Source organism: Gymnodraco acuticeps, unplaced genomic scaffold, assembly GCF_902827175.1.
Source record: "Gymnodraco acuticeps unplaced genomic scaffold, fGymAcu1.1, whole genome shotgun sequence".
Lineage (NCBI taxonomy): Eukaryota > Metazoa > Chordata > Actinopteri > Perciformes > Bathydraconidae > Gymnodraco > Gymnodraco acuticeps.
In genome coordinates, this window is record NW_022989759.1 from 49,583 (window position 1) to 120,000 (window position 70,418).

General features: G+C 40.7%; 1 protein-coding gene, 2 long non-coding RNA genes and 1 other non-coding gene across 4 annotated transcripts; 1 reads left to right on the forward strand and 3 right to left on the reverse strand.

The window, feature by feature from the left end:
• Positions 1–4,768: 4,768 nt before the first annotated feature.
• lto1 (LTO1 maturation factor of ABCE1) lies at positions 4,769–20,219 on the reverse strand. Its single transcript, XM_034215034.1, has 5 exons — positions 20,001–20,219; positions 8,181–8,286; positions 7,059–7,129; positions 6,195–6,312; positions 4,769–5,194 (listed from the first exon to the last, which is right to left on the reverse strand). Exons 1-5 carry the CDS (start codon positions 20,054–20,056, stop codon positions 5,123–5,125), a joined length of 423 nt encoding a protein of 140 aa, XP_034070925.1. The 5' UTR covers positions 20,057–20,219; the 3' UTR covers positions 4,769–5,122.
• Positions 20,220–45,432: 25,213 nt separating this feature from the next.
• Positions 45,433–46,400, forward strand: LOC117545483. Its single transcript, XR_004568846.1, has 4 exons — positions 45,433–45,467; positions 45,569–45,633; positions 46,022–46,105; positions 46,209–46,400. It is a non-coding gene; the product is annotated as an uncharacterized LOC117545483 (long non-coding RNA).
• A 2,382-nt stretch (positions 46,401–48,782) lies between these two features.
• On the reverse strand, positions 48,783–48,855 carry trnar-ccu. The gene has a single exon. It is a non-coding gene; the product is annotated as a tRNA-Arg (tRNA).
• A 19,949-nt stretch (positions 48,856–68,804) lies between these two features.
• Positions 68,805–69,297, reverse strand: LOC117545479. Its single transcript, XR_004568845.1, has 3 exons — positions 69,211–69,297; positions 68,978–69,130; positions 68,805–68,898 (listed from the first exon to the last, which is right to left on the reverse strand). It is a non-coding gene; the product is annotated as an uncharacterized LOC117545479 (long non-coding RNA).
• Positions 69,298–70,418: the final 1,121 nt, after the last annotated feature.

Consider the following 70,418-nt stretch of genomic DNA (forward strand, 5'->3'; position numbering starts at 1 on the left):
TGTACAATTTAACACATAAGGTGTTCTTAGTTTCCATACCTCCTGTGTTTTACGAGCGACTTATCAAGTCTTGGCAAACGGCATAAAACACGATTAAACGTGATAGTATATAAAACCATGCTCGTATCTACAACCTATAGAAATGCAAAACGGCGTCAGTTTCAAGTAATTCTGTCCTCCTGCTTACCGCATCATTTATGAGAAAACATTTCATAACATTAACACAACATATTCGAGGTGGTTTTCAATAACATATGTGTATTTATTTATTTCTCCAAGTTATGTGTTTGTGTGCACTGAGGAGTCGCAAACAGGCGTTTGTTTAATCATTTTAAGATTGGCTTTAATCAATGTTTGAAAATGAATTCTTCATATATGATAAATGAGAGGTAACATTTTATTTATGGTATTATTTCCACATATTTCTCTCCATTCTTCCTTCTGGTGTCGCAGTTTCTCGTCTCTCCCGTGTTTGTGCTTAGTGCGTACGCATGGGTTAGAGTTTGCCTGGAGGACCGCACGTTTTCCCGTCAAGTTAATATTTTATAAATCGCAAACATTGCGTAGAAACTGGCGTACGCCATTTTTTGAGCGTATATCCCTTTATAAATGAGGCCCCTGGGCACCACCAGTGTAGAGCCTGCTCAGGAATGGCAGCAGGCAGATGTGAGTGCATCTGCACCATAGTGAGGCCAAGACTTGGGAGGATGGCCATGTGTCGAGAATGGCAGCAAAGAAGCTACTTCTCTCCAGGAAAAACATCAGGGACCGACTAAAATTCTAAAAGGTACAGGGATTGGACGGCTGATGACTGTGGTAAAGTCCTTTTCTCTGATAAATACCCTTTCTGATTATTTGGGGTTTCCGAAAAAAAGCCTGTCTGGAGAAGAAAAGGTGAGCACTACCATCAGTCCTGGGTCATGCCGACAGTTCAGCATCCTGAGACCATTCATGTGTGGGGTTGCTTCTCAGCCGAGGGATTGGGCTCACTCTCAACTTCGCCTAAGAACACAGCCCTGAATAAAGAATTGCACCAAAACATCCTCCGAGTGCAACATCCAAGAACAGTTTGGTGACGAACAATGCCTTTTCCAGCATGGTGGAGCACCTTGCCATGAAGCAAAAGTGATAACCGAGTGGCTCGGAGAATAAAACATAGAAATGTTTAGGGTCCATGGCCAGAAAACTCCCCAGACTTTAATCTCATTGACAACTTGTTGTCAATCCTCAAGTGCAGTGGTATTGAAAAAGAAAAAGGATCAACACTGAAAATATTGACTCTTTGCATAAACTTAATGTAATTGTCAATAAAACCCTTTGACACATGTGAAATACTTGTAATTAACTTGTAAGTAACATCTGACAAAAACATCTGAAAACACTGAAGCAGCAAACTTTGTGAAAACAAATACTTGTGTGTGCTGTATTATCAAACTGGATATAGCTGCACTGATTTCTGTGTAATCCCTCATGTTAGTGTTCTGTACTCACTGCAAAAAATGATATGAATTTAATATTGATGGCATACCATGAGAACATACAATTAAAAAAACAATAAAATAATGACAAAAAAAAGAAAGGAAATGTGATTGTGAAAAGTGTACGAAGATGTGTGTGTGGTGTATGTATGAGCATGTGCTTGTGGTTGTAAGGGAGATACAAAACTGCATGGACTATTGACTAAGCAATAGTAATATTAAATAACACTGAGTGATCCAAAAAAAACCAATGAGGTAATATGACTCAGATATCAAATACAAAGGGAAAAGCTGTTACTTAAGCAAATCAATTGTCTTTGAGGTGTTTTTCATTTTATAAAGAAACCTGGGAGAAGCTGTTCTGTAATTAGGTTCCTTTAAATCGGACCAAAATGTTCTTGTCTGTCCTCCTTCGCTGTAATTCATCACAACAGCGCTGTCCATGTTAGTGTTGTCATGTACCAGCTGTGAATAATACAACATTACATTACATTTTTTACATTACATTACATTTAGCTGACGCTTTTATCCAAAGCGACTTACAATAAGTACATTCGACCAAGAAGATACAACCTTGAAGGAAACAGAATCATATAAGTACATCAGGCTTCATAGAGCCAAACATTTCAAGTGCTACTCAACTGGCTTTAGGTAAGCCAGTCCTTTATTAGTATATAAGTGCTTTGTTAATAATTCTATCGCTCGAAGTGGAGTCGAAAGAGATGAGTTTTCAGTCTGCGCCGTTAGATGTGCAAGCTATCTGCCGTCCTGATGTCAATGGGGAGCTCATTCCACCATCTTGGAGCCAGGACAGCAAACCCACGTGTTTTTGCTGATGGGAACTTGGGTCCCCCTCGCAGCGAGGGCGCAGCGAGTCGTTTGGCTGATGCAGAGCATAGTGCACGTGCTGGGGTGTACGGTTTATGTCCTGGATGTAGGAAGGGCCAGATCCATTCGCAGCATGGTACGCCAGTACCAGTGTCTTGAAGTGGATTCTAGCAGTTACCGGAAGCCAGTGAAGGGAGCGGAGGAGCGGAGTGGTGTGGGAGAATTTAGGAAGGTTGAAGACCAGACGAGCCGCTGCATTCTGGATGAGCTGCAGAGGTCGGATGGCACATGCAGGTAGACCAGCCAGGAGGGAGTTGCAGTAGTCTAGGCGTGAGATGACGAGAGCCTGGACCAGAACCTGAGTCGCTTTCTGAGTCAGCTGGGGACGTATCCTCCTGATGTTGTAAAGCGTGTATCTGCAGCAGCGGGTTGTAGCAGCGATGTTTGCAGTGAAGGACAGGTTGTTATCTAGGGTCACACCCAGATTCCTTGCAGTCTGAGTCGTAGTCCCCCTCACTGCAGTGCGCAGTACCTCAAGCCCCTCCTTCTCAACCTTTGAGGCACGTGACTAACGGCCCCTCCTTCTCAACCTTTGAGGCACGTGACTAACGGCCCCTCCTTCTCAACCTAAGCCCCTCCTTCTCAACCTTTGAGGCACGTGACTAACGGCCACTCCTTCTCAACCTAAGCCCCTCCTTCTCAACCTTTGAGGCACGTGACTAACGGCCCCTCCTTCTCAACCTTTGAGGCACGTGACTAACGGCCACTCCTTCTCAACCTAAGCCCCTCCTTCTCAACCTTTGAGGCACGTGACGAGCTTCACAGTTCTGTTCTGTTAATCATAGCGTCAGAGTATTAACTATTTTAACATAATATATATTAATATATATAATGATATCAATGATGATGGCGAGTGATCTGTCGCCATGGCAACGGCATTTAAAAATGTAAAACTCAAATTAAACACATTAACAGCCTTCAAAGCATATTTTAATGTCTATTTGCATGTTAATTGAATCAATTATTTCAGTTATGACTTCAAGAAAGGGCCTTCATTTGTTTTTTAACTTTTTAATTTTAATTTCAGAGGCAATATTGTATATTTACTCACTTTTTACTGAAAAACATGTGATATAAATGAAATCATATCACATTATTTCCTACCAGTATTTAAAAAAATATTTTAAAAAAGTGCCATCGTATTGACAAATTGATAGAATTGACAGGATAATATCAATGGTAATATAATACTGTGAACAGAGCCATTCCGCATGTACTTCTACTTTTGATACTTCGAGTACATTTAGCTGATAATAATACTCTTTTACTTAAGAAACACTTTGAATTCAGGACTTTCAATTGTATTGAACACAGAGACAGAGACAGGACAAAATAAAACACAGACAGATTCTGACAACTATTACATTTTGAGGCATTAGTGAACCTAATACAGATTGTAACAGTTCCCCCCCAGCAGCGGTCACTCATGACGCATTCAAATTATGGCCTGCTTCTTTTGTGGAACCTCTTCATCCTGAAATATATTTGACAAAGACGTTAGGGGTTACATGTTTAACACTCACACCTCCATCGTACTCTGACGCTATGATTAACAGAACAGAACTGCTACCCCGGAAACAGGATGTCACGTGCCTCAAAGGTTGAGAAGGAGGGGCCGTTAGTCACGTGCCTCAAAGGTTGAGAAGGAGGGGCTTGAGGTACTGCGCACTGCAGTGAGGGGCTTCTCTCTGAGTCGGGGAAACAACAGAGGTGCCAATGTTGATTGTTAGGTCAAGAGTGGGACAATCTTTTCCCGGGAGGAAGAGCAGCTCAGTCTTGTCAAGGTTGAGCTTGAGGTGGTGAGCTGACATCCACTGAGAGATGTCAGCTAGACAAGCAGAGATGCGTGCGACGACCTGGGTCTCTGAGCGGGGAAAGGACAGAATTAATTGGGTGTCGTCAGCGTAGCAGTGGTATGAAAAACCATGCGGGCTAATGACTGATCCGAGCGAGTTTGTGTACAAGGAGAAGAGGAGGGGACCAAGAACCAAGAACCAAGAACATTACATTCAAATTCAAAATGTGCTAAATGTAATTTAATAAATACATTTCCTGTGAACTCTACGTTTGAGTTGGTGCTGATGCTGTTTGTATTGAACATAACACAGTTCAAGAGAATCAGTAACCCCAGCCTCAACACGGTCCTGCAGTTAAATCAACTCCTCTTTGAAACGCTCTGCACAGGAACCTTCATAGAGTGTACCTTTAGATAGGTATACCTGATCAATGGGACACTAAGTGTACCCTGTTGCATGTTACATCTTTTAGCAAACATCATATTTCAAAGCTCCTCAAATATGTTGTGTGAAAGCAGAAAGTGAATAAGACTTGAGCAAATGTACTTAAATACTCTCCAACCCTGCTAAATGAGTTGAGACAAAGACACCTCAGACACCGGCGAGCAGATTGTTCCAAGATTTTATTTTGGTGACTTTTGTTGCCGTTTCATTTCAGTTGCTCATCACTGCATAAATCCACTCATTTACCAAAGTCCAGAGAAACACGTTCTTTGTCCGTGTTCTGGTTTATTACTCTGCAAGCTCAACAGGAAGCAGTCCCAGCAGCCCCCCCTCACCTTCCTGAGGACTGTCCTACACGTCACACAGCTTCTCATCAGAACGGGAGGCACACACTCCTCTCAAAGATGGCTGCTTCACAGAGAGCATCCAGAGTCCACTGCAGACCCACAGCAGTCGCCCCCCCCCCCCCCACTCTGCCAGGACCAGAGGTGGCTCGGCACCTCCCCCTCTGGAGGATCAGAAAGTAGTCCCTTCAGAAGTTTTGATGTAATCGTTGAAGTCAGTCGGGACACTCAGCATGGAGCAGACCTGGACACAGAGTCAGCTGTGAGACATACTGAGACCCTCCAATCCAGCCCCCCACACTCACAGCTAAATGAGGCTCCCTCCTTTCAGGTAAATACAGCGGCAAGCTTTGGGACGAACTCCCCTCTCTCTGGCAGAAACAGGAAACTCCGTAACGTTTCGTAACAACGGTTTCAAATCAGCATAAAAATAATAACAAAAATAAAACTCAAAAAATCTTTAGTGGCGTCTATTTTTTGTAAACCTCTTTTGTTTTAAAATCTGATGTTTATAAGCCGTTTGGTTTTTGCAACAGTCCCTGTAAATATACTAGGCTTGATAATAAAATGCAAACATTTACCTTTTCTGGACTAAACACGGATAAATGATCCTAAGTTAAAAAAACATTAGGGAACCATGAAGTTGTTAACTTCTGTATGTCGATACTAAATGTCTATCTTGTGCAGTTTATCAGTAAATGTTTGAAATGTTGGAAAACAGTGTGTTTCCTGACAGACACACACAGCGTTGGCCCTCCAACCGGAAGTGATTAAACCCTCGGACATGAAGTTGTGTGGAGTTTGTGTCCGTTATGAAACACACGGTGTACAATTAATGTTGTGCAAATATTTACTCATAAACTGCTCAAAATAAGATGGCCTTATATACTGTCATACAGATGTTAACAACTTAAAGTTACTTTTTTTTACTTAGGATCACATCAGTACTGGCCAAAAAGGTACCGCTACCAAATTAGTACCAGTTCTAAATACCCATCCCGATTGAAAAAAGGACATGAAATAAAAAAGTTCTGGGTATGATATTGAACATGTTTTTTTTTGGTATACCTAGCTCCCATGTCTTCGTCTATTGATCCAAATCTGTGTCATATTAAGACCATCAGAAGGGCAGACAAGAAATGATTTAGTGTCTGCTAAAGAAGAGCGGCGGTCTGTAATGAAAACTGATAGCTGCCGTTTGTGTATTCTGCTATGATTATTGTTCCCTAACACATGGAGTGTACCTGTCTGAACTTGGCACGGACTTTCTCCATGTTCTCCTGGAGCTTTGCAGAGTGAGGATCATCATGAGGTGAGTTCTGGATCAAACCCAGCAGAGCCTCCAGCGCCTTCATACGCTTTCTGAACACACACACACAAAATAAACGATACAAAAAAATAAGTACCATTAATAAAGGGATCGACCCTCAGAAAAAATGACCTCAATGAAAAATGCAGATGTATAAAATAAAACATGAGGCAGGGTATTTTGTCATCTGAACGATTTATGAATTTCACTTGCCTCACAGGTTCATGATTGGCTGTATTACTACATTCACCAGTCTCTAGCCTGTTTAATCTAGCATTTAAACAACAAATGTCGCCTTTCTGTTATTGCCTCTGCCAATCAGTAAAGCCGCAGTTTTGATTAAAAAAAAAACAATTAAAATCACCATTTTATCGTAATACAAATTTAAAAGAGTCGTAGTCCAACCGAAAAGTTAGCATAGCACGGGCTCCCTCAATAAAACAATGGTTTTTCTTTTTGGAAAATGAGGTCTGTGGCTTTTTAGGATACTTACACATTTTGTTCAGCAGGGTAATCTGAAAAAACTGTTGACAAATCCAGTCTTATCTGTGTGCCACAGCCACTGAGCTGGACAATAAATGAACTAGATAATTTTAGTAGCATGATAGTAGCATGTTAGCCTGGATACGCTCTGATAAAGATCAGGTTTGTACCTACTGCTTTTATCGTTCTAAACTGAAGCAGAGCAGGGGTTGGACTAAAGACATTTGCATCAAGTGTGTAGGTTCAAATATGTTTAGTATAAGTGAAATATGCTGAAATAAGAGGAAGATGATGATCTTGTTTGCGAAGGCCATACCTGGATTTGACATCGGTATTATGTTGGAGGAGACATTTCCATGTTACGGCAAACCCATAATAAAAGGAAATCTGTAGATTAGAGGAGAAGAGGCTGTAAACAAGCAGGAGCAACACATCCCAACGTATTCTGAATCCAGAGCTAACTGACCATGGGTTGATTTATTAGAGTAGTGCAGGATTGAGTCCTAAAACCCGGGAATGAGTCAGCATTTTACCACCTCCTGATTCCTCGTCTGAGAGTCAGTAGTTTTCTGAATGTGTTTTTGGTTATCCTGAAATAAGGTCTGTGGTTAACCCTAGCTGATTATGTTTTCACGTTTTGTTTTACAACATAAAAAACATCACCCCACTGGTGAATTTAAAAACAGTGGTTCTAATCAGTGTCTCAATGAGAAGACTAAACGTCACCACGCCCAACATTAGCCCCCTTTAGCTTAGCGGTGGAGACGTGAAGTCATGTGACCGTGCTGGAGTTCCTTTGAAGCCTAACATTAGATTTTTACTTTAGTGGTGTTCATATGTGGAGATTATCCTGCTGAACAAAACGTGTAAGTATCATAAACGTTTGTTTGACATATTTTCTGCAATAATCAAGTCCTGTTAGACTGTAACATTTCATATTTGAGAGATTCATTAACAGTGGATATTTTCACAGTCTGTGAGAGTAGTGATTATCCAATTAATCCCATTTTTCATGTCCGGATTTCAATTACATATAAAGAGACAAAGAGACAACCTCACCCAAAAATATCATCCAGTAACCAACATATCGTACCATCGACACATCAAAGCTCCAAGTTAAAAACAAAGTTAAACAAAACACACACTTACAGACTGTACAACATGTATACATAGTGGTCATATATTTTGATACAGTATAGCTAACAAAACAAGTTTCAATAAGAAGGGCTGAGCCAGTGAGGGAGACCTTGTGATGCTAACTTTTGTGTTGGCCTACGAACATATGTAATGTCATCACTGCACCACTCATGGGAGAGTGAACAGTTCTTGTTAAAGTTCTGACTCATCAAACAAGGGGATGTCAGCTAAATGGTGTCAGTCATGTGAGTGTTTCTACAGTGTGGTGGATCAATGGCTGATGTAATGTGTGCTGACTCACCTCAGTGGACAGTTTGGCCCCATGAGAGGCCCCGTGTCTGCGGCCGTCCTGCAGCCCTCGGCGGCTCCCTCTCTCAAAGCCCTCCTGGAAACCCTCCCCTCGGAACCTGACACACACACACACACACACACACACACACACACACACACACACACACACACACACACACACACACACACACACACACACACACACACACACACACACACACACACACACACACACACACACACACACACACCACACACACACACACACACACACCACACACACACACACACACACACACACACACACACACACACACACACACACACACACACACACACACACACACACACACACACACACACACACACACACACACACACACACACACACCACACACACACACACACACCACACACACACACACACACACACACACACACACACACACACACACACACACACACACACACACCACACACACACACACACACACACACACACTTTACAAGGCTACTTGAACTCAAATGTGTAACTAGTTACTAATCATTAGCATCAATACCCCTTTTTGGACACAGGCACATTATTCCCATGTAAGATATATATATGTATATTTTATTTACTTTTAAGGCATTTAGTATGTAAAGAAAACGTTTAAAAAATCATTCTGAAGGAAACTGTTAAAATACATAATTATCATAAACCTAGTAAATACAAAAATGTCGCATGTAGAAATACACAAATATTAGTTGTAGGCTACATAGTAACTTAAAATTATTGTTTTTTAAAACAACATACTTAAAAAAGTAGAAAGATCTAAATATTGTTTTGTGTTACATAGCTTGTTAAACAAGAAGCTATACAGCATCCAGTGTAAGATTATATCTAACGTTCCAGTTATGACCTACACTCACTGGCCACTTTATTAGGTACACCTGTTCAACTGCTGGTTAACGCACAAATCTGCCAATCACATGGCAGCAACTCGTCAAGACGACCTGGTGAAGTTCAAACAGAGCATCAGAACGGGTAAGAAAGGAGATATAAGTGACTTTGACTGGGCATGGTCTGAGTATTTCAGAAACTGCTGATCTACTGGGATTTGCACGCACAAATCATCTCTAGGGTTTACAGAGAATGGTCCAATTAGGGTAATCACCAAGTGAGGGGCAGCTCTCTGGGAGAAAAAGCCTTGTTGGTGCCAGAGGTCAGAGGAGAAATGCCAGACTGGTTCAAGGTGATAGAAAGGCAACAGTTACTCAAATAACCACTGGTTACAGCCAAGGTATGCAGAAGACCACCTCTGAACCACAACACGTGGAACCTTGAAGCAGATGGGCTACAGCAGCAGAGACCCCACCGGGTGTCCCTCCTGTTAGATAACAACAGGAAACTGAGGGTACTATTTGCACGGGCTCACCAAAACTGAACAAAAGAAGGTTATAAAAATGTTGCCTGGTCTGATGAGTCTCCATTTCTGCTGCGACATTCGGACGGTGGGGTCAGAATTTGGCGTAAAAACACGAGAGCATGGATCCATCCTGCCTTGTATCAACGGTTCAGGCTGGTGGGGGTTAATAGTTTGGGGGATAGTTTCTTGGCTTACTTTGGGCTCCTTAGCACCAATTGATCTTCGTCTTAACGCCACAGCCTACCTGAGATTTGTTGCTGACCATGTCCATCCCTTTATGACCACAGTGGACCCATCTTCTGATGGCTATTCCTGCAGGATAACACGCCGTGTCTCAAAGCTCAAATCATCTCCAACTGGTTTATTTAACATGACGATGAGTTCCCTCAAATGGCCTCCAGTCACCAGATCTCAATCCTACAGAGCACCTTTGGGATGTGGTGGAACCAGAGATCCACATCATGGATGTGCAGCCGACAAATCTGCAGCAACTGAGTGACGCCATCATGTCAATATGGACCAGAATCTCTGAGGAATGTTCCAGCACCTTGTTGAATTTATGCCACGAAGAATTAAGGCAGTTCTGAACAGGGCCGTTTCTAGCTTTTTGGAGGCCATATGCAAGATGCTGTTTGGGGGTCCTAGTTTTTACAGTTTTTTAACTACAATGGGGGGGATTCCGAAGCCTTTAAGATGATCTGTGGAGATTCATCAATCTGTTACACTTTATTAGGAAAACAGGCTGATTTCACGAAAACCAAGCAATTGAAAATTACAAAAAATGATATTAAAAAGGTAAACAATAAGGCTCCTCTATGTCAATAAATGCAAGAGATGCAGCATTTTCTCAACAATGTTTAATTTACATTTCTCATCTTCCTCAGGCGTCACTCATTGGCTGACAGCCCAACGATGATTTGGACTTTATTACCCCAAAAACCCAAGCCACAGCTTTGCTATCATTGCAGTTTAGTCGTGTTTATATCCTACATTGGATTTGTAAGCATATCATGCTTCACCGAACACTCACAGGAGGGGGCTCGGCTGTCTGCAAATAAAGACGGCTCATTTTTAATTCTCCCCAAATATATTGAGGCTGAACCTGAACTTTGAATTCTCTGCTCCCATCATAATCTTGGCGATCTTGTTAAAATTGTGAATGCAGAATTAGAAATACTATGTAACTGGTTTGCAGTTAATACATTATCCCTTAATGTGGCCAAAACAAATGACATGTTATTCAATACAAAGTCTGAGAGTAGAAATGACTGCATTATATGGATTTGCAATACAGAGATAGAAAAAGTTGGTGCATGTACATTTTTAAGACTGCTTGATGACGAGAAACTCAACTGGAAGCACCATATAAATTATGTACAGACTAAACTGTCAAAAACAATAGGTATTTTGTATAAGAACATTCTTGAAGAAAAAACAAGTAATAATGAGTAATAACTAACTTGTGTCTAACATAATATTGAATGTGGTTTAGTAAAGTATTTAAAAATACCCCACATTGTACATGTACAGGACAATCAGACCTTGTTCAACAAAGATCATCAGACAATTGTTTTGTCTTTGAGGTACAGCTGCAGCAGAGAGTCTGAGTTTGAAGAAAACACTAACATTTTATTTAGTGTTGTTTAATCAATCAATATTGACTGGTCTTGAATTTCCTCACTGGATTACAAAATGCTCGAATCTTATTGTACAGGGACATTATGCAGATTTCATCACCTGAAGATGAAAATATAGATTCATCGATATGTACCATTTTAAGGAAATAGACTGTTAGTGGTATTGACCGAAGCTCCGCAGCTGTAGCTAGGCGCTGCTAATGAAAACTCAAGTGCTCAATTTGTTGGTTTTTCTTTTTTATTAAGAATTGACCAAGCATATCTTCCTCTTCGAAATCCCAGTTGTACTTCGCTAACAGGCAGTGCCTGGGAGGGTGCGTTTGATTGTTCCCACCCTTACCTCATTTATGGACTAGGTCATGTTAGACAAGCAATCCAGTGGTTAGTTTTAGGGTAAGCTCCATTGTTTGTTTTTTTATTTATTCACTTTAAGAGAAAGGGATTTCAGAAACAAGTCTCACAAGTTTGGCTCGAGGTCAAATTAACAAAAGCTAACTGTTGTTAGACTATGTTCCCCCCTTCTAAACGTATGAAATGAATGAGAAAAATATGAACGACTCTTCATAGAGCCACATCAACACAGCTTTAAAGTTGTAGGAAGCTGAAGCATTACATTCGTGCCAACGCCTAGTTGTAGTTTCTAAGGTATTAGAAAGTTGGTGTTCTGGAAGGGGTTTAGCATAGGATCAATTCCCTTGGGATGTTATCAAGAACTGTTTTACAATCAAATGTGTGTGTGTGTGTGTGTGTGTGTGTGTGTGTGTGTGTGTGTGTGTGTGTGTGTGTGTGTGTGTGTGTGTGTGTGTGTGTGTGTGTGTGTGTGTCTCTTCACTCAGGTATTTTTCCACAGGCCCTGAAAACTGCAGTCATTAAACCGCTCTTAAAAAAGAATAATCTAGATGCTTCAGTAATGAACAATTACAGGCCCATATCAAACCTCCCATTTCTAGGTAAAATCATTGAAAAAGTTGTTTTTCAACAGTTGAGTAATTTCTTGCATTTAAATAACTGTTTTGATGTGTTCCAGTCAGGCTTTCGTCCAAACCACAGCACTGAGACTGCTCTTGTAAAGGTCTTTAATGACATCCACTTAAACACAGATAGTGGCAGAACTTCAGTGTTAGTATTATTAGATCTCAGTGCTGCGTTTGACACTGTTGACCACAGCATATTACTAGACCGACTGGAAAACTGGGTGGGATTTTCGGAAACAGTTCTAAATTGGTTTGAATCCTACTTAAAGGACAGAAACAACTTTGTTCTATAGGTAAATACACATCTGAGTTGACAAATATGACATGTGGGGTTCCTCAAGGCTCTATCTTGGGGCCTCTTCTCTATAACATCTACATGCTACCACTGGCTAATGAAAAACAACAAAATAAGTTACCATAGCTATGCAGATGACACACACATGTACGTAACAATTTCACCAGGAGACTATGCTCCAGTTAAAACACTGAGTAAGTGCATTGAACAAATCAATGACTGGATGTGTCAGAACTTTCTCCAATTAAACAAAGATAAAACTGAGGTAATGGTTTTTGGAGCCAAGTCAGAACGTATAAAAGTTAGCGCTGAGCTTCAGTCTGCAATGTTCAAAACAACAGATAAAGCCAGAAATCTAGGTGTAGTCATGGACTCTGACCTGAGTTTCAACAGTCACATTAAAACAGTTACTAAATCAGCCTTCTATCACCTAAAGAATATATCTAGGATTAAAAGACTAATGTCACAGCAGGATTTGGAAAAACTTGTCCATGCTTTTATCTTCAGTAGACTCGACTACTGTAATGGTGTCTTCACAGGTCTCACTAAAAAATCTATTAGAAAGCTGCAGCTGATTCAGAACGCCGCTGCTCGAGTCCTCACTAACACTAAGAAAGTGGATCACATCACTCCTGTTCTGAAGTCTTTACACTGGCTTCCTGTGTGTCAAAGAATAGATTTCAAAATACTGCTGCTGGTTTATAAAGCACTGAATGGTTTAGGCCCAAAATACATTTCTGACCTCCTGCTAAATGATGAACCATCCAGATCTCTCAGGTCTTCAGGGGCTGGTCAGCTTTCTGTCCCCAGAGTCAGAACTAAACATGGTAAAGCAGCGTTCAGTTATTATGCTCCAAATATCTGGAACAAACTCCCAGAAACCTGCAGGTCCGCTGCAACTCTGACTACTTTTAAATCCAGGCTGAAGACTTTTCTTTTTGTCGCTGCTTTAAATTGAACTATTCATATCTTAGACTGCACTGTAACTTTGATCCATGTACTTTTTTCTTTTAATGTTTCTTTTATTATCTTTTCTTTTTAATGACTGATTTTAGATGCCCTTTTCTTAATGTCTTTCATTTTTTGTAAAGCACTTTGAATTGCCTTGTGTTGAAAAGTGCTATATAAATAAACTTGCCTTGTGTGTGTGTGTGTGTGTGTGTGTGTGTGTGTGTGTGTGTGTGTGTGTGTGTGTGTGTGTGTGTGTGTGTGTGTGTGTGTGTGTGTGTGTGTGTGTGTGTGTGTTTCCAACCCTGCTTCAAAGGTCCATCATACAAGATGGGGAATCTATTGGCAGCTGCTGATAATAACATCAATCATTATGGTTTACTAATTGTTGTCTTTTTGTCCTCTAGGTTGCACTGCCACGTCTAGTAGCGCAGAATGGACAGAGGAAACATGATTGGGCCTCGAGTTTTTTGCAGCCAACATACATTCTCCTACAAACTTGGGATAGGAGGGTGAGTGAACAAGTTATCCATTGGTTGGAACCTACATCCCCATTGCTAGACGTACTAAATCCTGCACACTGCTCCTTCACATTGACAATGTGAACAAATGTCGCCATTTTGCAATTTCTGTTATTTTCAGTTGAGAATGTTTCAAAGTAATCTTAAACAATTCAACTTACTTTTTGTTTCTACTGTTTATAAGTAGATGTTTAAATATTAAATGCTGTATACTATTCATTAATGGTTGTATAATTCTACAAATATTTGTTATAGTAATTGTTACCTACAGAACATTTTGTGCTGTCATGTTATGAAATGTTATGAAAATACTATATATAAATATATACATAGGTACACATGTACTTGGCAAATGAATAATATATGCATAATTGCTATAAACATTGTGAACACTTATTTTCAAGTGGACTTTTTTTACATTCATATGTTCATGCTTTGGTTTGGAACTGCTTTTGAATGTTATTAGGCATATTAGTGTTTGATTAGAAAATGTTAGAAAAAAGCTGTAAAATAACAGTATTCTACCTGTAGAATTTTAGGTTCTGTATTTATTTTTGTGTTTGATCATAAAAATCTAATAAAAAAATGTAAAAAACAGTTGTTCTCTTCAGAACTTTATTTAAGGTATTTGAATGTAACATTTTAAGACAATGGATTGTCTCACGAGGGAGATGCTTTTTGTGCATTTTTCCTTGCTGTATGTGGATGATGTGATTAATCACTGTCAAAAACAATAGGTATTTTGTATCATACTAAGAACATTCTTGAAGAAAATATACTCTTTATAACAGTCTATTTCACCCTTACCTTTAATACTGCTCCGAAATATGGGGAAACACGTACTCAACAAATCTACAAAAAATAATAACATCCCAAAAAAAAGTATTACGAATAGTCTGTGGTGTTGGTAAATATGAACACACAACTCCCATATTTAAAAAAACTCAATCTATTAAAATGTCTTGACATAGTACAGCTTAAAACAGTACTGATTATGCACATTTTCCACAACAAAATGCCTAATAACATTCAAAAGCAGTTCCAAACCAAAGCGTGAACATATGAATGTAAAAAAAGTCCACTTGAAAATAAGTGTTCACAATGTTTATAGCAATTATGCATATATAATTATTATTATTATTATTCATTTGCCAAGTACATGTGTACCTATGTATATATTTATATATAGTATTTTCATTTCCAAAAAAAGATAGTTGAAACTGCGATTGACATGTGCAGAAAATGACCCTATATCTAGTTTTCGTATATATATATATATATATATATATATATATATATTAGGGGTGTAACGGTTCACAAACATTTCGGTTCGGTACGTACCTCGGTTTTTTGGTCACGGTTCGGTTCGGTACGTTTTCGGTACAGCAGAATTTTTATATATATATTTTTTTTTTTTATTATTATTAAACTGTGAATAATGTATTCACTCAAATAAATACAAAATATAATAAAATAAACATTAAGGTGCAGCATTTCGATGAACTGAAATAATCTGTATTTGAACTTTACTGTACTAGTACTCACAAAACATAAACTATTAGTTTTGGGTTTTTAATTATTATTAAACTGTGAATATTCACTCAAATAAATACAAAATATAATAAAATGAACATTAAGGTGCAGCATTTCGATGAACTGAAATAATCTGTATTTGAACTGTAGCCTACTGTACTAGCACCTAAGCAGCCAGTTTGACAATAGGACTTGCTTGTCATTGTATTTTCATGTTTTTTTAAATAAAAATTAACTTGTCCACATTGCTTGCCGAAAGGGCAGATCTGCTGGCACTAACAATGTCTCCTGCTGTGGAGAAAACCCTCTCGCTAGGGACAGAGGTAGCCGATACAGCCAGGTAGCGCTTTGCTAACATGGCAACATAAGGATATTTGGTGTTTGTAATAGCTTTGGCTCGGTCTGATCTTTTTGCGAGTGGTGGAGGCTTAAATGCTAGTGGGAGTTGGGTTTACACTTCAGTCTTTTTTCTTTTGGTACCGGTGATATTCACGTTCGGGTGATGCCTTTTCAAATGAGTGTGCAAGTTTGATGTATTGCCAGCCGTGTAACCAATTTTAGTTGAACAATGCCGACAAACAGCTTTGGTTCGGTCCACCTGTCTTTGTCCGTCATCCTTGTACGTAACTGCGAAACCAAAATGTTCCCAAACCGGAGACTTCAATGATGCTGGAGGATTTTCGAGCTCAACTTTATCTGCGTTCGCCATTAATTTTTGACAGTTCCTCAAATTACTGACTACATTTGAACGCATCCCTCTGACCAGCTCTCATAGTATCCCTCTCGTCCAATGAAATGACTTGCTCGCTCTATGACGCGTTGAACCCAATGTGAGCAAATTACTCTGAATGCTGCGACGCAGCACCTGAGATTACTTCCAAAAAGTTATTCACGTTCTCAATTTTTTACGTTTAACGTTATATTCGTTCGGTACACTTCGGTACACACCTGTACCGAACCGAAGGGCCCGTACCGAATAATTTCGGTACGTGTACCGTTACACCCCTAATATATATATATATATATATGCATTTATTGTTTTCCTGCCCTAACTTTTATTACATTTTTTCTCCTGTTTTCTTTATTTCTTTGTACTCCTTCATTTCTATACGTTTGACGCAATAATGCCGATGTTGTATTAGGTTAATGCACGGGAGGGCTACTTTCCATAAGCTATGCTTCAGCCCTCCCGCTTCTACTAATTTTGTTCATCTTTGTGTGTATGAATTATACTTTTTTTGTTTTTTGGATGAATAAAAAAATAAATACTTTCAGCTTGGGGGCCCCCTAGTGGCCGCATGCATCTGCATAGTCCGCCTACAGCAGGGGTGTCCAACCTTTTTTGAACCGAGAGATACTTTTAAAGTTGCCAGTCTGCCGAGATCTACCAGTCCAAACCAGGTAAATACACACTTCTACTTGTATAAAACTGACCTTTGTACGATTAATACTTCATAAAATACTGCAGATCCTTTATCTTACCTCTTTCTAATCTACACACATACAAGTATTTAACTGAAGTTACACAACAGTGTTGTTGATACAGAGTTGGAGTTTATTCACACGTCACATACTACAGTGGGTAATGTTTTCAAGAAACATTGAACAGTGCTGCCACATATGACACAGGAAAAAAGAAAAGACTTTGAACCCTTTATTTGCCATTTTATAAAAATAGTGTTGCTACAAAAGTATAAATTAGGCTTACTAATAAGACAACTCAGATCTGAAGCTACAGGAATCTGCTGCCAAAGTGCAATAAAAAAGACACAATTAATAGAATCAAACCCTTTTGTTGTTGCATTTTAGTAGAGTATAAAAATAAATGCCTTTAAAATAGGATGCAAGCAACACTAGTTTCTTAACCTGAATTGATAATAGACTATAATCAATTTAAGTTTGCATTCTTATACCATTTTGTACAATAATTATAATGAATCAGGGTTTCCCACACATAGACTATACTTGGGCGGGCCGCCCAGGTATATTAACGGCCGCCCAATTATATTTCGAGACCCATTTAGTTTTTTTAATAAAACATTTTTTTATATATATTTTTTTTATTCGTCCGTGACCACGACGCCATCTGCGATCGATTAACTTGTAGACAATGATCCCTCGCTCCCTTGCTCTGATCTCGCCTCCTTCTGGCCTGTTAAGTGGCCTGCCTCACACAGGGTGACTGGCTGTCCACATGATGTGGCCTGCCGACATGGCCACTGTCATACAGATCATAAATCAAAGCCCTTGATTGGTCTCTGTGTGTCATTCAAGCTCGGGATAACCTCAGCTCAGGTGAGGTAAAGGACTCTCTGAGTGTTTAGATAGTTAACTTAGTCTAAGTTCTCAGTGGGTCTCAAACGGTGTGGTCACCATTTATGTAAACACATATTTCCATTTGAGAGGGTAGTGATTGGTCTAATGGATAGTGAGGTGGGCTGAAGATCGGAAGGCTGTGAGTTCAAATCCCGCCAGGAACACCACCACTAGTGTGCCCTTGAGTAAGGCACTTAGCCCTTAGTTACTCCAGGGAGAATGTCCCTGTAATCGGTCATTATAAGTCACTTTGGATAAAAGCGTCCGCTAAATGAAATGTAATGTGATTAGTAAAATATGCATGAATAAATAAATAAAAAGTTAACTAGGTGAAAAAAGGTAAGATACACTTTTAAAACTTGTTGAGAGAAAACTAGTCTTTGCTGCTGCCTCAAAGAGGAGGGGGGGGAGAGGAGGGAGACAGGAGAGGCTGATTCAGGAGCACAGACACACTCACAACTATAAATGAACCAAAACTAAATTAATAAACAAGTTTCAGTGTTTTTTTCATATTGGAAATGGTATGTTATTGGTTATGGCCTTGATTTTATGATTATTGAAATGTATACAGTTCTGTTAAATATAGGTGTTTCCATAGATCTAGTCTCTTTATTTTCCCCTCAAAATGCACCAGATTGATGCATTTAACTCCAAAATAAAAAATAAAATCTTACCGGGGGGGCATGCCCCTGGACCCCCCTAGAGGATTTGAGGTCGACCCCCACTAAAGATCACATGGATAGGTTCCTAAATACATTAATAAATACATTTATTTTTTAAAATAGTAACCCATGTCCATATGTTCATGTGTGGGTAGTAGATTTAAACTATAGGGCTATCATTATGGACCCTGCCTGTACCTGTACCTGTTCGCTCTGCCATCGCGTGAAGGGTCTGCTAACAAGCGACCAACAGAAAGGTTAATGTTGTTGCACGTCACCTCAACCCCCCCCCGCTACCACCACCCCCCAAAGTATATTTCAGATCTGTGGGAAACACTGGCAGTTAATGGACCAGCACCAGAGGCGTTCCCATACACACAGGCGTTGGAGCTGTTCTTCATGAAATCCCAGAAGGATGAAGTGCTCTGACAAACAGTGCCATCTTTGCGCAAAATGATTATACCGGAATGAAAAGTCAATAAATAATGTTGTTAAAACTTTTTCTTTTTTTTCGCGGGTAGTGATTGGTCTAATGGATAGTGAGGTGGGCTGAAGATCGGAAGGCTGTGAGTTCAAATCCCGCCAGGAACACCACCACTAGTGTGCCCTTGAGTAAGGCACTTAGCCCTTAGTTACTCCAGGGAGAATGTCCCTGTAATCGGTCATTATAAGTCGCTTTGGATAAAAGCGTCAGCTAAATGAAATGTAATGTGATTAGTAAAATATGCATGAATAATTAAATAAAAAGTTAATTAGGTAATATTTTGAACTATTTCGATGTCCATACCCCGGAAGTAGGCGCCGCCATTTTTTACAACGGAGGTCTATGGGAGTGTCGTAACTCTTATCTCTCTAGGGCTCTGTCGATACCCATCCCTACTTATCAGTAACTTTAGACATCGTAACACAATTTTAAACGAGATTTTATTGTAGATTATACATTTTACTGATACCAATTGTATAATATTTACCTTGTTTATTAAAAATTAAAATATATTTTTTTATTTGTAATGTGGGAAATGCCCCTATTGGACGGCCGCCACTGGGTCTGACCCATTACTAGCAAGGTGAACCTAATAAAGTGGTCAGTGAGTGTATATCCTGAAGAGAATCTGATTTACAGTGAACATTTTTTCTGAAGATACATTTGTATTTCGAATGAAGGAAGAACTCCCAATGGTTCCACAAGACTGCAAAAAAATAAAATAATAACTTACTAAAGCAGTTTGATTGCAGGAATAAAATATCAGAAATATTTAATAAGTGTAAAGTGTTAGTATTAAACTGACACTTGTTTAAGGGTTGAATCATCAATCACGCTTCAGACTTTAGCCAAGTGTTTTTTGAAAAGGTACTATTTATCCCAAAGTGCAGCCTACAAACCGCTTATTTCTATTCTATTCTATGTGTGCTGTCTCTATGTGTGTGCATGGCTGATATGCCATTGTGTTGTAAAGCGCTCACGTTATAGAAAATCAGCTGACGTCAGGCACGTGCCCAGGTAAACAAAACAGCACAGCTGGCAGAAAGCTCACCTTTCATCCGCCAACAGAATGTTATCAAATAAATCTTCACTTCTGCCGTCAGCCATCTCCAATGATCTTACTCGCTTCCGGTGTAGAAACGTTGCCACAAACAGCTGACAGCTCAGATGCTTTAACACACAGGTAAACACGGTAGGATGCTAGCTGCTAACGCTGCTAACCACTTCGTCTGTACGGGCTGTTTCCGGGTGTTTCCAGCAGCAGCCGGCCCTTCCCCAGAGCAGTGCTGCCCCCTGGGGGTCCGGGGCGGGAGGAGGGTTTCTGCGGACAGTACCACAAAGAGGCTATACCTCTCTCAGTGGTGAAAACTGTGATATTATATGACAGTCATTTATTAACTAGTTCATTATTAAGTAATACATTTAATACAACTTATTCCACATTAATTATCGTAGTATTGAACAGTGCCTAATTCTATGGTTTACATAATTTAAACATGGGGTTCTCAAACGTTTTGAATAGAATATCTTCTAAGGAATCCCTCATAATCTTGAAGGTCATTGAGCATATGCTTACTATTCTTTGTAATCTTTACAACTGTTTATATTCGTAATCAAAAACGTATGTATAAAACTCATGTTAATACCACTTACAATTTTATAAAATAGTCATCTTTTAAAATTACATTTGTACAACTTGACAGCAGTTATACTTTTAGTATATCTCTTGATACACAGGAAATTCACACATAAACAATGTTGTAAATATTTTTAAATGAATTTAAGTAATATTGTTAATATTGTTCTAAAATCTATTTGTGAAGGGGGCAAAACACGCAATTCATAAAAGGAAATAATATATTTTTGAATTATCATTGAAGTTCATTGTAAGTTCTGCAAGAAGTGCAGTTTGGAAATATAATGTTTGAAATGACCCCGATAAAGCAGTAAGTAATAATATTTTGCACACATTATTTCAATATTTTGTATATCTATATATGTGTAGGTTTACTTGAAAACATAGGGCTGCAATTATCATTACAATTATTATTATTTTCCTTTTTGATAAATGATTTATCAAAAATCATTGGTTTATAAAATGTCATGACAAAGCGGAATATCGTTTGTTTTGACCAACCAAAAGTCCAAAACCCCCCACAATGTGTGTTTCCTCTCTTTACCATATTATCACAGCAGCACCGTGTCAGACAGCAGTGGATATGAGCAAAGTTAAAAGAACGCTGACTCTAAATCACAGCAAACCCCCTGATCCTGCATTGAAATATATTGTTGTGGCTGTGTTTACTCAATTTGTCCTCCTGACAGCAGAGGGTGCTGTAAGACAGGAGGAGATGAGCAGATGTTTCTCCAGCTGTCTGCTCTCACCCGTCGGCAGACTTCTATCCTCAGAGTTCTCTGAAAGGAACTGGCAAACATTGAGCAGCTCTGGATGTATTTCAAACAAATAGTCCTTTCTCACAGCTGTGAAAACACAGCTGGAGCTTTTTGATATAGAATCAACAGGAACATTACCACGGATTAGTGATTTAGTAAACATTTATCCGGGCAGAGTGTCCCTGTTCCTGCATCTTGGGTGTGTGTGTCCGGACATCCATCCACTGCAGATACCTGTCCGGAACACCTGGTCATCTGTGTTTATTGTCCTCTACTAACCTATGTTCAGGAATGATTGCATCTAAGATAACTACGGGTAAACCCTCTCTGTATCGTTAGTGTGCGACAGTTCAAATTATAAAACATGTGTTTGATGATGTCATTAGTATATTAATGGGAAATTAATTTACCTGATTGTGTGTGTGTGTGCGCGTGCGTGTGTGCGCGTGCGTGTGTGTGTGCGTGCGTGTGTGTGATGTGTTCTGTTGCTACTGAACACGTGAGGACTGAAAACATTGGCAGGGCTCCAGATGAGCACAGCTGTGTAAATGGCAGCTGCTCTAAGGTTAAGGTATGCTCTGAGTGTTTGGAGTGTCATTGAAGGTCTTTGTCAGGATCCAAGAAAGAGCAGGAAAACCTTATGTGTCAATCAAAGCAGACACAGACTGTGGTGAACATCTTAAGGTTTCCCATACACACAGCCAGAAAGTGTTGACTGGGACCTGGTGACCTTATTGATGTTGTACCAGTCTCTGTGTACGTACAGTACACATCATTCAAAGGTCTTCCTACACAGGCTCTGATTCAGCAGAGATCTGTAAATCTCTCTACATGTTGTTTTCATAGTGAGCATATTTACATGCTGTCGGGACTCTGACAAATAACCAATAGCAACCCTGCTGATCTCTGCCCCCAAATCACTCTGAATCACTGCATGATGTAAAACTCTTTGGTTGTTGCTGTTAATTATCATTATTTCCAGACAACCCATCATAACCGACAAATGCAGATCATGTAAATTGTGCTGCTTATTAAACTAGCCGGAGTCTGGTCTTGACTTCATGGACAGTTTGTAGAGAGTTGTTGTTGTAAGTGAGGACCAATTGATTCACTTGCTGAAGTGAACGGAGCTAGCCAGGAGTTGGACCTAGAATCTTCTGACTCATAGTAAGAGACGTATCCATCGGCACTAGCCCTATACAGTATATCTTCATTCCTCAAAGCTGCACACTTTGTAAAATGAAGTGAAGATAGAGTTAGATGTCACAACATGAACTTTGTGCTGCTGTGACACGGATTAGAAACGGGGTTGCTGCGGCCACAGTGCAGAGTACTAACACTGTGCCATCACAGAGTACTAATGGCGCATTTCCACTATACGGCCTCGCTCGGTATGGCAGCATGGTTAGGCCTTGTTAGGACTGGCTCACTTTAATGCTGCGTTTCCATTACAGTTTATGAACTGGGGTAGTATCTAGTAACGCAGTATAGGCGGAGCCGTGACGTCATCTTCAATGAGCGCCCCAGAAAAACAACACAGCCGTGTTAGCACTCAGAGCTCACAGCTCCTCATATCTGTTCAGAAACTAGACAAAAGTTAAACAAGTACAAACCACAGACTGCCTGTGTCATGGCGAATACAGTCGCTGCTTTATTTATGTCTGTATAGGCCGTTGTTGTGAGTGTGGACGGTCGGAGCATATACAACGTTAGCTTAGCCGATCTCCATTCAGAAAACATGCATTTTAAAAGATTTTTCGCCTGCCGTCTGTCTGCAGACTTGTCAAAACATGAATTCATGGATTTTAATAACCGGTATCAGTATGTTGTTACTTCGGCATCATTTTGAAACGTGTATTACAATTAAATCACGGTCAAATATGTTCATCTTGTTGTAGTTGTAGCCAGGCCCGGACTGGCCATCGGGAGGACCGGGAGGTTTCCCGATGGCCTGGCCTGATAAGTGGCCTGCTGGCCTGAGGAATCTTTTTTTTATGTATGTATTGTGAACGCAACGCTGCGCAAATGTGGGTCTGACTCTGCCTCACAGAGGGTGACTGGCTGTCTACATGATGTGGCCTGCCGACATGGCCACTTTCATACAGATCATACACTAAAGCCCTCGATTGGTCTCTGTGTGTCATTCAAGCTCGGGAGGGTGTGTGTTAGAGTATGTGTGGCGCGAGTGAGAGATAGAGAGCGCGCGCACCGGTTACATGTATTGTTGCTAGCTAGCTGTGCTAACGGATATAAGGAGCTGTTTCAACAACAAGGTGGAGGAGAGTCCTCTGCTGTCAGACTGAGAGGCGGATAACTACAGCTCAGGTGAGGTAAAGGACTCTGAGTGTTTAGATCAGGGATCACCAACTACATTTGTCCAAGGGCCAAAATGTATCCAATAGACACTATCGCGGGCCAGCGATTTTTATATAGCCCAGAATTTTGAAGTGGGGGGGGTGCTAGTGGAGCACGCTCAGGTACTGTGGACCGCATAAAGCTTAGCAGACTCTTCACGCTAACGAAGGATCACTTCTAGGCAGGGTTGGGAGGGTTACTTTGTAAATGTAATCAGTTACTGAATACATGCTCTGAAAGTAATCAGAATACAGTTACAGTTACGTGTCTTAAAAATGTATTCAGATTACTTTTAGAATACTTTTGGATTACTTTCTTTTTCCATAACAGATGGGTATGTTTTGGTGAACAGGAGATACTTATTTTACTGTTTTAATGGCTTATCAAGAACTCAAACACAACATCTTGGTGTCATTCTGGACTGCTCCCTCTCATCTGCACCCCACATAAAAAACATCACCCGGACTGCATTCTTTGTACTGTCTTAAAACCTTTCCTTAGAATATGTTGTGAATTGTAAGGTGTCCTTGGGTGCTTTGAAAGGCGCCCCTAAATAGAATGAATTATCATTATTATGTATTATCTGAAACGATGTAATAACTTTTAAAACTTTTTCCAGTCACTTGCCCCATGCATTCAGCAGCAACAGGCCATTTATATGGAGTCAGATTTGGGTCAATATTCTAGCGCGTAAAACAAGCTACTCACTGTAGAGGAAACTTCTGTGTAGCTATGCAGTGGGAGTCACCGACTCAGGAAGGAGACACGGTAGGAGCAGTAGCTTTGATGTCAAACACTGGTGGTTTATTTGGAGTTAACGGCCGGAGGATTCACATCACAAGTCCAAGAGTCAGAGGTTCTGACTTCACGGTAGAGTTGCCACGTCAATTCTGAAGAACTCTACTCCAGACCCATGTATTTAGCTAGTTCAGAGAGCATCATCAACATGCTGCATAACAAGATAGAATGATAACACCTCTATCAGCTGACGCCAACAGGCAGGAACAGGGAGACAAAACACTGAGAGCACAGCAGCCAAGGTTACAGGTGCCTGTGCTCAGTCAGGACAGTTTGAACTGATACACTGGGTCAAAGTTATGGGCCTTGGAAAATATTCCACAACAGTTTCTTCCTTTTTATCAATTTTGATAATCTAAAGTTTCTTTCTTTTTATCAATTTTGATAATCTAAAACCCTTAGTCTAATAATATTTAGTTCAATACTTAAATCAATGGGAATCTTCAGCTTTGAGTGTGGACTTACACAACATCAATTACATCAATAACAATCACATTAAGATTGAAACATTCAATCACAATGATTGATACAGCCAATCATAATAGGAAAAATCATCTCTCATCAGTGTTTGATCATCTTTTTGTCAAAAGCATAATAATGAACACACATAAAACACAGGTGCACAATGGCTAAATATTTGTTTTTAAACTAATATATTTTATCATTTACCATTAGTTAATTTCATTCATCAAACTATAAAATCAAAACCAGTTTGCCGCTTTAAAGATTTACTTCAAGGCAATCACTAGTCAAAAGCATTTTAAAACTCAGGATCGTAAGAGATCCAGCTAAACATTCACAGTTAGAGTATAGAATTCACACTGGTGATTTGATCAATCTGTAATCTGCAAAAGTGCAGTGTCCTCAATTTTAGGATTACTTTTACGTTTACTTAAATATGCTTTAGTCAAGAGTAAGGCACTTAGTGAAATCAATACATTCATTTTAGTCAAGTACATTGTTCAAAATCTGAAAAGGAAAAGTTAGGCAAATATTCAAAGACTTTTGTAAAAACCTGGAAAGGAAGGATTAAACATTCTTAAACCTTGAATTATTACATTTGTAAATGCTACCACTGATCTGTACCAAATTAAGTCTATCAATTATTCCTATTAGCCATACTTACCTGAGCATCTACTTATGGTACTTGGAAAGGATTCTTCTGTGTTTATCTAATGTTGAGAATATCAATTTCTTTAAATTATACTTCTCTAATTTGAGGATCAAATATGCTACATAATTGTTATATGAAATATTATAAATATTTGTTTTGGGCCAAAACTGAAATTAATCCAGTACTTGAAACATCATTGTAGGTCTTTCTATGCATGGATAATACATTAAAGAGTAGTGTTGTTAAGCCTGATTGCTGGATTCAAATCCACTAGAGTGCATGTACCTATCCAGAGGGGAGCCAGAACTTGATAGAGCTTGTCGCCGCACAACCAAACGTAGTCTTGTGGCGAGCTAAACCCCACATCACTGGGCCAGGCCAGTTGTATTGCTCACGGTTGCGTTGTCGTTTTCCCAGGCGAGCCGTCATCACGAGGTGGGAATGCTCCATGGGGTGTGTGTGTGTATTCCTTCGGTCGATTTTGTGACACGGACAGTCAGACTCCGCACACCGGTAACACAAACGAGGAACCAGAGGGCATATGGAACCGCTCAGCTGGCACTCGCTCGTGATACCTTGTGTGTAGTGTGTTTTGGTGTATGTAGTGCAAGTGTGGTGCAAGTTGGTGATTAGGACACATCACTTGTTGTCATCTACTTTTGTTGGTGACTAGGACACATCACTTGTTGTCATCTACTTTTGTTGGTGATTAGGACACATCACTTGTTGTCATCTACTTTTGTTGGTGATTAGGACCTTGCAGTGGCTGGCGTGGACCCACGTAGCTCTCTCTCTGACCCTTGGCCTTCAGAGCTGTCCTACTGTAGTTATTGGGTTAACACTTGATAGGGATGTTTTCCTGAGTGCAGACAACTCAAGGTAATGGATTAGCACATTATCATTTAAATACAAAAATAGGATAGGCCCCTCAGAATTATTTGGGAGCCTTCCTGAGACATGCACATGCATAAATGTAAGGTTTGTGTTAGTCATTTTAACATGCAAGAATCATATACTCATCAGTCCAAAGTAGAGAAATATTATTGTAAGTTAAAGGTGAGCTAGTCCCTGTGGATATCACCCCTTCTCAATTATTCTAAATGTTATATTAATTCACCATTTACCGTTTGATAACATATTAGTTTATCAGAAATATTTTCCTCTTCCATAAAACAGGTTTGAGAAATAAATGTTCCAATATAAAATCAATTACTCAATATAATTGACTCTTCCCTCCCTTTTCTTACATATGTCTCATATGAAATAATAACTTAGGAGTCTATTTAAGCATGGTGTAATCTATTACTCGAGAAGACTCAGTATCACCTGTGTGCAGCTTACAAAAAAACAAACAATTGTGAGAAACATATATTATGCAGGAAATGCGAAGGAAGCTAGACTGGAACATTTTAAATAAATCAAAACACTTGCACATTAATTAAATACATTTCTCATTTAGCTCGAGCTGGGTTCAATACTTTTCTTTATGGTATTTAAAATTGGGCTCGAGTAGAACCCCTGGATTTGGCTTGCAACACAAAATGATACTGAGTTTCTGTAGGACTTGGGAGTGTTATGATTCAAAGTGCCTGTGAAAGAGAGGCCCTTGGAAAACAACATCTATTTTTTAACTGTGATTACTTATTTTAAAGAAATTGCAACATTATACTTTTAAAGAATTGCTCAATTAATTTAACACATTTATTATGCACACAATAAAAACTTCAACAAATATATTGATCCTGGCTTAACCAGCAACCTTTACTCTGTTGTTCATAAGCTCGGTTTCAGAAAACTTGTCAGTAGTTTAACAACTATTTTAATTTTAGTATTGTCTCTGGAGACCAATTGGTTGATACTAGAAATAATTTGAAGCAGTTTAATAAAGAATGTTAACCTGTTTTTAAAACTGTAATTGAACTTCAACTTATATTAATTACCTGATTCCAGTGGCCAGTTGGAACAGAATAATTAACACAGTTTCCATTTTGCTGCAACAGCGCAAAAGGTTTCAACAACAATTAGTATTATGTCTGAGTCTTGTTCTGCTTATCTGCTTTGTTTCGGAATGTGTTCAATACATTACGCTTTTATTAATTATTACTATACAATACATAGATTAAGAATAAATGAAACAAATAATACAACATTGACCTAAAAAAACAGATTTTGCAACCCTGATCTCCTCAGGCAGGTCTCTGAGGGTCTCGGGGCGCAGGACGGGGCATAGGGTTTATACAAGGTCACAAAGATATCTTAACATACCAGCAATACCATTTAATAATGGATTCTTAAAGCAATATAATCTTCTTTTCTTCTTACACCTAGCGCTCACCCTCAACAGTGTGCTTCTTGTTTACATGTTCCCCTGCACACTCAGAGGCGGGACATAAAAACACTCTTTTTATTTTTCTCAAGTCATTTACTTTTGGTGAGATAACTAAAGTTTAGTTCATTTTACCCTGTCTATGGACTGATTCATTATTCGTTGTTACAAAACATACACAAGACGGCGGGACAAACCAATATAGACCCCCCATACAACAATCAGACAAACAAAACATGAACTCTTAATAAACACCAGCGCGACAGCAAAGCTCATCCAGCTCAATTTAGTCCGGATTTTAGAGATCTTAGAGGGGGTGGGGAATTATCTCCAGTGCGGCGTCTTCTCACGCCTCACCCTTGCATACAAGTTATTGATCGGTGCCTGAAAGCCGTCCAAGAACGATAACTAGCTTATCCTCTTGCGACAACCACTAGGCTATTTGTTTCTAGTGGCGCTGTGCCCCCCCGATCGGAGCCCACAGACTTTTCCCCTGCCCTTTCTCTCCAAACAACAGCTCAGTTGACTGTAGTCCGTACGACCAGCCTATATCTACTCGCCATCGAGTTCACCTCAAGGTGAAACACAGCTTGCCTATGCTTGCTTGCCACTACACACCTCTGATCAATTAGCCTATAATTGTATGTATGCACTCCTGACCGCCACCTGCTCCAGAGAGCCGTAGCACATCGGGTGATGCACGCACTTCGCGCTGGCCCGTCTAACCATGAGAAAAGCGGTCCTAAACAACGAGTGCTTTTAGACCGTCCCGTTTGAAGGACGGCGGTGCCGTGAGTTAAAGCCTATAGGCAATAAGCTGTGACTTTCTCCCTCTCAGCCTGCACTGCTCCAGCCCCACACACACACGGGGAGGTTTTACACACACACGCAAGGCTGCAGCTGGAGCCGTGTTTTTACAGAGAGGTGATAGCAGTAAATATCTCTGGCTGCTTATTTTCAACTGCTATGTTTAGCCGCTAAGACCCTCAAAATCCGGCGATTTGTCCAATACAAATCTTTTACATTGCTTTCAATTCACACAGAAGCTCCACTTCACTGATGCCCTTTCTTTAAGGTATCTCTAAACATGAGCTGTGTATGCCTGTATGGCACTTCCGTCCCGAGCAGCATACACAGAGGAAATAAGCCAGGACTGAGTCCCCAGACACTGATCTCCTGGGTTTATCATCCCCAAATGTTCATTAACCAAAAGGAAACGCAGCCGATCAGTTTCACAGGTAATTTTAGGATACCGTCAATCACAGATTCTGATAAGGCAATGTCCAAAGTAGATTTGAAAATCACACTTACCAGAATCTGAAGATCTGTTGGCATCCTGCCGACAACGCCAATTTGTAGAGGAAACTTCTGTGTAGCTATGTAGTGGGAGTCACCGACTCAGGAAGGAGACACAGGAAGAGCAGTAGCTTTGATGTCAAACACATGATGGTTTATTTGGAGTTAACGGCCGGAGGATTCACATCACAAGTCCAAGAGTCAGAGGTTCTGACTTCACGGTAGAGTTGCCACGTCAATCCTGAAGAACTCTACCCCAGACCCATGTATTTAGCTAGTTCAGAGAGCATCATCAACATGCTGCATAATAAGATAGAATGATAACACCTCTATCAGCTGACGCCAACAGGCAGGAACAGGGAGACAAAACACTGAGAGCACAGCAGCCAAGGTTACAGGTGCCTGTGCTCAGTCAGGACAGTTTGAACTGATACACTGGGTCAAAGTTATGGGCCTTGGAAAATATTCCACAACACTCACGAGCGGAAAATGTGCTTTTACACGCGCATAAAATGACCCTCGCGCGCAGATTAAACCCCCGCGAGCGGCTCTGCGCCCGCGAGCGGCTCTGCGCTCGCTCGCGAGAGAGACAGCCCTCTTGCTCGCTCGCGGGAGTATCAGCCTCGCGGAGTCTGTCTTCGCGCGCGTGAAAAGTTTCTGGCACTTTGGGGCGGAGCCACTGGACTTTGATTGACAGCTGCCAGGAAACCCGGAGTTGCCAGGTTTGATAAATGCCTGAACTACCAAGAGCCGAGGAGTGACGGCAGCAAAATCAGTTGGACGAGATTGAATGGTAAAGTTGTCCATAAAAAACTATTATATTCGTAAAGTGTACAGCTAATATATATATATTAATTAATTAATTTTATATAAAACAATATATTTTTGAGTGGGCTGTATCTGTCGAAAATTGCATATATATATATATATATAAATATAATTGGTTGTAAAAATTGTTTTTTTATTTGCTTGATACAAAAGGACATTCTTTATAACCAATTGCTTTATTATCACGCATTTGTAATATGCTAGAACTGTTGTATTCTTTTTGAAAAATAAAAAATAAATAGCTCACTTGTCATTCATTTGTATCCTTAATTATCCATCCAACACTGAAAAGGGCGCAGAGCCGCTCGCGGGGGTTTAATCTGCGCGCGAGGGTCATTTTATGCGCGTGTAAAAGCACATTTTCCGCTCGTGAGTAGCTTGTTTTACGGGCTAGAATATTGACCCAAATCTGACTCCATACTTTCACTTTGATTTGATCCCGTTATAAATGTCATCATCTCGACAATAAAGAAATGCTACATAAACGTTATCTTGCACATTTTATCGAACCATCTCCGTTTCTAACTTTCAATATAGTTTAAAAGAGATCTCTGTCTCTTTCATCTGCGTGCGGGGGCAGGGCCTCACAGACACTCTGCATCTCTCTCTCGCTCACAGACATGCAGCGCTGTGCAGTGTGCACACAGTTCTGCCGGTAATGAATATTACATTTTGTGAGGAAACTTTTCCACCAATAATTCCAAAAAGTATTCCAAAATGTATTCACTTCAGGTTTACGAAAGTAACTGTAATCAGATTACTCCTTTTTCAAATGTAACGCCAGCTGAATACAGTTAGCCTACTTGATTTGTTGTATTCTGATTACGTAACGCCGTTACATGTATTCCGTTACAACCCAACCCTGCTTCGAGGCTACTGTCCCGCAGCTCCTGCCTCTCTGTTGGACTCTGTCGCAGCGGGGCTACTGCTGTGGTGCGGACCGCAATAACCAGACTCTTCACAACGAAGGATCAATTCTTGTTCAAGGCAGGGAAGGTTTCGCAGTATGCAGTCTACTGACCCGCAGCTGCTGCCTCTCTGTTGGACTCCGGTACTGCACCTTACTCACGAGACGTTGTAAAAAAAAAAAATGGGTGGGAGGTGAACGTAGTAACCACTCCGCCAACGCCACAGTCACCCCCGTCGTGCGGGCCGGATGAGAATGTCTGGCGGGCCGGATGTGGCCCGCGGGCTGCCAGTTGGTGATCACTGGTTTAGATAGTTAACTTTGTCTAAGTTATCTCTGTGGGTCTCAAACGGTTTGGTCACCATTTATGTAAACACATATTTCCATTTGAGGGGGGAGTGATTAGTAAAATATGCATGAATAATAATAAAAAAAACGTTAACTAGGTGAAAAAAGGTAAGATAAACTTTTAAAACTTGTTGAGAGCTAAAACTAGCTATTTAGTTGCAGGAAGTTTTCTCACATCCAGGCCTTTATCTCCTCAATGCAGGTGTTAAGGGATGTTGATGGGAGCGGTGACGATGATGGTGACAGTGAGGAAGCATGTGGGATAGAGTCTGTCTTTATATATAGCTGCGTGTCATCAGCGTAGCAATGGAATGATATTCCATGCTTGCTGATGACACGGCCAAGGGGCAGAGTGTACAGGGTGTAGATGATAAAGAGGATGTAGTGTGCCATCTCATACCCTCCACCTCCACCCCTGGCCTGCTCCAAGTGGAGGGTATGGCTGTAAGGAGACAGCAAACACAATGATTGAAACATTGATCACTAAGAAAAGGTCTACAAGATGACATCAACTGAAAAGTAGCTAAGACAGGTAAGGGTGGAGGAATGCGCTGATGGATGGGAAACAAAACTCAAGCCTGTGGGAAACAATTTAAATGTTACTTTCACTTTCAAACATCAGTCACTTTAACCTAACCACCACATTAGTGGTAGTCCCAGTACTTAGTTCATCAGAACTCTTTAGTTCTGATGAACTAAAGAGCAGATCGCGTTTACACCGGAATAAGTCCCTGGGGGAGGATTAGGCAAATTAAGCCGCTGACTTCTTCTTCTGCTTTGGGTTTACTGGCAGGCCGCAAACAACTTCACGGCGTATACTGCCACCCAAAGTCCCCGGCCGGAAGCAGCTTCTACTGAAGCCTTCCGAGTAAATTGCCAGAACGCCGACACCTCCTCATCTCCACCGCTCCCATGTTTTCTTTTGTGTTGCCATAAGTTAGTCTCTCTGCGTTTCTGCGCTGGGCTAATGCTAATGCTAATAGTGCTAATGCCAGCAAATACAATGGCGGCTTCACAAAACTTTTCCGAGTTTTACGGGGCGTGGTTTGCAATTCGCCCAGCCAATCAGAAATGGGAAACTTTTTCTCCCATGAAAGTACCTGCTCTCTAGCAGGGACTAAAAAGGGGGTGAAAAGGTTCTCATTAACTAAGTTCTAGTTCTGGATTTTTTTGGTGTGAACGCAACATTTTAAGAATTATCGGAACTGTACTGGGAAAATTACTCTGGTGTGAAAGCGCCTATTGTCTCAGCCTCATCTAATAGTGTAGGAGCAAACACAGTGGTGGTGGCTAAAAGCCCACCTCCGCTCCGCGCCGTCCGTTAGATGAGCCTGGTCAGATTAATAAAAGAAGCAGTTCAAAACACCGGAATAAAAGTTATAACAATAATCTGATTTTAATGGTAAAAAACACCAATACAAGTTTACAGAGTACTCTGGACTCCCAGTTCTACTGCCGTGCGATACAGATATCGGGACCAGCCAGTCAGAAACAGGGGGCCTCGTGCATGAATAAACATCAGTATACATAGACATATTTGGGGGCAGAGTTGTGTCTGTTGCTCCGCCTCCCCCAAATCTCTAATTGGTCGATTTCACTCCTAAGCGAATCAGAGAGTCCGTGGGGAGGAGTTGTGTTGGTTGCTCACTCCCCTAGGTGTACTGGTTGGATTCACTTCTGGTCGGGCCCAATACAGCGAATCAGAGTTCTGGGAAAAAGTATTTTACTTCTGAACAGAGCGTGAGAGCTTCGGAAGTAAACAAGGACAGAGTCAATCTTTATCTTGCACCTGAATTCACTCCTTTACTTTCCCAAGGAATATTTCACACAAACTATTCTTTCCCAGACAATCAAACATTGTACACAGATATATTGGTGCCTGAGATTATATTGGCCCCAGAAAGAACCTTGAAAAGAATATGTGTGTGTGCTGGTATCTGGGTCAGTGAGTGTAAGTGAGAAGGTTATATATATAGGATTACTTGAAAACAGTCCCAAATAATACATGTTCAATGCAATACAGATTAAAATAATACATGTTTACTTTAATACAGTTTAGAACAATATCTGTTAACTTTAGTAGTCGTGTAGCCAAAACCTAAAGGAGTATTCTTTATTTTTAAAATGTTACTTTTCATTTACTTTTACAGTCAAATGTATTAGAACCGTAGTTAAGTAAGGTATCATATGCAGCAAGCTGGTTGTTATAGCAAAAGGAACTATGATGACTAGCTTTCTGAGAATCATTCCACTTAATACACAGCTTCTTACTAAATAAATAAATACAATTGACACGACATATTGATTTAAACAAGATGTTATTGATTAAAGATATATTTTATTGCTTCTGTCTATCTCCTTCTGCTGTTCCGTGTTAACTTCCTGTCTGTCTCCTTCCGCTGTTCCCTTTAGTGTTAACTTCCTGTCTATCTCCTTCTGCTGTTCCCTTTAGTGTTTACCTCCTGTCTATCTCCTTCCGCTGTTCCCTTTACTGTTAACTTCCTGTCTATCTCCTTCTGCTGTTCCCTTTAGTGTTTACCTCCTGTCTATCTCCTTCCGCTGTTCCCTTTAGTGTTCACCTCCTGTCTATCTACTTCTGCTGTTCCCTTTAGTGTTTACCTCCTGTCTATCTCCTTCCGATGTTCCCTTTAGTGTTAACTTCCTGTCTATCTCCTTCCGCTGTTCCCTTTAGTGTTAACTTCCTGTCTATCTCCTTCTGCTGTTCCCTTTAGTGTTTACCTCCTGTCTATCTCCTTCTGCTGTTCCCTTTGGTGTTACTTCCTGTCTATCTCCTTCTGCTGTTCCCTTTAGTGTTTACCTCCTGTCTATCTCCTTCCGCTGTTCCCTTTGGTGTTACTTCCTGTCTATCTCCTTCTGCTGTTCCCTTTAGTGTTAACTTCCTGTCTATCTCCTTCCGCTGTTCACTTTAGTGTTAACTTCCTGTCTATCATCTTCCGCTGTTCCCTTTAGTGTTTACTTCCTGTCTATCTCCTTCTGCTGTTCTCTTTAGTGTTAACTTCCTGTATATCTCCTTCTGCTGTTCCCTTTAGTGTTTACCTCCTGTCTATCTCCTTCCGCTGTTCCCTTTATTGTTAACTTCCTATCTATCTCCTTCCGCTGTTCCCTTTAGTGTTTACTTCCTGTCTATCTCCTTCTGCTGTTCCATGTTAACTTCCTGTCCGTCTCCTTCCACTGTTCCCTTTAGTGTTTACCTCCTGTCTATCTCCTTCCGCTGTTCCCTTTGGTGTTACTTCCTGTCTATCTCCTTCTGCTGTTCCCTTTAGTGTTAACTACCTGTCTATCTCCTTCCACTGTTCACTTTAGTGTTAACTTCCTGTCTATCTCCTTCCGCTGTTCCCTTTGGTGTTACTTCCTGTCTATCTCCTTCTGCTGTTCCCTTTAGTGTTAACTTCCTGTCTATCTCCTTCCGCTGTTCCCTTTAGTGTTTACTTCCTGTCTATCTCCTTCTGCTGTTCCGTGTTAACTTCCTGTCTGTCTCCTTCCGCTGTTCCATTTAGTGTTAACTTCCTGTCTATCTCCTTCCGCTGTTCCCTTTAGTGTTACTTCCTGTCTATCTCCTTCTGTTGTTCCGTGTTTACTTCCTGTCTGTCTCCTTCCGCTGTTCCCTTTAGTGTTAACTACCTGTCTATCTCCTTCCGCTGTTCCCTTTAGTGTTACTTCCTGTCTATCTCCTTCTGCTGTTCCCTTTAGTGTTAACTTCCTGTCTAACTCCTTCCGCTGTTCCCTTTAGTGTTCACTTCCTGTCTATCTCCTTCTGCTGTTCCGTGTTAACTTCCTGTCTGTCTCCTTCCGCTGTTCCCTTTAGTGTTAACTTCCTGTCTATCTCCTTCCGCTGTTCCCTTTAGTGTTACTTCCTGTCTATCTCCTTCTGCTGTTCCCTTTAGTGTTAACTTCCTGTCTATCTCCTTCCGCTGTTCCCTTTAGTTTTCACTTCCTGTTCGCCATCTGCTGATTTCTCTGTCCTCCGGCTCTCTCTGAGTCTTTAACCTCTTTCCTTCTCTTGTTCTATTCAAAAGTAAAGTAACAGAAAATGTATGGTTTTTTTGGACACAGCTGATGTTACATTGATTTCTTTCTGTGGATTGATTTACGTTTAATAATATACGTTATATGTTGGCTTGATCCAGTATCCTGAGCATCGGTCTGTGTTTGAAAATGGCAGACTGCAGAATGTCCAAATTGACCAATAAGAATCAAGTATTCATTTTAGCGTTATAATCACTAGTAACAGACATTAATCAGCTGATAACTGTGGCAGCGGGGTGTGGTTAGAGCGTCAGCTGCTGGAGTGATGGGAGTGGCTCGGCCGGAGACCAGAATCAGGTAATCAGTCACTCAATAAAAGCATGTGGTAACCTGGTTCTGGGCTCTTGCAGTAGACTGGGTCCTGAGAGGAGGACCGTCACTCTCCCAGCCACCTCGGGAAATAGAGGAGCAGACTGGGGTTCATGGAAGCCCCTTTTTATGTTTACACCCTCCGTTTGAAATAATCCAAACCAAACCGTTCTTTGCCTCCGTCATCTTTTTATCCCTATCATGAGCTGGAACACTCACATAACATTATAAGTGGGTGAGTTTTTCTGTTGTGTTTCCAAGTTCAGATTGAGCCTTCAAGATCAATTTGTTGGTAAATGGTAAATATACTAAAAAACATGTTCATCAGTAAATAATAAAAATGTTGATACGTGCAGCTTCAACAATATTATCTCATCATACATGTTATCTGTAAATTAAAAAAATCATCACATTTAAAAAAGGTTATGATTGTGAGTGTACTTATTTATTTGTTTCAAAACATGGCCAAATATTAATATTAGGGCCGGGACTCGATTAAAACAATTAATCTAATTAATTAGAGGCTTTGTAATTAATTAATCGAAATTAATCGCATTTTTAATCACATATAAATATTTGACCTAAGAACAGTGAGAAGCAATTTTTTTCACATGGATTTTAGTATACCATTAGGCGCATTCACACCGCAGTACTTTTCCCACAAAGGTTCATGAGAATTTAGTTCATGAGAACTCTTTGAACCTGGGGGAGGATTAGGCAAATGAAGTCGCTGACGTCACTTCTTCTTCTTCTGCATTGGGTTTACTGGCAGGCAGCAAACCACTTCACGTCGTATACTGCCGCCCAAAGTCCCCGGAGTTGGGGACTGGCTTCAGTAGAAGCTGCTGGGAGTCCCAGCAGCCTTCCGAGTAAATCGCCAGAACGCCGACACCTCCTCATCTCCAACGCTCCCATGTTTTATTTTGTGTTGCCATAAGTTAGTCTCTCTGCGTTTCTGCGCTGGGCTAATGCTAATAATGCTAATGCGAGGATAATAAAATTCACAAAACTTTTTGGGAGTTTTACGGGGCGTGGTTTGCAATCCGCCCAGCCAATCAGAAATATAGCTCTTTTCTCACAAGAGAGCCGTACGAAAGTCCCTGCTCTCTAGCAGCTCTCTGCTCTCTAGCAGGGACTTTCGTGGGGGTAAAAAGGTTCTCATGAACTAATTTTAGTACCGGCTCTTTTTTGTGTGAACGCGATAAAAGAGGCTAACGTCCACGCTAGCTTCCACGCTATTGATTGATTGATTGAAAAGTTTATTAACAGCTTGTATATTGGGTACAGTACAGTACAGCTCAAAACATACAATTGTTAAGGGGATGCAGACCAGAGAAAGACTTTCGTCTTGTTTACATCAAGCTAGCTGCTATATGTTTTGCATTGAGGTGATACTTGAGGCTTGATGTGCTGCGGTGATATGCGAATTCCTTTTTGCATAATTTGCACACAACCGTGCTTTTATCGACGCTTCCATCCGTCCGTTTTTTAAAACAACATTTCCCACTGTTGTTCACTGTGGTTTGTTGTTGTCTGAAGTCATGAACGTTAGTTGGTGCTCCAGTATAATCGGTACGCCTGAAACTCATCCAGTGAGAAACGTTCCGCGGTGCAAAAATAAGTGCGATTAAAATGCGTTAATTTTTTTAACGCGTTAATTTTTGTGTAATTAATTAATCTTAATTAACGCGTTAAAGTCCCGGCCCTAATTAATATAAAAATCGTTCATAGTAAACATTTCAGAAATTACCTGTAATTTGAGATTACTGATATTACAGCACGGTTTCAATTGAAACCTCCATAACAAACTGTCAATCACAGGAGGAGCTGTCAATCACAGGAGGTGCAGTGATTCTTCATTGGTCAACATGTTTCAGTGTTGCCACTAGATGGCAGTGCATCATTAAAGTTGGACCTCAGTGTCTGATCAACCTCAGAGCGGACACCCAGCAGGCCCTTTCTCATTTCTCAATTTCCCCTCCTCGACTCCCCTCCTCGACTGCTATCCTCGTGTCTTAGTCCCGCCCGCAGGAGATGCGAGCGGAGAAGTCGAGGAGGGGAACCGAGGAGAGAGGAGTTGAAGCAGCAGGCGGTTAGAGAAATGAGAACTCCTCTCCTCTGAGCGGTCATCTTAAAGAGACGTCCATTAATGATGACAGGAGGCACAGCAGCCCTCTGTCTGATGGACAGATGTGTTCATGACCACTTATATATTTACTTTGATTAATTCACAGTGCGATATAATGAGACAATAACAGGCTACAGATGTGGACACACACACACACACACACACACACACACACACACACACACACACACACACTGTACCACACACACACCTACACACTGTACCACACACACACCTACAGCTCCTAAAGCATATAATCAGGCTACAGCCGTTGTGTATTTTATTATGTGAAGCACTAAATGGTCTTCCAAAAATATTGACTCTTTGTTTGTAGATATCTACTAAACTACAGCAAATAAAGAGAGTAGGCCTGTTATACTGAGTGATATATATTTTACACACTGCTCTGCTTTCTGGACCTCACAGCTGTTCTCACTGTACACATGCTCTGATGAAAGCAGTTAATAAAATAATATCCAGGGGAAGCATGCAGAGATGTCATTGGCTGAGATCAGTCCGGCCGTGCGTCACGACTCTTTGAAACATCACTGTTGCTGGAAATACATCCGCGCGGAGGAGCCGTGGAGGACCCATCAGTGTATCCTCGGTTAGAGCTCCTCCAGAGAGCCTCCTCGACGCTCGATCCTCGATGTGCATTTAGAGAAATGAGATGTCCTTCAACATGGCGCGCTGAAATTCATTTCCGGGTCACTACCGGAGGACCGAGGAGTCGAGGAGGGGAAATGAGTGAAATGAGAAAGGGCCCCAGTCACCATCAGCCAGAGCATGATGCTCACAGCAGTCTGAAGAAGAATCATTCTTATTCTGGGATTTATAAATTAAGGATTATTTTTGTTGACTTTAAAAACACAAATTTAAATATACCGTCACTGACACCTCCTCCTCCAACAGCAGCACGCTCATTACACCTAATACCATCCTCAATACCTATTCCAAACCCCAAACCTCTACTCCAACCACTCGCAACATTATATATTATGTATAATATTTTATCTGAAAGTTGTAAAGAAATATATAAATTATAAGTTTTGAGTTACAATTATTGGTATCATACAGAGGAGTAATAGGCCCACATGTGAGTTTGAACCAAAAGTGATTATTTTCTTTAGAGATCTGAGAAATGCATTAGAATTTCGAACTGTAGACCTTATCCTCCTCCTTGTACAAAATAAAAGTATACATTTCAAATCTCACCTTGGGTGCTTGACTCTGCAAATAGATTTGATTTCTGTTTTTACAGTTTGTTCCTTTACACAAGATTTCAAGTCAATCATATCATACCCGAACTAGGGTTGGTATTCATTTGTCCATGTGTGCCCCATATCAACAGAACATGTCAGTATCCATTTGGACTGTGATGTGGTGAACATGTTCTCTGACTGCAGAGGGAACAAGGTGAGGGCCGGCTCTCACCGCCGAGGCTTCTGGGAGGTCTCTTCAGATTCCTGTCTGACAGCGAGGGTCCTCCACTCTCTTTGGAGAGCCCCTTCACCTCCAGCTAGCAGAGAGCCAGGCCTGAGCCCTGGCTACACACACACACACACACACACACACACACACACACACACACACACACACACACACACACACACACACACACACACACACACACACACACACACACACACACACACACACTCAATTATTCCAGACAAATTATGAACACTGGGGGGATGCCTCGTCCTCTGCATGGTCTGGCAGGGGAACATTTAACTCATTGTTGCCCCTAATCTTAAACCTCCACCCTCACTGTGACCTCCGCTACCACCCCCAGCCCCCCCCCCTACTCTCATAAGGCTATCCTTCAAAATCAAATGTATTTGTCATTTGAAAGTCTTGGTAGTGTTACTGTAGTGGAACATTTATTCAAATTTCACAATTTTTTAAATATGAATTGTATTGCTTTTGAGCATAACTTTGTTTGTTATTGTTTAGGTTGTTCTGTTTATTTTGTCCGATTGTGAATGTAACAGGATTTGGGATTACTTTGAATGGAAGTTGTATTGACCTCTAATCATCTGGCTCTTTTCCTCTGTCATCCTAACGCATTCTGTCACCACTTTTCAAAATGCTGTGTTGTGTCTGACCGTAAGGCTGGCAGAGGAGGGGGGAGAAAGAAACTGGATTGGCCGTAGGGAGGATAGAGGTCAAAGGTCAGACTGGGGTGAGCCGACATGGGCGGTAATGAGAGACTGACCCTCATTAGATCTAACTCCTGATGAGACGACAATGAAAGCTGATGAGGACAGTCAGGTGTAACGAGCGGGTCAACAACAGAGAGACAGCAGGGGGGGGGGGGCACTGCAGCATGTTCACAGTCCATCAATGTTATACATTTACTTTACTGTAATGTATGGCTCCTCTCTGTTTAAATATGTACGCTTTGCATACTTCATATCCAGCTTTTTACAAGGGAAATGACAAAAATCATAGTTTTAGTGAATTCAAAATGATTGCATTTATTCCGCCATGAAAGCTGACGCCCTTTTAACTGCGTAGCATCAGGTCGAACTGCAGCCACAACAACGTGACTGCACTGATCAATGTTTTCTCTAACTGTCCAAGTGTGTTCAGTTTATTTTCCATGAACCAGTCTTTATACGCTGCAGAGCCCATACAGTGTTCCTGTTAGTCTTTACTTCCTGTCTGTCTTCCAGCTATGTGTGTCTTTAACCTCTTACCTTCTCTTGCACTGTTTTCTTATTCTTGTTTACTTTTTCTTTTCTTTACTAACCTTCTTTTAGCACAGTTTAGCCATCATCAATACAAAGTCTTTGCACCCTCAATATATAAAAGTGAATATTCCCATTTTGTGTTCTGAAAGAATATCAGACGGGAAACAAATGTGTTTTTTGGCCACAGCTGTCGTTTAAATGACCGGCCCTTATTTCTGCAGATTGATATGACTGCAAATTGCCCTAGGTCTTGAGCATCCTTATCAGCAGTCTGCAATCGAGAAAAGGATAAAAGGACACATCACTTGTCCATACCCTTTTTAACCACAAGAAATGTGTTCTGATCTGACACCTCTATCAACACAGCATGTGTCTGTTCCCTCTAAGGGCACAACAAACCACCTTCTTAGTCGAGGGAAAGATTGTGGTCTGGGTTCAAATAAGAGCTTAGTGGAGATATGGTGAGCTTGTCTCCATGGTCGCCAGCATAAAAACATAGTTACGGTTAGTAAACCACTGGGATCATGGTCAATTATAAATCAATCAATTGTACTTGTCACATGAAACCATGCCAGGTACACCTTCAGTGAAAAGCAAGCCCTTCAGCCTCTTTTAATTTCTGTATAGTCATCATAAGACTGCTTCCTTTTCAGTTTTTTGTTCTGTCAGATATATAAAAAAAGATTCTTCTGGTTGGACGGTGGTGTGCAGTTTTCCAGTGAAACACATTTCAGTGAACATAAGGACATAGAAGTTCCTGATATCCAGTTGGACACCAATGCTGGTCATATCATGTGTCGCCTGCACATTAGCCACCTTGTGATTCATTCCTCCATGTCTACGCCCACAGCTGTAGATTTGGATGTAAATATGAACTAGGAATGGTATCTCTTGTCCATTTGGTCGAGATCATAGCTGGGGTCCATCTAGAAACCCTAACCCTAAGTACAACTGATATGTCTGAAATAGAGGTAAGCACATACATTTAGAGGAGCGGTTGGAGAGGTCTGCACCTTCCTATCCAATAAGAACAGGAAACAAACAGCAGCTGATTTTAAAATCTGATGATTTGTTGACCCTCCACTCACCCCTCACCTGACCTCTACCTTTGGACATAGTCATAGTTCCTACAACCACTAGAGGGTGCAGTCAGTTGAACGAGAGCAGATGTGGTATTAGGGCCATCCCTATTTTAGGATTCTTACCCTCATAATATACGTCAAGAGCTTCTTCTCAGATCGAACACAGGAAGAGTGTGGAGGTATGGCAGGTGTCTCATTGCATGCAGGTGAACAGAGTTCATGTTCTATTAATGCTCACCATGATTTGACTCATTTGTCAACAGTGATGTCTTGCAGTCAAGTCAAGATGACATCATGATTTGACAGAAGTGTGTAGAAAAGATCCATGGGAAATAAGTGTCGACTGATCAAAGTGAATACTTTATAGAAGGAAATTGAGTTCAGAGAGAGTTGTACACGGGAAGATTCAAGCTTTATGAAGGCACAGAGCTCAGAATGACCAACATACATGTGAAAAGACATCTTAGACAACACTGGGCCCAAAAGTCATACAAAGCCTAAAGCCTATCTTTGCAATGACTCAGCACATGATGAAATAACATGAAGAAAAGGTGCCATCTTGTGGGAATCAGTGCTAACATGAGCAACCCGGGCTGATTAACTTCCACTATCCAAGTAGAGGCTATTTAGAATCAAAATGTATCGTGAATGGAAATATACAAGTAGTTCCTTACCTTCTTTGCTTTGAAGCCCTTGTTCATAGGTTTCCTATGAGGTATAAGCTGTTAAATCAGCAGTTTAACCTGAATCGTGTTGCCTAATAGATTACAACCTAGAGTATTCTACAATAAAGTATGATATCAGTTCATCATTTGACCTACCTGGGTTCTCTTATTGATAGGGGTTCCGGCCCCCAGGTGGGGTACCACAGCTCTCACCCGCTGATGTACAGCAGGTCCTCTCATGACCTCGCTTCCTGCCGCGAACAGCTTACTTACCGGTGAGTGACAGCGCGGCATGCTTGGCTGATACAGTCTGAAGGTGTGCTTGATGGATGAGCCCACGTCCAAAAGATCTGTTTGTCTTGTTGCTTTCAAAGGCCGAGCGTGACCCGCCAGCACGGATCAAGATGTGAGTCTTACCTCGACCACACCGGAACACTAACAGGTTGTGACCCCTGACAACAAGATCCAACATCATGTGGAGACTTCACATCAATAAACACTTTGAAACGGCACCGCCTGCCTCAACAGCCTCACGGCCCAACAAAGCCTCGCTCTGACACAAAGACAACACAATTGGAAAACAGGAATGCATGAGTTAAGAAAAGGAAGGGCTGGGTGGGAGAGGGGTGAAGTTAAGGTGGGGGGGGGTGTTAAGAATACATTTCAAATAATTTGATGCAGAAGCTGAGCAGCGACCATTTGACTGCTGGGAGGACTATATGGACTGTGACTTTCAGGGCCTGTTTGCTCTATAGCGAGGCAGCTTTTCAAAGGACCCTCTGAAGTGACAGCTTTTTCTCTCTTTCTGTCCCTGTGTGGTGCAGGGACCCGACCGGGGCCCAAAGACACTTATATCACTGGGCCGTGACAGCTACACACATACACCAACACACAAACACACACAGTGTTGGCTCCAGGCCTTTTGTTGCAGGGTCCTGCTCCACTGACCGTCCTCATGCTGCGGGACAATGAGAGGGCAGCTACTGTCTGCCTCCAACAACATAGCAGGCAGTCGCACGGGCAGAACTAATCTGGGAATGTCTTTCCAACTCTTTTCCTAAAAACATGAAACAGAAAAGAAAACATCGACCGACCACTGCAATCCTATTCACATAGTGACATGCTATTATAATTGGGACTTCATTAAACCGTTCATCCACCCCACGATCTTCGGATATAACGGGATAGTTCTTTCAGTATTCATATATGTCTGAAATAATTCAACACCTTTCACCTCTCAACACTGCTGCTGTTTATTACAATACAGTAAGAGCACAATGGCAGAAACAAGTTTTGAGGTCCTTTACTAAAAGTTACAAACAATCTATGAACGGAAAGTGTTGCAAAGGCCGAACTACCTCTGGTTCTTCAAAACACTTTGTCAAAACCAGCAGCTGTCACATAAAAGTAAAACAGATTTGCATGTGTACAGCACAGAGCAAACCATACATGTGACTTAGTGTCTTATAAAAGAAACATAAATAAACAACAATAAAGAAGATGAAATGAAGCTTCAGTGCTGTTTCAATGCACTTACTGATTTATGTATTCTTTACTGGATGAGTGGGGGTATAATTACATTACATTAGCACCATCAAATACTTAAATGATATAATACCAATTAATGGGAAACGTTTAAAAAAACCGATATAATTCTCTTATTACACTGATTTAATACGACCTATAAAAACTGACAACATTTTTAAACAAAATCAAAAGTGTCAGAGGTGTGGACATTCCATGCAGCACAGAGGTGTAAGACACATTTGAGGTTTTAGGAGAATGAACCGTGGTGTGATGTAAAACCAAGAGAACGAGCTAAAAGAGGCGAAAAATAAATGATAACTGTTGAAAATACCCTGAGACAATCAGTATGTACATAGGCATTGATCATTGGAGTGGGGCTCAGAGGACATGTCCCGCCCCTCATCCTGCCATGAAAGTAGCAAAGAACTTTTATTTTGAATCAACCTGAAAAGTTAAAGAAGAAGAAGCATGAGGCTCTGCGTCGAAATATATGATTTTCCATCTTTGTTTCCCTCATGTCTCTTCCTCATGGTCCTACATAGATTCTAAAAAAATACTTTTCATATATTTACTGAAATACATTTTTATTCCTGTTAGTCAACTATTTTTTAAAAGCCTGTATTGTCTTTCAACGTCTCAAATGTATATGTTTGTTGTTGTTGCTATTCCCTTGTCCATATCCTTTCACATTGAACTGCATTTGTCTTCCTTAAATTATTAGTACTTGCATTTAAATAAATCACCAGGTTCATTGAAGGGACTGGGATGTCCTTTAAGATAGCACGTCAAGATCGAAGGTTGGAGGATTTGAGGAGTACGGTGGCCGACAGGTGCAAACGCGGAACAACGGCCAAAAATGCATACATAAGCAGGAAACAGCTGCAAATAATGAAATGAAAAACAAACAAACCCTGAAAACAAATACAACCAAAAAACGCTGAATTTACAGAAATGATGCAAACTAAATACAACACACAAACCCTGAAAACAAACGCAACAAAAAAACGCTGCAAAAACCAAAACGATATGCAAAGTCCAAAGCACGTACAAATCCCAAAACACATACAACAAAAAAACATTCCGGAAGTGCTCCAGGCCTATAGGGGGCGCGCTATGTGGAACAGATTGATGTCTGACCAGACATAGAGAGAACGAACAAGAGTGATGGAAATCGGGAGGAAAGAAAGTTCATTTAAGTGGAGAAAGTCGATATATAGAAGGTACATTTTGTTTTGATACAAAGAGCGTCATATTTACCCAGCTTGTTAGCTTGTTTGGTGAAAGAGTTTGCAAGTCAAGAGACAGCACTGTGCACCTAAATGTAACTCTTGACATCATATAGATATATTAGGTGCAGAGAGGAGTTGGTTTATTGTTCCCCAATGTAAATCCTAATGTGAGAGTTAAAGGACGGTCAACAATATAATGTACCTTGGTCAGTTTGGATTTATTCTTAATTAAAGTGAATTAATTTTATTTCAGTCAGTCATTTGTGTGAATGCAGGTGTTAGACATTCCAAATGTTCACGAAGTGAGCACTCCACGAATGGACAACAGTTTGCCAGGGTAAAATAAAACATTGTCAACATATTATTTTGTGCCACAAGAAGCAGAATGTTTTAACAGCACAGTAGTTTGAATATATTTGCTGTTTACCTTTATCAGACCTCTCAGGCACCCACAACCAGCGCTGATCGGGTAAGACTAATTACAAATGTAATTATACCATGTAGGTTTGAGTTTGTGAACATGAAATCAATAAATACCTTTGTGTGCACTTGTTTCCTGGGTAAAACTAGGATGGAGCACCAACCCCATTCCAGGAAGAGGTCCAGTCTGCCCCGGGTCAGAACCACTTCTATAGGTAAACCATGTTGCCAGTTGCATCGTGACACAGTTGTTTGCTGTGTATCTTTATTTTACATGTGTTTGTTTGTATAGCCTCCAATCACAGTGGGTAACATTACCAGGAAGCAGAACAATTATACTTTCATACATTTCCAAATGACATCTTAGTGAAGACGATACAAAAAACACCCACCAATATTTTTCAAAGATCAGATATTGTTTGTTGCATCCATTTCAAATGTTTGCAAGGATTGTGCAGGAGTATGCCAAAAGTGCTGTTGTCAGTTTAGAACCCAATGTATTAAAAACAAAACAGGAAGAGGATCGACATCCTTTTGTAAATATGACTGCCATGCATATATTATGTATTTGAAAATAATGATTCAACTGTCTTCTCACTGCAGCAACTACACAAATGTGTATGCACCTATCATTATTGATAGCCAGTCTGAGCCAGAAGACAAAATGGAGCAAACTGCAGATGATAGGTATTAATTGTTACTTTTACCACTTAATTGTTCTATTCTATACTGTAAATCTTATTATAGCTTCATCATTTCATATTACAATACATCAGTGTGTCTTTCCCAGCACAGAATACCTGACTGCGGAGGACATTGTTGCAGAACTCTCTGTGTGTGTGTGTGGGATGGAGCAACCGCGGCTTCAAACGGGCCTCATTCGACCCCTCATGAGATGTCAGTTAAGTTCACTGATGATGAGGGACACACTGAGGATGAGGGACACACTGAGGATGGAGGGGACACACTGAGGATGGAGGGGACACTGGTGGTCCCAAGCGTGAGTTCCTGACCCTCCTTATGGAATGCCTGAGAATGAAGAAAACATCACGTCAGCAACTGTTTATGCCCCATGGTGGTGTGACTTTCCCAGCCGCTCACTGTCTCAAAATCTGATTCTAAATATATAATGTTCTCTATAAAGATACAACTAATACACAATTATGAATGTATAATATAAGCTGTTTTGTGTATTTAATCATGCGTTGGTCTACAATGTAATGATGGCTTCTACATATTTCACATAAACAGACAATGAAAAAATGTGTCCTTCATGCTGATAACTAGTGTATGCATCTGCAATTAGTATTCTAAACAGAGTAGTGTGTTGAATCCTTATTTATTGCATTTGAAACAGATACAATACAAAAAAGTGAACTTACTGTTGTGTTCAACTTCTGCCACAAACTGTACATGTTTGCCACAGGAGCCTAGAACACTTGAACTGTCCCCAGATGCTAGCCACAGAAAGGACACAACATGGCGGCCTGAAAATACATACATTGATGTAGTGAATCCATTTAATCAAGTCAATCAAAAACACATAGTCTAAATAGTGGTTAGCTAAATAAATAGAAAGATACATCATGTTTACCGTTGAATCTGTGTTCTCTCTCCTTGAATGTCTCTATATTTGTTCTTGAGCATGTCTAATGCACACTACTCTCCTGTCATTACTTTGTCCCTCTTCACATGTTGTCACATCTCTCTCAATTCAATAGCTTTATTAGCATGACCATAGTTACAGGTAATTGCTAAAGCTCTGTATATTTGCAACATCTATACACAAATACATACATATAAACAAACTGCTAAGAATTCAAATGTCCTTTTTCCGCGGTACTCACTATGGCCCGTGTTATTTGCCTGCACTTGATCTGTCATCTCTTTACAATGTTCTTCCCTCACTGTATCTTCTCTTAACGTGAAGCTCTCCTCCCTCAGCTGGTGTAGTAGTTAGGCACGCTAACGCTAGCTATATAAATATGACGCTCTATGTATAAAAACAAAACGTAGCTTCTTATATCTTTCTCCATTTAAATTAACTTTCTTTCCTCTCGTTCGTTCTCTCTCTGTCTGGTCAGACATCAATCTGTTCCACGTAGCGCGCCCCCTAGAGGCCTGGAGCACTTCCGGAATGTTTTAAAAAAAATGTGTTTTGGGATTTGTACGTGCTTTGAACTTTGCATATCGTTTTGGTTTTGGCAGCGTTTTTTTGTTGCGTTTGTTTTCGGGGTTTGTTTGTTTTCCATTTCATTATTTGCAGCTGTTTCCTTCTTATGTGCGTTTTGGGCCGTTGTTCTGCGTTTGCACCGCCGGCCACCGTAAAGGAGGGATATTTAGACGAACCCTCAGTTTCTTTAAACATATCTGAGATGATACCAAATTAACAACGAGCCACTATCATAACAACTAATTTATTTACAGAATGTAAGCAATTGTACTAAGTTGTAATATTACGACAATGAAATCATAACACAATAGGTTATTTAGATGAGGATGTGCTAAAAACAAACTATCTGTTTCCATAAATATATTTAATGATGTGCATGGAAATCTATGCGCATGTTTTAAATGAAAGACATAGTTAATAATAATTTTAAATTAAAATGTGATCACCACAACTCAAAGTAAAATCCAGATTGTTTGTGTTGTTGAACAAAGAGGATAATGTGAGTGAAGGAGTGAGCAGCGCTAAGAATAACTTGCTGTCCTTTCCCCCCCTCTCCCCCTCTCCATCAATCTGAGGCTCCTCTTTGGGATGTCCCTCTTCATTTGATGTGGCAGCAATTAGCAGGGGGACTTTTGTCCCTTTGGGCAGACGGGCGGTCCACTCCACTGATCCCCATCCATACGGGCTGAAAGGAGAAAAGTGAAGATAGCACGGCATGGGGATCAAACAGAGCTGCCTTGCGACCGTTATGGCCCCTCAGCTCTCTCTTCTTTATTGGAGAAGGAAGAGGGGGAGGAAAAAAGTGAGGTGTTAGTTTTCCCATGAGAATGCTCACTGGGGGGGAAAGCATCTTTGGGGAAATGTTTCATAAGAAAATAAATTGCTGTTTTTATCTGTAACGTTTCACTGCATTTACTGGAACATTGTTAGGTTAGACTTTTTAAGGAGCACTGCACCCTCATCTCAATGTGTTTGAAATATAGCAATAAGATGTTCTTTTTCATTGTAAGCACCGTCAGGTATTATAGGGGCACTAGACAAGACAAGTTTTATTATGTGAAAAAGAATAACCTCTAGTTGGGTTTTACGATCATTAACTCAGATTGAAAGCAGTTCATCATTCTGAGTTACTAGATGGATGATAATACTATGTTCATAAAGCAGTGGAGCTTCTTTCTGCTATCAATGAATCACCCCAGATGGGACTCGAACCCACAATCCCTGCCTTAGGAGGGCAGTGCCTTATCCATTGGGCCACTGGGGCTTGACCATGCATCATTAGAATCACTGATCTGCTGGCTGCTCATGTGGATATATCAGTGGTTGTGGGTTCTAATCCCATCTGTTGTGATGGAGGGACAGCAGACTTCAGATAAAGGCTATATTTGGTACAGTTTCAGACACAATTTTCAGCAACATTATCTTGCGAGATTAAGATTTAATTAGCGAGCCGTAACCCCTTATGTAGATTAGGTCACATCCTCGGTGCATTCTCACCTGCATTCATTTGCATTTTCCTAGTTTTTAGTCTTCAATATACTAACAGGCATTACCTGTTCTTCCCCTAACCTGCTGTAGTTCTTCCGGTAGGTTCCTCATATTTCATTAAGGTTGCTGCTCTTTAGGTGTTTGCATGGTGTTGTAAATGTTTTCTGCGTGACTTCACGTCCAGTCTTTGGCGGTCTTCCATGACTCTGGCCCATGCCCTGTGCAATGTGTGTGTGAGATAGAGACAAAAGGTACACACCAATCGTAGATTTTATTAAGTTAATACATTTGTGGCGGCATTGTTATAATGTTTGTTTCCCTTTGAGTATTATAGTTTAGGGTATTTGTCTGATTAAGCTCATAAGACACTGCTTGTTTTTGTGTCTCTGCACCCTTGATGTGAGCAGCTGTTCCCTGCATGTGTACTGCTAGTTTCAAACGGTCTATGCTCATTTAATCATTGTCTTTACAACCTTTGTACTCATGTTAATATTAAATATATTTAAGTCTTGTTTTACTAGCTTCATTGCTGATTTGAAATATTGTATTGATGCTTTAAATGTTCCAATTAATAATAAATATTATAGTCTTTGGAGAAATCCTTGTTTCTACCTCTGAATATCTGTATCATTTCATTGAATCTGTGAGGCTGATCTGTAGCTGTTTAAAGAACACAGTGTTAAAGGGCCGTTGTGTTCATAAGGTAACAGCTGAATTAAGCATTTGACCCGGTTTGGAAAACCCAGAATAAGACACAACAAAGAAGAAAAGCAACAATATCCTAACGTTTTAATTATCTGAGTAATTGGTATGATCCCTTTTTATCTAAAGATGGATAACCATGCATCTGTGTACGGTGGGAAGAATACATTAAGATGAATATGTCATCTACATTTCTTGTAATGTTTTCATATCCATTCCTAAACTCATCCACCATTGTTATATCTCACACAGGCTCCGCCCTCTACTGGACTCTATGGGTACTACTCTCATCAATGATACGCGAGCGTTCACACACTGAGTTTGTATAAACGTAGCAGGCCAATCAGGGCAAGCCTACCTGAATGTGCGCGCAGGCCCACAGTATATAAGGCGGCTACGCCTCCTGACTGTCATCCGTTTCTCTTTAGCGAGCAGGACAACACCTGACAGAGAAAAGTAAAACGTTTGAAAGAAGAAGAAAGAGTTATCATACCTTCATGGAGTCGCCACTTCTAGAGACCCGGGCCTGTCCTTCGTGCCCTGGCTTAATAACGGGCGCCGATCCCCACCACCTCTGCTTCGAGTGTTTGGGGGACCAGGCTATGGCCGAGGCGGTGCCATTCACGTTCGCCATTCCAACGGGGCGGATGGCTCCGTTTGCCGGGGAGAAGGATGACAAGGACTTCTCGTTGTCGGGCACTTGTCCGGCGTCCATGGAAGTCACCGCCCAGGTCTGTCCGCCAGGACTTCCCCCTGGTGATGACCATGGCGGCGGAGCGTGGCAGCCCATCTACTCCCACAGGCAGCAGGCTGGGCAGAGAACCTCTGCCGTGTGACAGGGCGGCTGCAAATAAACACAGGTGTGTTGGGCGTCTCACTGATTGCTCTTCCGCAATATGCCCCCACCTCACCGGATCAGAGCGATTATTTGGCCACAGCATCGGCCAAATTAATATCCTGGTCCACGGTGTGGCCGACGCTGCTTGCCGTGATTTCCTCGGTCACATGGATGAGGAGAAGTCGCAGCTTGGCCTATGCTGCTTCTTGCTCAAAGGAAGCAGCAGGTGGGCGCGTGCATGTGCTCCTTAGGGACCCGGGAAACATGGTGCGCAGTAAGCCCCATACAGGGCTGGAGGACTTCCCCACTATCGTCCATGCACACTCTACACGAGGTAAGCGTGTGTGAGTGTGGGGGACATAGTGCACTGGCATTCTTCCCGTGCTCCTTGGGGACCCGGGAAACGTAGTGCGCAGTGTATAGTCACTTGCGCTGGCACCTGGGGTTATGGGCTTATTCAGACCAATTGGACTCTACCCAGCCAAGTAAGCTGAGGCCCCGACTTCTCCACGGTCTCAACCGGAGGAGAAGAAGTTGCGGTGCGGTGGCTGGTAACCAAAGGCCGGTCAGGGGCAGTGTGATGGGTCGATGTTGTTGGTCGACAGGGCATTTATCCATCGGGGCTCCACCCACTGTACCCATAGAGTCCAGTAGAGGGCGGAGCCTGTGTGAGATAGAATGGTTGGTTACGTATTGTTACCCTAGTTCTATAAGCACAGGCGGAGCCCTCTACCTAGGAGCCCTGTCTTTCCTATGCCGCTCGCTGAAGAGGGTGTAGGATGACAGTCAGGAGGCGTAGCAGCCTTATATACTGTGTGCCTGCGCGCGCATTCAGGTAGGCTCACCCTGATTGGCCGGCTACGTTTATACAACTTCAGTGTGTGAACGCTCGCGTATCATTGATGAGAGTAGTACCCATAGAGTCCAGTAGAGGGCTCCGCCTGTGCTTATAGAACTAGGGTTACAATACGTAACCCCCCGTTTTCTCCAAAGTAAGAAAGCTGCTTTGAAACTTTATTTTGAATAACATGAAGCCAAGATTTAGACTCTCTGTTTTGGATTTGCCTTATGACAGCTGAGCATTACAACTGTCAGATTGACAGGAGGAATACTGGACTGCACGATTGAGGTCTTCAATAACTTGTTTTTTAAAAGCGGTTGCTCTGTCCTGTGTAAAAAAAAAATCTCTTTCCTTAAAATGTATGATTCTGGGTGGATTATATACTCTGCTATCTTTACGAAATAAAGAAAGAACACAGTTAATTACTTTGTGAATAACAATTGTTTTCTGGCATGAAGTACATTGATGTAGGGTTGATTCCCCAGTGGACACTTCCGCCCGGACAAAAGTGAAATAGGAATTAAAACATTTTTAAATTAAACTTTTGGAAAGTGGCGAAGTATGACGTGCCGCGTAAAACAATCTTAGTAGGGGGTCAGTATTTACAAATGAGAACACATTTCATCAGGGTTCTTCGTATCAGTGCTTGTGGGAATCTGAGGAATTTCCAAACATCTCCAAGTTACAATAAAATATTTCTTTAAAATCTCCCTCAATATTTTTGGAATTAGTTTTTAGGTTACAATGATATTTTCTATCTCAATCCATTGTGCAGGTGTGTTCTGTTTAATGTTTGAAACTGCCTTCTTGTTTTTTTCATTCATTCAATTGATTGAGTCCTGATAGAAAGATAAATCATTTGCTGGAATATCAGCACAATAGCGATGGTGGCATAGTGGTAAGCATTGCTGCCTTCAGAGCAGTTGACCGGGGATCAATTATTCTCTTCTGTTGGTGGGCATTAGTTCAGTCGGGACTTGGCTTGAAAACAAAAGGGTCGCCGCTTCAAGTCCCACTTTCACCGAATACAGAGTGTAGACCGGTAGCTGGAGAGGTGTCAGTTCTCCTCCTGGGCCCTTGAGCAAGGCGCTGGAACACTGGCAGCCCCTTCACTCTGACACCTCTCCTTAATGCATGTGTATGATGTTTCCTGGTCCGATGATTCTCGTTTTCTGCTGCGACATTCGGACGGCAGGGTCAGAATTTGGCAGACAGAAAGTGTGGATGTATCCATTCTGGGTCACCCTTCTTTCCTAATTTATTCCACTACAGTTTGTTGTAATTAGAACAAATATCATAACACCTTAAACTCTATGAAACAATTTCAATAAAACATTGTGAACCCTTGTCAACAAACTTTAAATCTGCATCCACCTTAAATCTCTAATTTGCCTTCAATGATGATAATCATATGGAGCCAGATATGTGGTGGCAATTTACTTCATTTTGTATGGCTATAAATAAATGCTGAAGCGAGTAAGTCATTGATGGCATTAATTAATACCTTTCAAACCTACTCTTCATGTCAGCCCTTTCTTATTCTGTGGTAAAAAGCAGGGTTCTTGTCCTGGAGAAATGTCAATCAGCCGTCCTGTGAACAATTCTTCTAACGGCTGGAGGGAAATGGCAAGTCAGTGAAAACCACCGCTGTCTCATCAATAAAGAGTGTGGAGCATTGTTGTTTTACAGTTTGCAGGGGGTCGAGGACAGCCCTGAGGAGACTGTGTGTGTGTGTGTGTGTGTGTGTGTGTGTGTGTGTGTGTGTGTGTGTGTGTGTGTCAGGATGTCAGCGGGGGGGCCTCTCCATCAAACTTTAAGACAGTCATTTGCCACCTCATTACTAACATTCTGCCTGAAGGAACTGTCAGGAGAGAGAGAGAGCAGCATGCAGAGGTTAAGATGTTTCTCTGCACACAGTCATGGAACACCGGACCACTGCTGCTCCACACCAGAGGACGCCTATCACCCTCAGCAGGATGAAGAATCTGAGCACTCTCTGGGTCATCTTCCCCAACTTACAGACAGACACCAAGTAAGGGATAATGTAATGATAATGCAGGTACCCTTCCAACCCAGTCTCACGGCATTTCGTGTTATAGTCACAACATTTAATCTATTGATTCGTGTTCACCAACACGATTTCCCCCTTTTTTTCGTGTCACACAGAACGATTTTAAAAGCAATGTATTTCTATTGGTAGTATGTTTCGTGCCTGCAGCACGTCTTTTTGTCCGTTCGGGTCTTGGTAGACCGGAAGCTGTGGGGTTCATAAAAACATGTTCTTACTCAATATCAAGCCACAATTATTGTTTTTATTTTAAATCGTATAATGTCGGACTTTTGTTGCCGTCTGTGAGGAAAATAAATGGGGCTCAGAGCCTCAGAATACTGAAATCTGTATTTTTTTAAATCTTTTTTTCCTTCTAATTTGTTATTCTTTTCTAAATAACACACTGTTACTTACTCACCAATAACACACAATTATCCTTGTATTTATTTGTTTAATTCCATAATCTCAGGCTTTTTTGGCGTCCGTCAGGAACTGAATTTCAAAATAAAAAGAACCGGAAACAGACGTAGGCCTATAAGGGACATTTCGAGCATCATTGCGATACACAGCCACTGAACTGATTACCCAAGATCCTCAGCTATGGTTTAAGCTCGGTGATTGGATGTTTTAGCCGCAATGCATGTAGTTACTGGGTGTTAATGCGATATGAAATACGAAAAACATTTCGGAGTTTAGGATGGCCGAAGACACTACACTACCCATAATCCCCAGCTATCGTTTGGGACTAGGGTTGGGAACCGAAACTCGGTTCCAGATGAGAACCGATAAGAAAATGCTGGGTACCGGGTACCCGTACCAAATACACCTTTTCGGTTCTGCTTAACGGTTCCTAAACGCGGTAGACCCTGTATTCCAGCGGGTCCGTCTGTACCGCGGCGACCCGGTGGAATACAGGGCGGACCTGGAGAATCACAGAACGGCCGGTCGTCAGCGGGCCGTTGACGGCCGGCTCGGTACGCTGATGGCCGGCACCGCCCTTAATTTTTTTAAACGGCATCATGTAAGTTGCGCTGACAGGCGACAGAGGTCCACAGTTGCCCCGCAGCGAGGCTCCCCCCGCCCTCCCGTAGACAGTTCACGAGCTCAGTCACTTCATAACACCAAGGATGGGTCGCGGTAAACGCTCTGAAGTGAGGCTCCACTACACTAAAAAATAAAAAGACAATTGGGCACAGTGTTAATAGCTTGCCACAGGCATAGCTCAGTTAAAATAAAGCACAGCTATTGTGCAATACATTTGTATTGCATGTATATTTTTTATTTGTAACAATTTCAGTTAAAGCTGAAAAGAATAAAGATATTTTTGTTATCTAAACGTTTGACCTCTTTCTTTTACAATTTTGGAATCGAAACGGGGAATCGATAAGAACCGGAATTGATAAGCAGAACCGGAATCGGAATCGGAATCGATAAATTTCAAACGATACCCATCCCTATTTGGGACTACAGTCCCCGTGATTAATCTTCAAACTCTGTGATTGGATGTTGGAGTGGCAGTGCGCCAAGGTTACGCCGAGCGTCAAACAGCTCTTTGAAATGGAACGAAACCACGCCAGACTATCCAAAACTGGAATCGAACGGGACCAGCAGATTCTGATTAATGATGTGAAATATAAACAACCCTTAAATCAGACTTTAGTTACACCGGAGTAAAATTCAGGGAAAGGTGATTGTCAAGTGCCAACAATCAGGAGAGATATTTGATAGTTGGTGCTTGAGAAGACTAAACATTTATCCGCAGATCTCTATAAAGTATATTCATTACTCGTTATTCTCTACTAATAGTTAATTAAAAACTGTATATAATGGCTATTTTGCACATCCCTTTCAAGATTTCAAGATTTTCAAAGGTTTATTGACATATCATATACACAACTACTAGTTGTGCAATGAATGAAAAACTTGGGTCACAGGTTCCTCAACAGTGCATTACAAGACATCTATCAATATGTGTGTATACCTCCACCATTAAACTGTCATATTCTGCACATTTCTTATTCTATCTACATACAGTACATAAGAGTATAATTCATATGTATAATATCAGTTAAAATAAGTGCTTCAACATAGTTAACATTGCAGGAAAGCAATATGTTAGACGTTAAGTACTTTGTCAGGCTTAATATTTATCTGTAGATACCCCCAAAGCTTTTTTCTTATTTAAAAGAAGACCTTAAAGGGCCCATGTCATGGCCATTTCTACTGATCATAATTCCATTGTTGAGGTCTACTAGAATAGATGTATACTTCGCAATTTTCCAAACTTACATTGGTTTCTCATACAGCATCTCTGTATAGTATGTGTATTCACTCTCTATCCTACACGGCTTGTTGGAGCTCCTGCCCCCCCCTCCCTGTGAGCCCAGTGTGCTCCGATTGGTCAGCTCGGCCACTCTGTTCTGATTAGTCAACCACCAGAGAAGCTCCACCCATGTCTAACACAGTGCTTTTTTTGGCTCTGAACGGAACAACAACAATGATATGTTATAGGAGCAAATAATTCAGGGAAGAAAGGCTACTATGTATTTCCATCCAACTTTATTTTTAGAAATGTACAATAAACATGTGTAAATATTAGGGATGCACGATATTGGTTTTTTGAAACCGATACCGATACCGATAACTTCCTGCTTCTCAAGACCGATACCGATAACAAAAAATTGTTTACGCCTCTAATTATTTTAACGCGATTAACGCATGTGTATTTTTTTTCCTCGGCCGCCCCGTAGTTTCAGAGCGCATCGAGTTTAAAATACCATCTACAAGCTGATGCTGACAGCCCCGCTCCTGTCGCCCGCTTGTGGCAGACCACACTTCCACGCTCACCGGCAGGCACCGACTGGCCATCTGGAGGACCGGGAGGGTGTGTGTATGTGTGGCCCGAGCGAGCGAGAGAGAGACCTTACGTGCATTGTTGTTGTTAGCATCTAGTGCTAGCTAGCTGCGCTAACGGATATACGGAGCTGTTTAAATGAAAACAGAGGAGCGACATTTCGCCACAACTGCGCCGAGCACTTGACTTTATGCAGGAAGCCAGACAGTGGGACATTGTACGAAAAGTCAGCACACTCAGCACGGATAGTGCGCAACATGATTGCAGCGTCCAGGCAGCTCCGGTTCGAGCATATGCCTTAAGTTGCACAAAGCTCCAACGCCCATACCACCGACGACATGTTTGTTTACTGTCCTGGCTTCACGGCCGCACACCATTTACGTCACAGCCAGGCATGAGTTAGGGAGCGCTGGATTTGTGAAAAACTCCCCTCTTCCTAAACCACTAATACCACAGTACTGGCAAAACGGGAGGAGCCGAGTGAAAAACAAGCGCCCCTCATCCCAATCCACCCACACCGCAGTATTTTTTTCTTTTTTTTCCTAATATCGGACCGATATATGCATCCCTAGTAAATATACATATATACACTGCATACTGTATATATATCATCCATTCCTCCCCTTATAGGCGTTTTCGGCATCTTGCCTATCGCAGCTTTGTAAGCTGGTGCCGGAGCTTTTTAGGACGAGGCATCAGAGTGGTCTTCCTGTCATGTGTTGTCGGACGGATACGCCAGGAGTTTCCTGATCTGGCTGGACGAAATCAAATGCAAATCACAAAATATTAGAGAAACTTAGTTGTTTTAGGTTTGTTAGCTTGCCAGCTAGATTAATATGCTAACCTACGTTTGCTAGTTGTTCAGTGTAATATGCCAACCTACTACGAACAACAGCTAGTGGTTCATATTAGGCTAGCAAGAACATGTTTACAATTGCAATCTTAGACGGGTAGTCTGCTAGGTTCGGTCATTCATTGTAGCTGGCATAAAAACAATGTTTTCCCTAGCATGTCTAGCTCTTGGTAGTCTTCTTGTATAGTTCGGTAGCATACACGCTAGGTACGCCAACTATAATGTAATTAAGTTTTGCGACTGACCGTACGGTAAATCACCCGGAGTATACTGAGTATTTCGTGTGTGAATGCAGACATTCTCCTGCTATGAGATACATGTAAGGCCATCTGCTGACATTGAAGTTGATATATGGAAACGCTAGCAACTTAGTTAGCCCAGTTAGCACTGTGTCAATGGCTTAGCAGCCAGAAAAACGTTTACCCATTTAACCAGTCGTGGTAGATACCTTGTTTGTTTTAAACATCATAAATACACAAACAACAATGCATACTTGCAGGTTGTGTACCCGAATCTCCCGCTGGTCCAAACAAAGTAGGAACAGCAACGTCCTTCAGTGCCCTACGCTGTGCATATCCGGCATGAATCGCTGCAATGTTTGCGAAGCTTTGGTCCGTGAAATGCCGCGCACACAGTACAATACCGGCTCGAACATCTGAAGGAACAGTGTTAACAAGAAATGTCAACCACTGACTTCGTTGTGGTTCTGCCCTCGGTAAGGCATACATTGAAGATTTCCCCTCACAAGACAGGAAACAGACCCTCGTTGGCATGACTGGATACAGTTTTGAACTGAACCTGAGCTTCCAACAGTATATATGTTCTGCTGGCAGAGGGTGCGGCCATAGCTCTGGGCGTGGCTACTGTGTATCCCTACGTCACGATACCCAGGAAGAAAACATTGGAAAATGAGAAATCTCCAAGGAGGCGTTTTGGGGAGGTATTTTCTGTGTTAGAGTTTTACTCACTACAGGGTGTACTTTGAGGGTTTTTGACTCTGCACAACGTTTACATGCATAAAAACCTTCATAACACACAAGGGGACGGGTAATAACCGGAAAAGCATGACATGGGACCTTTAAAGGTGGGGTAGGTAAGTTTGAGAAACCGGCTCGAGATACACTTTTTGTTATATTCCATGGAATGCTCTTAACATCCCGATAGCAATGAATATCTGAAGTGCTTTGACAAAAATGTCATCTGTGGAAGCCGTAGCGCTGTAAAAAGCACGACCAATCATTTTAGCCAGCCCGGCTAAAGTGACTGGATGGCCTACCTGCCTGTCAGCCTTCCATCTGTGCACAAACTTATCTCGTGCCCTCATTGGTCATGTGCGCGTTCGTGTGTGTTGGAGGAGGGGCTCTGTGAGGAAGTGGCAGATTTGTTCCGGCTGTGTATTTTCAAATTCTAGCGCACTCGAGCGAGTTTCTCCAAAATGACCTACCCCACCTTTAATCTAAAGTATTATTTAATGTTTAAATAAAGGTTCATTCGTTTTTCTGTTTTGCACATCCTCCTATTAATATCTTTGTGCATCCTGCACTTAACGGTTTTATTGTAGAGATCACTTACAGTATCTTCTTGATTTTTTATATTCTATATTTCTATCATTGACCTTCTACTTTCCCCCTATGAAAGTATGTACTCTTAATATTTTTTTCATCAAATAACATTATTCAACAAAAATAACATTATTCAACAAAAATAATTCAATAACTTGCTTTAACCACTAGGCGGTGCACACAAGGTACACACAGCCATAATAACTTTTTATTATTAGTGTATGTATAACATCTGAAGATGTGTAGTTTTATTCATGTTTTCACATAATTTTACAGGATATTGCTATATTATTTCACATGTTTTACTTCTACACATTAATACCTGATTTGTAAAACAGACAGACAGAAAGGTATATCCGTCATTTAATGGTAAGCTATTGAAATTCTGATTCCATGGATGTGTCTCCCATCACCCAAATCCCCTGACTATTCTCTCAACTCAGTATTTACATTCTTATATTCAAAGAAAATCAGTAATATCTTTAAAAACTACAAGTCCCTTTCTATCAGCTGTGCACCGTTATGGGGTAAATATAACCTATCTACGAATTGGATCAAATATAAAAGTCAACCGAATTAGTATTGATGCTGCAAGGAGACGTATTGTGTGAAGAGAAATTGAAGATGTTATTTAATTGCTGATATATTTATGATCCACGTCATGTTTTCAGTTTTGGCGGCAGTTCTTCCTGTTTGTCTAGAAGTCTTCTCATCAGGGCTCTATAAATAGCGAACTACGGCAGATATGTAATATTTAATACAGCCGAACCGTGTATTACAATGCCGTTATGTGATGACATATCGGATAAACACCATATCCCAACGTGCATTGCGGCTAAACAATCCAATCACCGAGCTTAAACCATAGCTGAGGATCTTGGGTAATCAGTTCAATGGCTGTGTATCTGTTTCCGGTTATTTTATTTTGAAATTCAGTTCCTGACGGACGCCAAAAAAGCCAGAGATTATGGAATTAAACAAATAAATAAAAACAAGGATAATTGTGTGTTATTGGCGAGTGTGTTATTTAGAAAAGAATAACAAATTAGAAGGAAAAAAAGATTACAAAAAATACAGATTTCAGTATCCTGAGGTTCTGAGCCCCATTTCTTTTCCTCACTGACGGCAAAAAAAGTCAGACATTATACGATTTAAAATAAAAACAATAATCGTGGCTTGATATTGAGTAAGAACCATAGACTGTATATATAAAGAACATGTTTTTATGAACCAGACAGCTTCCGGTCTTCCAAGACCCGAACGGACAAAAAGACGTGCTGCAGGCACGAAACATACTACCAATAGAAATACATTGCTTTTAAAAGCGTTCTGTGTGACACGAAAAAAGGTGAAAATCGTGTTGGTGAACACGAATCAATAGATTAAATGTTGTGACTATTACACGAAATGCCGTGAGACTGGGTTGAGCCTTCGGGGGGATCAAACCCCTCTGCTTACCCTGTACAATCCCACTTATTACACAGCTTCTTTCTAAATACATAAATATTCTGACAAAACATAATGACTTCAACATGATTTTTTTTTATTTAACAATTATCGTACAACTTTCGCTATGAAAAGATAATAAGCTGAACTGCGGTGACAGTAAGTTAAAATGATAGCAAACTAATCAACGTTTTCTGTAACTGTCTAACTCTGTTGACATTTTCTCTGCCATGAACCAGTCTTCAAACACTGCAGAGCCCATACCGTGTTCCCTTTAGTGTTGACTTCCTGTCTGTCTTCTTCTGCTGTTCCCTTTAGTATTTACTTCCTGTCTGTCTTCTTCTGCTGTTCCCTTTGGTTTTTACTTCCTGGCTGCAGTCGAATAGACCATTTAGCTTAGGAACCTTCCTAACGGAGTGAAATGACCCAGAAGTCCCTCAGTGGCAGCCATGATAAGAGCCGTTCGAATTCTCTAGATGATAGGAAAGGAGGTTTCAAACTTCCTTTATAACCTCCTTTAGCTTAGGAACCACTGGACCTCCCTTGAAGAAAGGAGAGGAGAAAATGCTGCCCCACAATGCCTTGCAGCCGCAGCATTTACCGTCACACAACATTCGGCCGTTCACGGAAACAACCGATTATGACCGAGAAATTATATCATGAAAGTTACGGTGCTTATTAAGTGAACGTATGTGGTAAGTTGCCAAAGTGCTTTGTTTTGAACGTTCACACTATAATAATCAAAAAAAGAAATATGAACGTTACTTTTTTACTGAAATGATCAAATAAAGTCAACATTTCACAGTCTTTACTGAGCTGTGTGGTTTGTTCAACTTTTAAAAGATGTTTGAATGGTGATGTACACAGTGATAGATGTTAAGGACTAACGTTTATAATAAATACATTTGTATTTATTGTAGGATCTTTTCATACAATCATACTTATTGGGATTCATGTGGATTAATACGTGTGGACCGGAAGGTGACAAGCATAAGTTTCACTTCACTTTTTTATTTCAATTCCAACTTTGGTCCTGAAGAATATGTTTCTCTGTTGTCCACGTTCATAAAGCATAAAGCAACAGCATCAGAGCACGGTGCAGAGTCTCTAGATGAGTTTACAGTAGTCCCTCGTTCTTATTGAACATCCATGTTGTAGTCCGCTGTATAGAAAACTGTAGTTTCCATAGTTTCCACACAGCAGCAGCAGACGCACATTCATGACGTCCGCTGGCGCATCATAAACACGTCGGATAGTGAAAGTGCAGTCGGATTCTCTAAAGTACCGCAGTCTCTTCTCCTAAGTCCTTTTGAATTCTCCTATCCACTATCCCTTAACCCCGTGACGTTTCACTCAGGGGTCAAGGGATAGACAATAGGAATAGACGATAGGGGCGGATTTTTGGACAATTCGACTGCAACCTCTGTCTGTCTTCTTCTGCTGTTCCCTTTAGTGTTCACTTCCTGTCTGTCTTCTTCTGCTGTTCCCTTTAGTGTTTACTTCCTGTCTGTCTTCTTCTGCTGTTCCCTTTAGTGTTTACTTCCTGTTTGTCTTCTTCTCTTGGTTTCTGTCATCCAGCTGGCTGGGTGTTTCTCAATGTCGAGGACGCTTCCTTGGTAGGACTTGTCTTCCGAGTCAGGTCCTTCAGAAGCGAGGCAAGAATCCTTCCTAGCCTCGGAAAACGAAGAATGTTGGAACAGGCTAACAGGTGTGCGTCATATGCGCCTTAAATGGAGCGCGATTTCCGCCAAAGATTTGGGAAATTGGTCCGTGCGCAAAGCATTGTGGGGATTTTAAGACCGCGGAGGATACACATGTGCAGCCTCGAAATTTCCCGCTACAAAGGACGCCGGCCTCGGTAGAATTCCAAGGATCCTGGACATTGGAACAGTCCTTCGGCGGGACTCGATGACGTAGCATCCTTGAAATAGTGGACCTGGAGGAGCCTTCCTCGACATTGAGAAACACCCTCTGTCTCTTAACTTCTTTCCTTCTTTTGCTCTTGTTTACTTTATATTTTCTTTACTAGGGATAATTTAGCCATCATGAACACAAAGTTTCATGCTCTCCACAAATATACAAATGAATTTCCATTTGTATATTAAAATAATGAATTATCGGCTGCCAAGCATTCAATGCTGTTTTCTGACTGCACATGGAGCCTTAATCAGAGCGACCTTAGCAGTGGTCAGCTATCGAAAAAGTGCAGGCCGCTTATTGTTCAAATGTACCAATCAGAATTGAGTATTCAACCATGTGGTGTAATCAAATCTGCTGAGCCTGTGGTCAGCACTGCTTTGAGATGTACCACCAACACAGAGATGGAGTTGATGGTCTGCTTTCACTGCATTGCATGGATTGTTTTTAGGCTACAGCTTGGATAAACTCTGACACAGTGTCATCTCACATCAGCATTTGTTAGAACGTGTGTTCTGATTGAACCCTCTACACATATACATAACAAGAAGAATCCTGGTTTGCAGCTCCAGGCCTCACCACACTAACCATGTGTCCAACCCACTCTCTTCAGTCTGCGTACAAATGACACGACTTTACACATTGGAAATGCGTGCAATAGATACGCAGAAGTCTGATTTTGGTGCATATGATACGCCACGTTTTGTCCGGTCGGGTCTTGGTAGACCGGAAGCTGTGTGGTCCATAAAAACATGTTCTTACTCAATATCAAGCCACGATTATTGTTCCTCAGGAACTGAATTTCAAAATAAAGTCACCAGAAACAGACGTAGGCCTACAGTATAAGGGACATTTCGAGCATCATTGCGATACACACCTCAAACCCACTGAACTGATTACCCAAGATCCTCAGCTAGAAGCTTGGTGATTGGATTGTTTAGCCGTAATGCACGTCGGGATATGGTGTTATCCGAAAAACATTTAAAAAAAGAAAATAATACTTTATTCCGAGTGTGCTTGCTTTTCTCTTTGGAAGTCATCACATAAGGGCATTGTAATACACGGTTCGGCTGCATTAAATATTACATATCTGCCATAGTTCTCTATTTATAGAGCCCTGATGAGAAGACTTCTAGACAAACTGGAAGAAATGCCACCGAAACTGTATACGTGACGTGGATCATAAATATATCAGCAATTAAACAACATCTTCAATTTCTTTTCACACAATACGTCTCCTTGCAGTATCAACACTAATTCGGCTGACTTTTATATTTGATCCAATTGGTAGATAGGCTGTATTTACACCATAACGGTGCACAGCTGATAGAAAAGGACTTACTGATTTTCTTTGAATATAAGAATGTAAATACTGAGTTGAGCGAATAGTCAGGGGATTTGGGCAATGGGAGACACATCTATGGATTCAGAATTTCAATAGCTTACCATTAAATGACGGATATACCTTTCTGTCTGTCTGTTTTACATATCAGATATTAATGTGTAGAAGTAAAACATGAGAAATAGTATATAGCAATATCCTGTACAATTATGTAAAAACATGAATAAAACTACACATCTTCGGATGATGGAAGTGTCCTACACTAATGATACAAAGTTATTATTATTATGGCTGTGTGTACCTTGTGTGCACCGCCTAGTGGTTAAAGCACGTTATTGAATTATCTTTGTTGAATAATGTTATTTTTGTTGAATAATGTTATTTGATGAAACAAATATTAAGAGTACATACTTTCATAGGGGGAAAGTAGAAGGTCAATGGTAGAAATAAAGAATATAAAAAATCAAGAAGATACTATAAGTGATCTCTACAATAAAACAGTTTAGTGCAGCATGTACAAAGATATTAATAGGAGGAGGTGCAAAACAGAAAAACGAATTAACTTTTATTTAAACATTAAAGAATACTTTAGATTAAGGTCTTCTTTTAAATAAGGAAAAAGCTTTGGGGGTATCAACAAATAAATATTAAGCCTGACAAAGTACTTAACGTCTAACATATTGCTTTCCTGCAATGTTAACTATGTTGAAGCACTTATTTTAACTGATATTATACATATGAATTATACTCTTATGTATGTAGATAGTATAAGAAATGTGCAGAATATGACAGTTTAATGGTGGAGGTACACACATATTGATAGATGTATTGTAATGCACTGTTGAGGAACCTGTGACCCAAGTGTTTCATTCATTGCATAACTACACCGTAGTTGTGTATATGATATGTCAATAAACTTTAGAAAATCTTGAAATCTTGAAAGGGATGTGCAAAATAGCAATTATATATAGTTTTTAATTAACTATTAGTAGAGAATAACGATTAATGAATATGCTTTATAGAGATCTGCAGATAAATGTTTGTCTAAACATAAATGTCTTCTCAAGCACCAACTATCAAATATCTCTCCTGATTGTTGGCACTTGACAATCACCTTACCTGAATTTTACTCAGGTGTAACTAAAGTCTGATTTAAGGGTTGTTTATATTTCACATCAATAATCAGAATCTGCAAAGTAACTACAATAAGTGTAGTGGAGTAAAAATACCAGGTTAACCTCTGAATTGTAGTGGAGTAGAATTACAAAGTAACAACGAGCCGTGTAAAACACAACAAAAATGTAAAACATGTAATTAATAAATGGGTGAAAATCGCTTGTGTCCATAATGGGCAGCATTAATATATACTCCATGTGGGTATATAAATGCTGCCCATTATGGACACACCAATGTGTTTCCCATCCCCTAAACCTCCAGTGCTGTACACAGTTTAATACTGGCAACTTCTAATTGTGGGAAAAACGAAAACATCTTTTAAAACTACAATTCCCAGTAGAGACGTGCCATAGAACAGGGGTTCCCAACCTTTTTCCCCGAGAGCCCTCCCAAATGACTAATGTTGGAAGTTGCGCCCCTCCCCCACACACACACACAAGGGGGGGGGGGGGCGCATAGCGGTAATTAAAGTCTAAAAGTCTCAAAAATACTACAACTACTGTCACAAACTGGATGAATGTGAAGTATTTTGTTAAAGCCCTTGTCACACTGTCCCGAAATTGACACCCGATGGACACACAAATATGAAATTGTGAATTTCGCACGAAGATGGCCCCGAACCACACACAAAGGCAACATTTACATTACATTTAAGACATACAACTGCAATGAAAGTACCAAAAACAATTATGTTAAAGTACTATGATACTGTACTAATATCTTCAGACTTTATTTACTTTATCCGTCTTTATATGTAGAAAATATTACGTTTTCTCCGTAATGTTGTTTCCATAGCAACAACAACTTCCTGTCAACTCTACTTCAAAATAATATATTATATCCTTTTCAGTTTCACAGAACCCAAATTGGGTTATTTACATAATATGTTTACATGATTTTGTTGTGCAATAAAACAACCCGATGGACACACGATAAAGGAAATGTTCAAATTCGGCTGTGATCGTAGCAACATCGGGCCATTCGTGAGGGCATCTTAAGCCTTCGTATGACCGCCGGTGGAGTTTCTCAGGCTCCGGCAGCAACTTCGTAAGCGGTGGGAAAATCTTTGGCATGCCAAAAAATTGCAGAAGGACCTTGAGAAGGTTCATTTTCGTGTTGAATTTGTGTGTCAATTTTGCCCTTCGTAAGGCCATCGTGAGGGCATCTTGTTATCATCGGTGCCATCGGGCATTCGCCCCGATCAGAGTGAGGGCGAATGCCCGATGGCACCGATGATAACACGAAGATGACACGATTCGACAAGATGCCCTCACGAGTGCCTTACGAAGTTGCCGCTCATGAAGTTGCTGCCGGAGCCTGAGAAACTCCACCGGCGGTCATACGATGGCTTAAGATGCCCTCACGAATGGCCCGATGTTGTTACGATCAGAGCCGAATTTGAACATTTCCTTTATCATGTGTCCATCGGTTGTGTCAATCTCGGGACAGTGTGACAGGGGCTTAAAGGAGGAAGAAAGCGTAATCAAGGAGCACTATTGGAGTGACTTTGATGGTTATTGGACTCAGGATTAATTCATTTGGATTCCCGCTGTATGAAGAAATGAAAGGACGGCGCAAATAGAAACAATTCACAAAGGGATTAAACTGTTTAAAACACATGCTCAAAGTAAGCCGGATTTTGCCGATGTGTTTATGTGGATTCAAAAGTCGTAAATAATCTACGAAATGGAGGAGACCGATCTGATCGGAGCAACTGTGACAAATAATCCAACTGAAACCGGCATGGACAATGACTATGTTTTAAAAATGCGCTTATCCAGAAAAGCCCGGTTTGGACACTTTACGCGCAGAAGAAACATTTCTAGAAAGAATTATGCATTTCTGTCTTTTTATGCTACTAATTTGAATTTTTATTAAAATGAATTAATCAATTATTTGTTATAGTGTATTGTAATGTAGAGACAAGGCTTTAAGCGACAATCATGTATTGTGTAACAATTATTATGTAAAAAAAATAAAATACAAGTCTAAATATGATATTAGGCCTCAAATCATCTGAGGCCTGGCGCACCCCCTGCGATTTTTGGATCCCCCCCTAGGGGGGCGTTGGGAACCACTGACATAGAACATGTTGCGAAACCCACACTGTAAAAACCAACCTATAAGATCTACTCAATAAAATGGGGGTAACAATTTGCACACACTTCTTTTGAGTAGATGTTACCCAATGTTTTTGGGTAAAGGTTACTTGTTGTGGAATATTTTCCAAGGCCCATAACTTTGACCCAGTGTATCAGTTCAAACTGTCCTGACTGAGCACAGGCACCTGTAACCTTGGCTGCTGTGCTCTCAGTGTTTTGTCTCCCTGTTCCTGCCTGTTGGCGTCAGCTGATAGAGGTGTTATCATTCTATCTTGTTATGCAGCATGTTGATGATGCTCTCTGAACTAGCTAAATACATGGGTCTGGGGTAGAGTTCTTCAGAATTGACGTGGCAACTCTACCGTGAAGTCAGAACCTCTGACTCTTGGACTTGTGATGTGAATCCTCCGGCCGCCGTTAACTCCAAATAAACCATCATGTGTTTGACATCAAAGCTACTGCTCTTCCCGTGTCTCCTTCCTGAGTCGGTGACTCCCACTGCATAGCTACACAGAAGTTTCCTCTACATTACTAATATTTAATATATAAGATTTACTTTAAGAAATTAAGTAAAATCTAACTCAATTACTTAATAAAACATATTATATATAAATGAGTAATATTTACTCTCAATCATAGGCAGCTGGGTAAAGGTTACTAATATTTAATATTTAAGACTTACTTTAAGAAATTAAGTAAAATCTAACTCAATTACTTAAAACGTATTACTTATAAATGAGTAATATTTACTCCTAATCGTAGGCAGCTATTTACTTAATAATTGATCCATATTACACATTAATTACTTTATTAGTAAGGTTACCAGTAAACAATATATTGCCACACAAGATTTTATTGATCATGTTTTTTTTATTGACCAAATGTATAAGTGCAATATGGTTACATTGAGATTATTTAAACAGTTAAGTGCATTTCAATTGTTAACACTGAGCAGAATCTCCAAAATAGTCACAATCACATTGTTTTAACAGTAAAGTGCATGGAAATTGTAAACATTTTTAACATAATCTTCCAAGTGCAATTTACTCAACTATTAAAACCTTTACGTGCCAGTAAACAGTACACTTTTAACAGAACAAGGTTTCTCCACATCCATTACATTCCACATCACATTATTTTGTGTTTGTGTCACTCGGCACTAAAACAAGTCAACATCCACTTGAGAACAAATTGTTTATTTGCGGCTCTGGACCTGTTTGAGCAGCTTGGCTCCATCAAGCTCCAAAAACTGTTTTTAGAATACCTTAAATGTGTATTTGAGCTTGTTGGGGTATTCCAGGTTGAGGGCGTAGAGATGAATCCCATCAACAGTGCACATGCCTTTGTTTGGTTTCCGCACAAAACTCTGTCTCCCTCTATGACAATAGACACATCTGCTGGTCCTGTCCCTGGCATCATGGATCACAAGCACCTTCATAGTTTGGTCCACGACGTTGTCATGCTCGTCCTCCATGTTGAAAAGAAAGAAAGAAAAGCATATTCACTTTAAATTAGGCATATTAACAAGAAGCTATTATACAATATAGGCTTTGTGGTCTAGCATTAAGCCTAATCAATAAAACCAGGGATTGACTTTTTTTTAATGATTTGTAAAAATGTGTGGCAGCGATTAAAAATAAAACAAGATTTCTAACTTATATAAAAAATGTCAGGCCCAGTCAAATTGCCCATCGATCTAATCAATGGCATTAAATTGATTGATTGATGATTCTTTCCCATGAACATAACTTTTCAGTGCATGATTTTATTTATCTTATTTCACTTTAACACCAAAAGAAGGTTTTTGTTTTTTGGTAGTTGTATATGTTAAGTAGCTAAGCACATCAGTACATTATCCCTAAATAATTTTCCTGCTAAACCATTTATAAAAACAATAAGATGTTTAGAGATTTACAGCAATAAATTGCATATTTATTTGTTAGGTGTCAGAGTGGTTAATCACAGAAATTAAACAATGGTATCAGAGCAACCTCCGAAATAACTCCGTTAAAATCTTGAAGTGATCAGTCTTTAATGACATACCTGGCTGTCGTGAAAAAGGTCTTCTTGGCGTTCCTCAAGGTCTTCAATCAGGCACCTGGCCACTGCATCCCTTCTTTTTTCTATACTCTGGGGCTGTGAGGAAATGCATTTTAGTGAGAAGACTTATTTCTGCATTTTCATATTCTTGAATGAAACATTTAAATAAATGTACCTCATCAATTGCGCTCAGAAGAGGGCGCATCCTGGAGCCAGCATCTCCTCCTTTGGCACGCATCAGCTGGAGCGACTTAGTGTACCCATCCAGTTTCAGCATCAAAGTCTCTTCCAGTGAAAGAGTTGTTATGTGTCGGAACTCCTCCTTGATCTAATAAAGAGCATAGGGGACAACACTCATTACTCACAACAGTGAGTTGAAATGGAAACAAATAAACGTAACGTTCTCACCTGAGCCTCATTGAATAAACCAGGCCATCTCTCCTTGAAGACACTGACACGTGGGCTGAGGGTCACCACCTCCACTCCAAATTGTCTGCAGGATTTAAAATGCATAGGACTTAGGTGCTGTCTCTGAGGATGTTACACTTATATTCACATTTCTTACACTGAACATTACCAACAAAATAACACAATTAAACATTTATATGTAGACAAATCCTAAAATATATAACAATGAGCTTTGGCTCTGCTCCGTGGTAATCTCTCCAGTCCTCGCGATAATATACAGTAAGCTTAATGTAAACATAAGTCTATAGGCTATTGCTGCAGCTATACCTCAAAAAAGACAAATTAATCATAAATCATTATTACTGTGGCTTGGCTGAATATACGATGGTTATTTTTCACTAAGAGATAGTCGCAAGATAGTTGTATCAGTATTTATCGTTTCATGCACGCTCATATGAATACAGACACACGAGGAAACTGACGGCCGACGTTAGATAGACTAAGAGCGATGCTACAAGCTAGCTTCAACTTAGTTAGCCTTGTGCATCATTTTAATGTGTCCCCCGCAAACCGTTACTGTACTCAATACTACTCAACCGGGTCAGAGTTCGTCATATTACTTGAACTGACATGTTATTTAATAAACGGCTACTGATGTTTGCAGTGTGCATCACCATTGGATACTGTGTGGAAAATAACATTGGACAAACACACCTTATATAGAGGACGACCAACTTCAAAGGTTGATTTAAACGAATGCCGCCTTCCGCGCGCTGTTCTTGTTAGTACTTAGCTAGCAAACAATAGCCTTCTCTGCTAAGCATGCACGATGCTAACGTGAAACACAACTTGGCTGGTTAACTTACATTAATATACATCTGTCGCCGTGACGCTTAACTCATTTCAGACGGCATGCCGTCAACATGCACATTATTGCTGTAATAACAATTATTAACAATATGGAGCTAAACATCATAGTGCTTTACTCTTAGCTCCTATGTTAGCTACAGCTATCTAGCATCAGTGACCGACTTCCAGTGAGTAATAGATGAGAACAAACTTACATTCCTTGTCTAACAGTGAAGCAAGCAGACAACAAGTCTTGTGATGAACCTCAAAAAACGTGAACATTTATATGTAGGACATGATAGACAGTAATATCTTACCTACCAACATTTCCACACACCAGGAGGAGGGAGGCGCGAAAG

What these genes read in the sequence shown, in the direction of transcription:
- lto1 (XM_034215034.1), bottom strand. Translation starts at nt 20,056, where the DNA reads ATGGCTGACGGCAGAAGTGAAGATTTATTTGATAACATTCTGTTGGCG. An exon ending in AATACCGATGTCAAATCCAG is followed by an intron (nt 6,313 to 7,058) that starts GTATGGCCTTCG and finishes GTGTGTGTTCAG; the next exon opens with AAAGCGTATGAAGGCGCTGG. An exon ending in TCCGTGCCAAGTTCAGACAG is followed by an intron (nt 5,195 to 6,194) that starts GTACACTCCATG and finishes CTCTGTGTCCAG; the next exon opens with GTCTGCTCCATGCTGAGTGT.